Here is a 72089-nt window from a genome sequence, read left to right as displayed (position 1 = left end):
TTAGAGTAAGGCACTAAAAGGCTAATTGTGCTAACTTTATAATGCATGTGAGAAATCCCCCGAGGGAATGTTTGGGGGGAAATCGAAGACTGTTGGTGTTTATGCAGGCATGCTGAGAGGCACTGACTTCACTGAGCACCAGAACCTGGCTCTCTATTCCCCTGATTGTGCCAAAAGCCCAAAGAAGGAACAAATGAAACTCCTACTGATATTTTATGCCCCTAGGACCCTGCGGATTAAGAGAATAAGAAGAATCCCATGTTGTACCTTGATGAGAAAATTGGCATGGTGAGATGGAATCTTCTATGAGGTATCAGTACTAAAACTTGGATTAATGCCCATTAATATAAGGATGAGTCAGGAACTGGCTCCTGAAGTCTCTCAGTGATTAAGGGAAGTAGTAAGCTTATGAAAACATCCAATATTATCTGAGATTTGAGTAACCTTTTGGATACCCTTTTGCCTTTGACTATAGAGGTAACCTGATAGGCTTCTGCAGCCCTTCAGTGTTCACTCTCAACTTTACCACCTTAAATAACTTGTTATTATTGGCAAATTTTGGCACTTTGCTTCCCAGCCACTTTCTAGAGGACTTCTGGAGATGCTGAGGACAGATGCTCGCAGAACACAATGGATGACATCTTCTGTTGTGAAAAGTTGGCACAGCTCTCTTGGTATTATAATCCTTTTAGACCTGTAGAGACACCAAATCTAAGTACACAGCTGTGGCTCATCTCAGCAGTTACACCACTCTGTCATGAAATAATCACCAGTGGTATCTTAAAAATATGTGTCACTCCTTAGAAAGGTGGAGTGAGAGAAGGATAGAGATTTACAAATCATGAACTGTGCAATAGATTTGAATAAGAAATTATATTTAGAGTCTGTAGGCTGATTTTCAAAGGTTGCATGAGTCAGTAGTCTTCATGAGGCTGAATCAGAATTGTTGCATCTGAATATATAGGAAAGTGTGAGGAATTTTTCAAAAATTATTATAGGTTCTCCTTGCCAGTGTTTTTGAGCACCTGGTTTGGGTGCCTGTCAGAAGTCCAGAGCAACAAAATTCCCTTTAAATAAATGAAATTAATAAATGATCAGTTACTCATTTCATTAAGCAATCAGTAGGAAGATCACCTGAAACTGTCTTGTGAAACTTCAGGAAGCCAAAATCTTGAGATTACTTCCTTGATTATTTTAATTGTTGTTTTTGTTGCTGTTGTTAATTGTGGATGCAGCAGATCATCTGTCTTGAAGAGGACCAAAATTCACTTTTAAAATACTCCCCTGAGATATAAGACACTACAAATGGTTTTTGTATTGTTTTAATATTGTTCTTTTTTAAACTTCTATGCCTTCTACAGATGTGGTCCTAAATTAATTAAAGGGAGGTTAAATGAAGTGCAATTTCACATGCTTTAAAATAAATTGCTCTTCAACACTTGTGATTAAAAGAGAAACTCATTTAGATGCAGAGAGTGGCTAAAGCTCTGATTTAAAATAGGTGTAAACCAGCTTGAAGATCACAGACCATCTGGGTAAGTTCAGACGCAGTGAGAACATCTTGACTCAGTCTGCATCCAGGTGCACAGGGCCAAGAAAATTCAAGGAGGTAATGAGTGATTCAGGCTGACTGCTGGTCAGAGACTGTCAGATATCCAATTCTCTCTTTTCTCCATCTCTCAACTTCCAGCCCAGAACCTTAGCTGGCAACTCAACCTGTATGCTGCTCTCCTGCTAATAGTAAGCCAGTACTACGTTGTGATATGTGGTGAGAGAAACAGCATCCTGCAGATAATGAAGATTATTGGTTCTTCAACAATGTGTGTATGTGTGTGTACATAGAGAAAAATAGAGTGTAGGTGATACGAAAAGAGAGAAAAGACAATGAGAAACAGAGAGGAAAGAAAGCATTTGCCATTGATTAATATTTGCTATGAGGATGGCCCCTGAACAGAGAAAATATTTTCCCCATCAGACTGCTTTTGCTTTTTTTCCCCAAACCGTAGCCTGAAGAAAACAGGAAGAAAGAAACCTTCTGTTTTTCCAGATATCATACCAGGATGCCAGCCTTTTCCTAGGTCATCATATCAACCTTGCTGATTGTTCAGCCCACTGTGATCTGCGTAAGTTGTTTTAACAGTTGTGTACCAACGGCAAACATTTGCCTGTTGCCTTCCTGTGTCACTGAGCTCCTCTCTTTGCCCAGGAACTCCTGGCCAGCTGCCACAGACAGTAGACTCACCATCTTGCCTTGGTCATATTTGTTACCTCACTCTAGATAAACACAGCTGACCAGCAGCAGCCAGTGTCCCTTACTCAGCTACTTTTCCTGACAAACTCTATAGTCATGAGGCGCATTGTGTTATTGATTTGGAGGGTGACTGTCTTCACAGGGCTCTGGAGAAGGATGCAGTCAGAAAGTGTGAAGAGTTAAAACACAAGGCTCCAAAACAAGCCCTGTGAGCCTCTATAACTCCTAGGAAATAACCTTTTCCAGGTTGACTGAGGAAGCTTAATCAATTCACTGGTTCCAATGTAAAATGACACTTCTTGGCTTGCCCAAAGAAAGGAAAGAATGTGAGTTTAAAGAAGGGAAAATATTACAGCTAAAAGGGCATAGTTATCTTCAGGGAGGGTGATTAATTGCCTGAGAAATACATGGTCTGAGAGCTCATGTATAAATGTTTAGGAAGCACCCAAAACCAGTTCATAAAAAATTCCCTTGAACATAGCTTTTGCCACACTTGTCAGTTTTGCTTTTATCTTAAAGATGCAGGGATATCTTGCACTGAGGCCACAGTTGCAGAAAGGGTGAGTGTCAGTGATTGATATGGGTACCTGGGAGAGTTGCTGCAGGGAATACAGCATCCTGGAAGCCCCTTCCTGCTCTAATGATGCTTCTCATCTGCAGTGACTCTGGGTAACTCACATTTATGAAAAGAAAATCTTAAAAATCAGAGAGCCAGACAGTGAGCAGAATGATTTCCTGCTGTTGTCTGGTCTGTCTGCTGTCTAACCCTCTGCCACTGCACCAAATTACTTTTCTTGCATTTTCTGGTTTGAATTTTTCCTTCTCATGCTCTGAACAGGACTATTAAAGCTCTGCTAAACAAGTTCTAGAAGAGGAGACTTCATTTGATAGGTGCTGGTAGGTGATCTCCAGATACAACCAGAGATCTGTTGTGGGAAGAAGGAGAAAGGAGTATTTTCACCACTGACAGCTGTAGCATAAATCTCTATTAGTTTTATTGTATTTGGTTAAAATAGTTCTCAGCTGGGCTCTCTGTGGAAGTCAAGGCTACACATTGCCCCTGTTTTTCACCCTGAATAGGGATTTTGTTCCTTGGATCCTCTGATGTCATGAGCTCAATTTTACTCTTGATGCAATGCCCACTTGCTTTTTCCCTGACTGCCAGCAGCACAGAAACAGGCACACAGGGAGGAGGAAGCCCATGTGTCCAGTCACCTACCCACTAGGGCACAGAGCTGAAAACAGAAAAGGAAGATGAATGGAAAACAGTCCAAAACCCAGTCCGAAAGAGCTGAATAAAGCTACAGAACTGGATAAAATGGTCCCTCTTACCTTAGGACCTGCTGTCTCAGCTCTGGAGGCAATAACAAGCTGGCTTTGTTTTTATGATCCAACCTCTGGTTTGTGGGAGAAGGCTGGCAGCCAGAGGCCCTTGCCCCGTGCTGGCAGGGGAGCTGGGGAACGCTCACTCCAGGACAGTCAGCGGGGAGATGGATTTAGGCATATTGTGCGCACCTCCATAAGTCTTCTTTTCTACTATTTTGTTATTTGGGCAAGCATGAACCTTTCCAAGGAAGGCATGATACAGTAGAAACAATATGTAATGTTTTCCAAGTAACTGGCTGCTAACCTACTATTTAAAAAAAACAACTTGATAATCTATTGTTGGCATATACCCTGTTCTACTGAAAAGTTATTGAGTGTAGAGCAGAAGAGAAAGGGAGGCAAACTAACAGATTTTGATACATCATTTTCCAGGTGATTTATATTTCTTTACACAAAAGCAGCACAGAATTTGTTAACATTCACAACTGAATTAAGAATGAACATTTGTGGTAGAGTCTGGATAAGCCTGCAAGAAACTCGACAAAAATACTGAATTTCAAGTTTTCAGTAGTTCTCCCTTCTAATAATCGCAATTCAGAAAAAATCTTGCCAATTCTTCCCCATATGATCAGAATGTTGAAGAACAGGATGATAACAGTGAGTGGTAATATAAAGTATTAGCTTCTGAAAAGTTCATTAATTTGTCTCAGCTACTGCTATATGTCTCCACAGAAGATGAGTTAGAAGAGAGGTAAATATCAGCATTGATGAAATTACTCATCTTTGCAGCAGGATTATTCTAAAACTGCTGAACCGTATCAGTTACTACTAAGGTTTCCCCATCATTTCCAATTTGCAGGTCCTATTTTCAGTTGTGTATAATATTTCTGAATGCTTCATTTGGACAAATTTTTCCATGTCTAGTGTCTGCTTTAGGCTGCTTTGTTTGTGGAAAAATTCAGCCAAAATGATTCATTGGTTTCCAAGTAAGAGGTTAGTTAAAAATACATTGTTTTTCACACAGTAAAAATGTTCTGATCCCTTTTCCCTGAAGTCACAGAAGTATCCCTCTTGTTTGAAACCTGGGATTGGGTTTAACAAGAAGGCTGAAAGGAAAGGGATGCTCAGGTAGGACAGGTGGGCCTAGAGCATATTCTAATGTATAGGTACTAAATCAGCAAGCCTGACAGTCTCTCCTCACTGGGGTCCTGACAGCAGATGTCTGACAAATCTGCTGCTGGGTCATTCATCCTTTTCCCCTCTTCCATATCGGTCACTTCTGGGCGAGTGTTGTTCAGCTGTCTGCAAGAACCAGGGAGCTTTGGACTGTGTGCTTGGAATGCTCCCTGGCTGACCAAAAATTGCAGATGCTCCTCTCTCCTTGTCCAGGAGAAACTGAATTGTGGACATTTGGCTGCTGAATTGTCAACACCTGGGAAAAGCAGCTGGTATTTTCATGGGCAGCACCTAGAGGCTTTTGTCTGATTTTCTTGTCTTGCTATTTTTAAGGATGAAATTGCAGGAAAAAAAAAATTAAGAACATCTCCCAGGTTGCAGAGTCAGGCCTTTTCATCTATGGTTTTTACAAGATGTCTGCCTTATCAGTTGTAGAGAATAAATACAGGGAAATATGAACAGCGCTGAGAATGGTCTGGCAGGTTTTAAGAAATTCAGCAGCTGCTTATTCGGAATAGGAAAATATATATTGTTGTTGTCTCATCTCTTTGCACAGAGGGAGTACAGAGCTGTGGTGCTGGTGGGGAATCCTCATAATCCATCAAAGAAATGGGGCACTTCTGGGAGACTGCTGGTCTATGCGCTTGTGTGGGCATGCCCTGCACTGCATCAGCACATCCTGTCCTGGCTTCTCACTCAGCTCCATTTCTAATTATTTCCTTCTGCACATGTGTAGGTAGGGGGGTATAAGTGTCAGGAGCTGGAGCAGGACCATGGGTCATGTGTCCAGGTACCAGCACCCAGATTGGGAGAGGGTGTGTGTGTCAGCGTGTCACTATCCGACAGTATCACGCTGGTTTAGCTGGTGCACAGGACAAGGGGCTTGCTTGGGAGTTGAGGAGGGTGTCTCTGTGTGTGTGTGTGTGTGTGTGTGTGTGTATTTAAACACCAGCAAATGGAGCAGGGTAGTGGGACTTTGGGGCTTGTCAGTCCGGGGGACAGCAATCAGAGGGATTCACATTACATATATGGAAATATTTCCCATTGATGGGTCTTCATCACGAACTGCTGGAGGAGGGAACAGGGCTAGGCTGTTTTTGCTGTCTGTGCATGTGTAAGTGTCACTGTTGGTGTTGCCTTTTGGGGTCAATCTGTGTATTTGCATGTGTGCATGCCTCATGTTTGTGCATGGGTGCCTGTTGGGGATACACGCTCAGTCTTGCCACTGGCTAGATCTGGGGACATGCAGCAGCAGCAGCTTCACCCCTCTTGGGATGCCAGATACAGCAAACCCAAATAGTTATGGTATTTTTAAATGTAGAGTAAGCACCCTGTGTGCTAATGGGAAGGTGAAATGGACAAATAAAATAGGCAGATAAAGCTGATAAAAGTATTTTAGTAGTTCCCATTAGGTGACAACTGAAATGTTACAGTATTTTAACCCCTACCTCTCCCACAGCCCATCAGTTTTTTAAACAGTGATGGGTGTTTGGGGCGCTGCTGGCTGCCAGGGAAGCAAGACCAGGATGGCTGCAGAACTCGAGTAATTCTCCCTTGGTACCACAAGATGGCAGGACCTTAGTTTTAAATATTTCTGCCTTATTGATTCTTCTTTCTTCTTTTTAAAATTTTATTTATTTATTTTTTTAATTTCCTGTCATTTTTGGGTCGCCTGATACTCTAAGATACTGATATTTACATTATTAAACTTAGAAACTGATTATAAATTATGCTTTCTTAGTTATGAGGTTTTGTCTGCATAGTAGCTTTTCTTTAGCTCTGGAGGGGTTTAAACACTTTAAAAAATGGTAAAGTAAGTATAGCTTGTTGTAGGTTAGTGCACCTGTCTGATTCTGGATTTGTACCATTTTTTCCCTTTTTGGGAGTAGGCACATATCTTTATACTGGTAGAAATTACAGATGTAACAGTTTGCACATAAAATGCCCCAGCTTTTTTCCCTGGGCAACACCTTAGTTAAATGACTTGTTTGACGAAGGCAGATGCTTAGCTGTTGTTGGGGGGTTTTCTACTTTTGTAAAGGTATTTTCTGAAGTACACTGGTACTGCCTGAGTTCAGCTCTTCCCCTCTCACCTCTGCACCTGCACATGATGCTACCTCAGCAGGCAATAAGCCAGATGGGGGCTGAGGATGGGGTTCTAATGCCTGAGTGTACATTGGGCCTTCCCTCATTCCTTCACTGCCAGTGAGTTCTTCCCCTTGCCTGGGAGGGCTAACAGCAGCCTTTAGGGCTGGCATAAAAGACTGCTTAACACCAGCTCTTTGTTTTTTCCATGGTATGAAGTGTCCCTTTTATTGAAAAGCTTTGAGCTGATACCATGTGCAGATCTCTCAGAGGACAGCAGAGAGTGCTGTTCAATAAGCAGTTATTTTTTCTATCTGGTTCGCTCTTTTTCAAGTTTTAAAGCAAAATTGAATAGGAAACCATGAAAGGAGGGGAAAGAAGTATTTTATTCCTTCTGCTTATAGGAAAGAGCCCTCCCTCCTCCATAAATTAAGCAGTGTACTAAATATAAGCTGGATGTGATCAAAAAAAGACATGAAGAGCCTCACAAGTTTGGCAAGTCCATTTCTCCTGCCTCGGTACCTCAGCTGTCCATTGCTTCAAGGCTAGCAGGTGGGCAGGGAGGTAGGTCCACAGCATATTGTGGGGAAACTGGCAATTACCTGCTACCATTCCAGAAGTCAACACTTTAAAATTCCTCCTCTGTTGTTATCCCACTCTGCAGGCAGGAGCAGCAGAGAATACTTCAAGTATTCATCAGGGCCAAAGAAGCAAGATAACAATTTCCTTGTGCCAGACAGAGTAAAATATGTGGCCTTCTTTTTTTTTTTTTTTTAAGACAAAAGAAAAATTAAAACCTTAGTAGTAACACCGTGATTAGCAGAGATGTTGTATTACATGTTTTAAGGTAGCAGAGGAACAGAAAAATTCTAGATAGGTTTGGAATAGGAATAGTGGGAGAGAAGCCAGAGAAAGGAAATTATAGTGGTAAACCAGCTGGGAACTGAATCCAAAGAAATGAAGATAACCCCTAGTCCAGCAACTACTAACGGAAAGAGAACAGCCCTACTTTTCCTGTTGTTGCAATATTTGAAAACTGAGAGTTTTCACTGAAAATTAAACCGTGACGAGGATGCTGTATAGATGGATCTATTTTACTCACTTTGTTGGGGTTGAGGCTGACTAGAGAATCTAGTATGAATATTTTTCTAATATGAAATCTTCTCCTCACCTTGCAATTTCCAAAATTTTTAGCGTGTTGGAATGTCATACAAGCAACTTTTACAACAAAATAGAGACACACTCTTAAAAAACCTGGTCTCGTTTAAAAAAACCCTACCAAACAAACAACCCAGAAAAGAACCATTTCTAAGAATCAGTTTTGGCAGACAGATATTAGGCCTTTAACACAGACATTTACAGAAAGAAGAAGTCCTTGGAAAAGGTGAATTTTATCTTTCTATTTACAAGGGAAAGCTCTTGTCTGGTTATCAGACTATCTACTGCTGATTCAGGAATGTCCTTCAAAGTGGAGAGTTTCTGCCATATCTAAGATTACCTGTCCCAGATAAAAAATTGCTAGGACTTCAGATAGGAGATGAACAACAAGATGGACAGATTTCATAACCTGAAAGTCTTGGCTAACTGTCTTTTCCAGCCTTCTATAATTTCAGTTTGCCTAATTGTCCCCAAAAAATTCCCTTTAATAATTTCTTCACTTCTGCACCAATATACTCTCTGTATATTTCTGGCAGTTCTCTGTCTCCCTGTGGTATCCATTTTCACAGATTTATCCATCATCACCCTTTCTTGAGTGGTTTGGAGGCATATTTCTTGTGATGGCATGGATAGACTACTGAACTTGGGACTCCTAAGCTTGGTTCCAGACATTAGCTATGAACTCAATTGTTCTTTCCATCCATCATGCTTTTCAAAAATACCTGCAGGTTTCATATTTAGGGATCTTTTCTCTCCTCGCTTTAGCTCAGTTCTTCCACACCCTAGCTAAAAAGCACTAACCTTTGGGGGTATGTTCAGTTGGACACATCTATCTTTAATTTTTTTCCCCATGGTCTGATTCCTGAGATGCCTTTCTCAACTTTCTGACCTACTTTTCTCTGTCTTGCTGGCCTTGGAAGACTAACTCCTCTACTGCTGAAGGAGGTTCCTATAGCTCTATAATGGATTTGTTTCACCTTACACCAGCAGCAAATCCAACCTGTCAAATCTAAAAATGCATCCAGGTTCAGTATTTCACTTATAGTCTCCCAGAGAGGCACAATCCAGGAATAGCTTCTCTCAGATTTATTACATGATGCCACAAATAATGGCCAACACTTGAGCAGCTTCTGAGCTTTGCTCAGAATGGTGCAGACTTGTTACTTGTTACTTGTTACTTATTACTCGTTACTTATCTAAAATACATAGATATATATACATTTACTGTATTCCCCAGAAATGCTTTGCAAGGTTTTGCACAGGTTATGAAGAGGTTTTCAAACCTTATCCCCTTAAACATCTTGAGATATCTTCTAAAGACAAGCTAGTCATGCAGTCTTAAGACAACCTGTGAGAAAGAAAAATATACTGCACAACATCCTCTTTGAGACCTAAGGGCATAAACTCTCCATGAAACCAACAGGAGACCCACACAAATGCTATTTGTCTTAACAAAGTAGGCGTTTTTAACATATTTTCTCTCGTACTGATAATGTGTGCTTAAAGGCATTTGAGATTTTCACATTATTTTTATTCCTTCATCATTCAAAGTGTTTCATAGGGTCGTACCAAGCCGTAAGAAACTTTTATTCTCTAGTCCACAGGTTAGAGCAGGGGAAGGAGTTATCAGCTTGGATTTTGCCAAGTTTTCTCTCAAGAGATTAGAATTTTTTTAGTGAAAAAATACTGTTATGTTTCTTAAAAATCGCTGCAAAGAGGGAAGTTTAAATCATGATTAAATAATGGCAATGTGCTCAGGAAACACTTGCTCAAGCCTCTCAAACTAAAAGACACAGTAATTTTTCTTTTTTTTTTTGGTATTTCCCAACAGAGTTATAAACTACAACTGGTCTGGTCTGGTGTCTCTAGTGAGAGAACCACATTCAGATCCCAGATGGTTTCTTGCTTGCTAGGATGCAAGGAGCTTGGAAGCATTTACAAGGTGATGTATATGCAACCCATGGGAGGCATCCATAGGAAAGGAAAGAGCAGTCTCACAGAAAGCAATTTACTTTGCCAATAACTCTCTGAGTCCCCAGGAGTATTTACACAATCTGTTTGTGTTTCTCAAGAAGAGCTTTCTGTCCCTCAGAGCTCACCTCCACACCACAGTGTTAGCTGCCATTGGTAGTGAAATTGCAATATGTTGTCCTTGAGCAAATGTGAAGCCCCAGACTTCCTGTTACATGAGTCTGTTGCATGCAGAGTAAAAAGACATGTGCTTAAAGTAAATATTTTGGTAGTATGCTCAGAAGCAGACTGTAAGTCACATTTTTAGTCATAAATTTTCTAATGTTTACCTGGTATCTTACGGTTTTCCTGTGAAATAGAGTCACCACAAAACTAAAAATTCAGTCTCAGTAAATAGTCTACTTTGCTTGATTTGATGTACCAACATTAAATGCTCTCATACCTTTTGCCTAGGTGAGTACCCTAAGCACCAGGCCTTAGGTTTTGCTAGATGGGGCAACTGCACCTGCACCATCAGCAGTTTGCAGGGGTTGAAGTAGGGAAACTTCATGGCTGTTCCCTTTGTTCAGCCTGTGTCTGCCTCAGTGCACCTGCAGAACACTGCTGTGGGGATGGCAAATGCTCCTGGGGGCACCTATGACCTATGGAAACCTCTTTGGGGGTGGAGGAAGCAGGCTGGAGGAGCTCTCTGTGTCACAGCTGTCATTTTCTTCTCTCAGCTTTTCCCTCTGCTAAAAGGTTGAGGATAAGTTTTCTCTCTCTCTCTTTCACCCTTATGGAAGACATAGATGTACCAAAAATGAGAAATAAGAGGCAAAGGGCAGAAGGAATAAAAATTCTTAAACATCCCAATAGTAATAATTGGTCTAAAAATAGTCACTTTCTTCTTGATGGGAGGAAAGAGGAGAATGAGGCCAGTATTTCTGCTGGATTTTATTTATTAAATTTGTGCCCCTCTAGCATCTGAGATAATACAGCCAAAAAGCCTCTTTTAAACAAGCCAGACCTCCTCAGTGAAAGGAATTAAGCCCAATACAGTTGCACTCCCACCAGCTGGGGCTGTGCCTCTCACCCTTGTGCTGGTCCACACTTGCACCCAGCCTAGATGTCACTGTATTCAGCCATGGATGGGCTGACATGGGATTGTATGATGGGCCTCCAGGATGGGATATGAGATCAGAGAATGACATCCTCCTCTACAGGGACAAATATCAGAGCTACATAAACTCCAATGCTCCCTTCTCAGACTTCCTGTGTCCTGTTTTTACCACACACCGGCAAAATCCCAAAAGGTTGTTGATTTAGGTAAGAGGAATATTTGAGGAGAGCCACATGTTCATTAAATGGAAGCTCTGTAATGGATAAATAATAGACCCAAAAGGGATTAAATACTATAAATTGTGTATCTATAAACAGTCTGCAGGTGACAGGCAGCTGGACCATTTTGTGGGGGAAATGATTAAATCAGAGTGGGATTTTCAGCATTTATTCCAGAATGCAACCCACTAAGTATTTAATCCCACTAAAATATTTATGTATTTAGATTCTCACTAGAAACTTTTAACACATTTCTTCACAGAGAGAAAATAATGAATAATTGTTAAAAAAGGTATTATGCTTAGTAATTTTTGTGCTCATCATCTACAAGTCATAGATTTTCCAGTATATACACATCTTCTCCTGCACCATGGTTTGCTTGATAATAGTATTTACTGTATATGCTTTTAACTATAATTATTCTGAATGCCTTGGGTAGAAACACAAAGCAAGAACATATGTTTTACTAGAACTCAATAATGAGAGAAAACCACAGAGATCTGTGTCTGAGAGCTTTTTCATGTGCAGTGTGACTAGGTGTGTGCTTTCTACATGTTTTTTCTTCAGTGACATAGAGTTAGCTCATGGCATGTCTCACTTTTATCCTTTGAATTTTCAACAATTTCAGACTGGTTTTTTTATTTGTTTTCTGGTTTTAAGTTTCTTTAATAATGTGCTCACATCTGTCTTGGATCCTTTTATTTGGAAATATCCCAAAACTCTATAACCAGTTTCTCTTTTTATTTACCTGTGAAGCAGAATTTTCCTTTCCATTCCTCCAGAAGCCATAAAACACTTGTGGATTAAACAAAAATGAGTATTTAGTGTATATGACAGGTCTTCCTGATATGCTGTCAGCTATGTCTCACAGACATCCTTTCTGAGCTGGCCTTGCTTTACATCATCTTGTGGCATACTGCATGGCAAAAACAAACACCCATCTGTTCACATGTTCTTAGGATCGGTGCCCACAGAAAGGAAATCCCTGTAGATAAGAAACTGCATCAAATCAGAGAACAGACAGAATGGAAAATAACCCTAGATCTGCTTTATATTTGTTGCAAACCAAGTCAACCTAGGATGGATGCCAGTGGTAGCAAATGAGACATAACACTGCATGTGAAAGGGCTCCCCTGTCCGACACAAAAGCTCTTCTCTCATTTCATTCCCTGTTATTTTTCCCCTTGCTTCCTGAAGAAAAGCTGTTCAAACATGCCCATCTTAGAAATGGGTTTAAGCATAAGAAAGGCTGAGGTCCCTGCCGACTGCTGTTACAATAAGATGCATCCTAGGCTCCATGATATCTTAGATGGAGGATACCCTTCACTTTTCACATTCAGAACAGATCTGTACAAACAATCACTCAGAAGATGTTTTTGCCTATATTTCACCAAGACTGCTCTTTGTTTTTTGTGTTTCTCAACCAGTTGTATTTGGGAACACAAAACAGAAGAGCATAGTTCTTCTGCTGGCAGGAAGAAGACACCTACGTAGATATATTTCTTTATTGAAACATAAAAGAGTTTTGAATTGAATATTATATTGAATATTTCAGGAGTTTAATCCCAAAAAATCCATCTGCTGTTTGGCATACGCCTTCTCCTTACCTTATCCAGGACCAAAGGGAAGAATGACAGAATATATCACTGTCCAGGTATATTTAGAGCAAGCAGCTGCCCAACAATGGTAAAGAAATTTCCCACATGGGAGTTTTTCCTAGCCAAGTACGGATACAGCATCAGAAGGATAAAGCAGGCCCTGTGAACTTTTACCTTCATGGCTCATTTTAAACTCCCTTTATGCATAAGTTCTGTAATGAGATTGTTATAGCTCCTAGAAAATTAATCTATCCTTGATTAATTCTCTCATCTCTGCTTGAGGCATTAGCTGCTTCAGTGCCTCTCTCCTGTCAATTATCATATGCATTGTCATTTTGGCTACATGCAGAGGTGCCCTATCAGCTGTGTGATGTTTTCCTTTTCACTTCTCAAATTCAGCGAAGATGGTTCCCAAATCCTCTCCTCGTCTTCCTTCTTATGTGATTTTTTTTTCACAAAACAGCCTGCCCTCCTTTAGAGGAAGAACTTTACAGAGAGCTGGTATAAGTTAACAGTCAATGAACAAAAATGGGCAGAAAACCATTTTATCTCAGCTCAGGTTCTCGATCTGCTCTGGACTCACCACAGTGCACAGGAGTGCTCAATGACATAAAATGTACATAACAAAGCCTGTGTGTAACTAAGTCTACAGAGGTTAACTGTAGAGCAGGTGTTGCAGCGAACAGGGAAGCACTCTCAGCATCCAGACTAACTTATTTTTACAGCCACATTCCAGAAAAGTTTATGCATTACTGAAAAAGTTATAGCTTACTGTAACTGCAGCATGGCTACAAAAATGAATTTTTTTTTTAAATGTTCAAAGCCCTTTTCTACCGTGTGCCATAATTTCACTGGGGAGCAATAAACTGTGTCTCTTTCAGGAATCTTCCCTACCCAACACCATCTAAATCAAAAAGTTGTGATTTCCAAATATAAAAAAAAACATTGTACAGAAAAACTACTTCTTAATCAGCTATTTGGCCAGTTGTGCTGCTCAGTGTGTGCTAACAATAGCTCCTGGCAGGCTTGGTTCTCTGTGCATGCCAGAGCCTAAATGTGAGATAGATATATATTGCTCCTGCTGTCCAGATCAAATCTAGAAAGGGAGTGCCTACTTCTCACCAAAGATTTACTCACTGAGCAAGTATCTTAAGAGAGAAGAAACACCCTGAATTGCCTGGGATCAGGAAAAAGAAATGCCAACCAAGCCAAAGGATTTGTACAGGATTCACTATGGGGAGACTTGAAGTTCTGCCTGTCTTTTCATCCCTTTAACACCCATAGCTCCCAAGTCTCAGGAGCAGAGATGCTTTTGCAGTGTGTTGCTCCCAGGAATGTCCTCCCTGAATGAATCCTTCCCGTAGCTTTATGGCATGTGTCAGTCAGACATACCCAAATATATGTTTGCAAGACCTGTCCATACGGCAGTAATTTCATTACCTGCAGATGTCAAGAACCAAGGCAAAATAATACAGCACGGACCAGGCTGAATGTGGTTAACTAGGTTGCTTTTAGTTTATTAATTTTACCCATATACATAGATGACTTTGAAAGCACCACGTGAAAGAGTCAGAACAAAATATAAGAAAACGGTACAGGAAAAGATTTCACTATTCAATGTGTCAGTGTACCTACTGTATTTCATACATATTTTACATTGAAAACCAAAAACCCCACAGTTTCCAGAGGATGTATACATTTTGTTTTGATCCGGAAAATTTAGTTTATTAATACGTAAAAAAATAAATCTACAATAGCAACAGTGCAAACACATCAGAACTTGCATGGCATACAGAACACAGATGAATAAAAATTATTATACAGAGGGCCCAGTGTTTCCTATGGTACTGGCTGTGATGTGTACAACAAACAACAGGGTGAGGAATAAACTGCAACTTAAGCAGGAAGATGAGCTGCATATTACTGGCTCTGTCTTGTATGGTCTCTCTATTTCAGGAGGTAAAGCTGTCATGCCTTGGATCTGAAATTAAAATAACAAAAAATTATCAGAGTTTTGTCACATATGATCAGTAAACTCTTTTCGTTCTCAAGATAATTGGCAGCTTGCCTGAGAATCTATTGATAGTTTTGTACTTGGACTGTGACTCTCACTGTGGAAACATCAAGCTCAGTAAAAATATGAATATATTGCATGCCAAATGATCAACCAGTGTGCATATTCAACGTCCTCATCTCGAGAGCAGCAGTACACACTGGCATCCTCTCCAGTAAAGCAAGGTTACACTTTGGTTTGTTGGTTTGAATGACCTTATTTTGCTTTGTGGGATTGTTTGGATGGTTTGGTTGTTGTTTTCATCCTTCTGTCAAATAAAAATGAAAGCTGGCAGTGGCAGTGTCACTCTGCTATAGGGATACAGGATGATATTTGAATGCATTCATTTCTGCATGAAAGGCTCACACTTGCACGTCCAAAGCAGTTGTGTACACATTATTCCACGGAATCACAGAATGGTTGGAAGGGATCTCTGGAGGTCATCTGGTCCCATGTCCTTGCTGAAGCAAGGTCACATGCAGCAGTGTCATATTGCTATATATATTGAGTATTTTTCACTCTTCCCATAGAACTCAGTGCAATTTTATGGAATTGGATGTAACTACATGTTTGTTATTGTTTTGACATGAAATTAGAGACATTTGTGTACACTGCTCAGCTTGCTGTTCCTAAACTTACTCCTCACGCGTCAAAGAAAATAAGCTCTGCAGAAAGTAAGCTCCTGGGCACATTTTTGAAAGTTTGAATGCCCACCTGTACAGCATATGCTTGTTTTGGGGATTTTATCTATGTTGCTGTTATTCTGTACTGTGGAAAGAAACCCCAACTAAATATTGACTTAATCTTAGCAAACACAACACAAAAGTAAAACTGAAATAGGGACCAACTCTATAGAAGGATGATGGTATTTTCAACTCAGTTGTCTGCTTCAATTCTTTTCAGTCTTGTAACAACTCAGGGATTGTTTGACCATTCAGGTTAAATCTGTTCTTGATTTTGATGAGGATGATTGTTTAAGTGTAATATCACTAATACTGGAAGGGAAAGGAAAGAGTTCTAATCTTAGCTTTGATGAATATGTCCATGTCATTTGAAAAAGGAAACTGTGATTAAGGAAGAACTAAGAACTCCCAGTTCCAGTGAGCTCATTCTTTGACTACATTCTTTAAGTTGTAAGTATTGTTCCTTCATCCTGTAAGATAAAGAGGAACGGCATTTTCCAGAAAGTATACCATTAAATAAACCCGGCCTATCCTCTTGATAAAATTTCTGTGTGCTTTTCATCATCTTAACTTGTCCTCTGACAAATAATCAGTGAAAGAGTGACTATGCAACTGCTACTGGCCAGCAGCTGTAAAGGTCAAGAAGTTTAACCAAAACTGGTGAACAGTGACAGGTACTGTCTGTCTACAACCACTTTTCACAGGAGGTCTACCATGGGACAAATACTAGAAAAACCCAGAAGCTCTTTGATTACTTACAGCACACAGTATTTCTTTGACATCCAATGGGCAGAACAGTCTGACCTATGTTGGAAAAACCCAAGAACGCTGCTGTAGGAGGGGCAATTTCTTCACTGCCTGAAAGGACTTGTGTGACATGCTATGAGGCAGCATGGGCTATCTTCCAGGGTGAGGAGAATGAGGCAAAAGTCTTTTACTAGGAAGTACTTAATCAATAGTATCTCATAGCAGCTCTGCTATACTGGACTGAAATCACAATAGGAAATAAGCCAGTACAATGAGACTGTCACCCCTTCTGAGCAGAAAATCTCAAAAAAGTAAGAGCCTTGAATGTGGAGTCTGTAAAGGAGTTCAAAGAGCAATAAATATTTTTAAGTATTCCCTTCAGGGATGATACTACCTGCACTAGCCATTCTCTATAAACACACATCAACATTAAAGACGACAACTTTTCTCAACAGTCCTGGTAAAATACCAGTAGATATTTAGAAAAAATAATAATTTACTGGGGTGTTATTTTTTATCTTATAAGGTTTTTTCATCAAGACAACAAGGAAAGTAAAACTACAGAAGATAAAATCTAACAAAGGTGCACAAAGGAAACAGACTATCCAAATGTATTTTTATGGTCCAATACTATAGACAATTCTAGGACCAATAAAAAAAAGACTTACCGGAAGGTTGTTCATACAACTTTAGGTTGTCTAGATGACCAAGTTAAGAAGGTAGATTCTTTGTTATGCAGTCAATAAGCTTTCCCTTAGAAGGTGACTCAGAAATGCAACCTGATTTAGGGGTTTGAATCATCCATTGCAAGACACTAACATAAGTCCCTGACCATGGCAACAGTGAGGTAGAACAGCTTCCTGGCTTGGCCAATTAGTCCGGACACACATGTTTGCTCTCTGATCAGCTCCAGATCCACTGAAAGACCCCATCCTCCCATTACTGATCCCAAGTACTGATTAAAGCTCCAACTTTTCTATTCTTTTTAAATGCTGCTAAAACTCAAGTTGGGTGAAAACACTGCTAAAACATTCTCATCATTTGTTATTGTATGTAAATGCAATATAGCTGTGTAAATATCCTGAAGAAGTATAACCAGATATTTATTCATATGCAATGAAACACAGTAAATCAAATTAGTTTTATAGCATTCTTGCCTCCTTTTCAACACACGGACTTACCGACCATTCTGCATTATCTGTTTTTGAACATCTCACATTGACAGGTAGTTTAAGCACAAGTTGATTATAGGACAGACCCTCTGATCTGGACCATTTGAATTTATTCATTGCATCCATAAAAGACAGGTTTTTATATTGCTTAGGACTCTTGATAATGAAAGGCCAAGTCCTAAAGAAAAATAAACAATTAGATTTAAAAAAAGATAGATACATACATACTATCAAGTTGAAACTGACGAGGAAAAGCTTTTGGAGAATCTCCTTAGAAAAATAAATGCACTACTACTATGTATATTATGCCTAGTTCACATTCTCAGCTAAGTTCTCTTCTACTGAAAACTGATGCAGTTTCATTGATTTTGACAGACTTATGAAAGGCTGTCAGCATGTTAGTACTTGCTGCCAGATGCTTTTAGAAATGAAGGACTTCAAGAGTTACATTGTTGTTCTCTGATCTACAAACTGAATGCACAGGCAATATAAAACAGATCTTCTGCTGTAACTTCTCAAAATAACAAAGCCAAAAGAAAACCACACCCTCTTCTAGGCTTGGCAGGCCAGGCTGCCAAGAAACATTTGCCATCAGAAAGCTGCTTCCAGATGGTTTTGCTGAGCTCAGGTCAAAGCTGAGCCTAGCACAGGAATTGCTCTGATTTGCACTAGTTGGCAGCAGATAATACCTGGTGTTGTGGACATTGCCTTGGCATGTTCCTGCGGGCTGGCTGCAAGGGCTCATTTTGGAGGGGTGGTTTAGAGACCTGCTGCTCTTCTCTGAAAAACCTATTTGCCCAAGTGTGGGAATCATCCCCATGAACAAATGGGGGCTATCTCATTTCCCACCAGCCAAAGACATGGAAAGGGAAGGAATGAGATTCCATTTAGTAAAGAAAACTAAAGAATAGTAACAAAGGAAAACTAAAACAAAAAAACCAAAAAAACCAAAAAAAACCAAAAAACCAAACCCAAACCTTTTCCACTGTTTCTGCTTTCTCCTTGTTTGACTTTGCTGGGATGAATGGAAACAACATGGTGGAGGGATCAAGCTTTTATGGACACAAAGTCAATACAGCTTGCAGAAGAATAAAAGTATCTAAAACTTTATCAAGCAACCTAATTAATACTGCGTTTGGAGCATGAGTTATCTTCTCAAAATAGTTTTGACAGATCTGCGTTATCTTGCAGTAGGCTGTCTCCCACTTGCTTTGGGTAAATTGCCTGTGCCAGAGTTCTGCTCCCCTCAGCATCTAGGCATAGAGGACGTCATTTTAATCAACTACCTATTTTGGTACTTGGGCCACTACTGTGGCCCAATCACTTTCATCTCTGCTCCTCATGATTTAAGCCATTGTCTCTGTTACCAGACAGAGGAAAAATATTTTAAAGTGAGCCACAATGCCTTGATCCTGCTCCTAGTTTGCCTTCATGTGTAAGTCAAGAGAGACTTTGCTAGAGTCAGTGAAGCAATTCCAGTGTTAGACTGACACAAGAGAAATGTGTATCAGGTCACATATCCTTAGGCTGACAGAGCTTAAAGAATTGTGGATTAGGTCATAAATACTAGAGGCATTATTAATCTCCTCTTCTAATTACTATTCCATTTGCGGCAGACAGTCTGCATACTTACTCTATTCAGAACATCATTATTTCCCCAGGCCAAATGTGCATTTTTTCCTTAAGTACAGTTATCATGAATGAACACTCAAGAGAGCATACATTTGTTAGAATATTTTCTTTCTAAGCTCAGAAAGACTCTTTTAGACAGGACTAATTTAGAAATTCTGTTCTCCCTGTATTAAAAGAGGTTGTAAATGGAAATAGTGTGGAAAATTATGTAGACATTGATTGCACTGTGACTTCCTTCAAATTCTTCTTTGAATATAAATTTCAGAACTAAGACCTCTAAGCCTGTACGTCAAATTATTTTCCAACAATAGTTTATAGGGTTTGTTAATATAAACTCTTTAACCAAAGACAACTTTTAAATTTTGTGGTGACACAATATCAGTCTATCAATTTGATTTTAAAATCTTACTATTACTTTAGTTTTGTGTAACAAACAAAGAAGTGTAATTCTTTCACACAAAAAGTGCAGTCTGCTTTTTACTGTTTGATTATTTTTCTGCACTTCATTTATTTGGGAACTTTGCTCTTTTGACTGTTCTCTCTCTTTACAATCTGCTGTTGAGACACTTTAATTTTAAGCACTATAAGGAGCGTATTTTTGTTAAAAGAATTGCTGACAACAAATCTACCCAGGGAAATTCAATAACCATGCTCACAAACCCCTTTTCAAAATTATCTCTTTATATATGAAACATTGACATGTTTTAATAAATTGATAGATTTAGAACAGTGGTACATAGACTTTTTACAGATGATTGTGGTGAAAAAAAAAAAAACCCCATGTGAACAATATTTTTTCCTTAAAAGAAAAACTGCAAAAAAAGAGATGTGAAATAATTTGGCAAGAGAAATACATAGCAGCAGAGCATATTGACCAAAAAAAAAGTGGCATGAGTGGCCATTTTGCACTTCCAGAAAGAAAGAAAAGTTGTATAAAAATGATCCAAGAATCCCACAGACAGAAACAGAGGTGATACACATATTCATAAACGTTTTACATACCTGACTGGTCTATAGATTTCCTTAACGCCAATGAACTGGAGCTGTTCCATTATATCTGGAATACTTGCACAGCGGGTCAGGTTGATTCTTGGGTAATAGAGCAGATATGACAGGCACATTTCATTCCTGGTGCTCAGACCACCCTGAAAATCAGATTTTTCTTTAATCAGGTAGCACTGGAAGCCCACACATTAAATCACTGATTAGCATTTATATGCTAATGAAAGGTGTATCAGGAGGTCCAATTCAACAAGTTTATCTTTTACAGGAGGTTATCAAGTAGCAAGAGTTTATTACATGATTAATTACAATACGCTGGAAGCTCAAGCAATGGCTTCCAAGTTAAAAGACATCAGAAAGAACAACAGTGAATAAAATAAGGCTCATATTATATTGAAGTGTACTGTCTGAGAAGTTCGGGTTTGCTTTCAGTTGTCCCCAAGGTACTTAGATCTACCACATTTCAGAAAAGGGCTTCAAAGTGGAACAGAAGAAGAAAAATCCTTGTAGGATAATTAATCTGTTTAATAAGAAATTAAGTGAGCTTTACCTAGTAAAATGGAGGCTGGGATGGAATATGAATCTATCTGGACTCTGCTTGTAAGTACATATGCAGATAAAGAGTGAAAAGGAAAATAATTATTTATGTTAACAGGTAATGTTGACTCAAGAAAAAATGAGCATGCATTATAAAATCACTAATTAGAATATAATTTCTAGCTAGCAGAAGAAATAGACTCTTAGACAGTCTTCCATTGAGAACTGTGGGGCAAACAACTAACTTAAAATTACTCTTGGTAAACATGGACAAGATTATAAACTGCATGTTCCTAAATCCTGTGTGGGGAAAGTTCCACAAGTCTCACAGAACCACAGGAATAGGCATGGAGAAAACAAAACACATGAGCCAAAAGTTAGTGTGGTCACCACACAGGAAAACAGGACAAAAACTCAAAAGCCCTCATTCTTGGTCTTTTGCTTTTCATTGTATAACTACTGCATGTGCCTAGATTCAGGAAGAGGTATCCCTGTGCTCTCTGGATGCCAGGAACTGCAAAACAGAAACCCCTCAGGTCTCACTTCCCAGAGGTCTGGATTCAGCCCCTCCCCAGGAAGTGGGATCAGACCCTGGCACTGGCAGCTATATCCCTCCCACAGACATAGTGGGTTTGGCATCACTCTATGTGTTCCTAGCCAACTGGCACAGTCCAGCTCATGCCCGAGTAACCAAATTTACTTCACCTCCAAAACCCAGTGGCTGCATTGTAATGGCCAGTGCCTGGCCTCTGTTAACCTATCCCAGCTGCTTCTGGGACACTGTGCACTGCCGTGTGCCAAACCAGAGCAGGGCACCCTTGATAGGGAGGGGTGGTTTCTCAACACCTCTTCCCAACCCAAAGGACTTCATTCTGCCTGGATTCTATGTTAGGCACAAAACTAAATAGTGGAGAAACATCCTGGTCACAGCTTATCTAAAAATCAAAACATAAGAACTGGCAATTACAACTTTGGGGAAAAATGCGTAACAAGATCATAAAAATAATTCATTAGAGTACACAGAATTTGCATGTTAATACCTGTTGTGAAGAAAACACTCCTTATACTAGAAAAGCTTGACTTTTGAGGAGTTTTTATGAGCTGACTTACTTATTTTTATAAACTAGTCATATGAAAGCTTTATGCAAGAGATCAAACTAAGATCACAGTAGTTCAGATGACTTTAAAACCTAAGAATCTGTGAAAGGAAAGACAATAAATAATTATATGCACACAGGCATTAGCAAGTAAATTCACTCATTTTTAATAGTGTTCTATGAAAAAGATTTTAGTCCCCAATATTATCTGTGTATTTGTTTTGATCCACTAAAATATTGCTTACCCATGTCATGCGAATTCGGTCCACAGTACTGTAGTGGCATTCTGTGATTAAATTATCCCCCTGAAACACAAAATTTAGAAAGTTCACGGTTCTGAAGTTTATCAACACCAGCTTCAGGTAACCACAGATGACAGCAAGCACTTAAGAAATAAATATCAGAGCAGTGGATATGACTTTTTGAAAGAGTGAAGGATTAGGTAATTGCCATATGTTCAGGCCTTGGCAGTTAGCATTCATATTACACCAGATCCTCAGGGATCCCCCATGGATTTAAAACAGAGTCTTGTTAAGAGTGTTGTCTGGCTTTCATTTAAAATAGCAATGAAGGTACCCAGTTATCATCCCATTTTCTGGAAAATTATGTAGTAGACAATGTATACAAATGATTCTTGCTCCAAAACTCCTCCAGTGCTACTTTACCCAGGCTAATTTACCCTGCCAACTTCAACAGAAATATTTGGCAAATGAGGAAAAGAAGGCTTTCCACATCACAAAAACAACTATTTCTCTGCCAAGCCTGGGAGTAGAGGAGTGGCAGGCAAAGACTTCACTACATTGACAGATATGTATGGGAAAGGCTGAATACTTCCCTTCTCAAGTACATACAATTAACTTTTTGGTGTCTTGAGAAACTGATCTACCTATTTGGTAATACTTTCACTCCCTGTACCTAATCAAGTACAAATCCGAAAATCACCAGATAATCAAGTGGAATTTTTTTTGTATCATCATCTTCCCTTATCAACCACTGTACTTCCCTAAAAAAAAACAGATCACCCTTCAAAGGCTGAGAATTTCTCCTTTCCTACAGGCTGTTTCTCCAGCCCAATGCTAGCACAATCTGTACTCCAGACTGCTGGAAGAAGGTGCGTCAGCCTCATGTCAGCCAAGTGGAGACAGAGGTTTCTGAAGTAGCATGAACTGGCACACTGTCACTGCTTCCAGTGGGAATATGCTGTTCCCACCACTGAGGTCTCCAGCTCTGTCTTACAGACTGGATAACATTCACTAAAATTGTTCCTTCCGTGAGACTAGATCTGTTGCTTCCAAATGGAGGAGAGAGTGCTACTGTGTGAAGAAAGAAAGTAACCTGACTCCACAAGCTGAAAGAAGGATATAACCTTGGGAGAGCTTATAGAAACAGAGAATAACAAGAACTTATATGAGAAATTATACTATTAGTTAATTGATTAAACTGTTCTCTGAATTACACCAGATGATGACTGTAAAGCTGCACTGGTAATTTTGCATAAGATGAAAACAATGAAAGGCATAAAAAACTGTTCTCTTCTGAGAAAGAATTCCATCTTCTAATTGAGCTGGCTCTTTTTTCAAGTTTCTGTTACTATCAAATACTGTTTATAGTTTTTCTGTTGTCTATTTCCTTGTGTTCTTGAATTTCAAGAGGCCTTTTTGCTATAACCTGCATGGATTTTCCTAAAAATATTACAGGCTTTCTCTGCAAACCTGTCATCTTCTGCCAGCCCTCTTCCTAAACCCTTCAACCTTCTTTCCTGAAGGAGGTAACACCGGTTTGTCTTTGAAGTCCCTAGACTACAAGCAATTTGACTTCAAAGAGTAAATTCTGCACTTGAACATCCAGATTTTGCTATAGAAATTAAACTATAAAGTTAGCATTTTAGCTTCTTGTCTTTAAAGTACAAATATCAAAGTCTCACAGTGTGGGAGAAGAGATATAAGAGAGAAAGGGGCTTGAAGAAAGCCCCTGAAGTTTAAACCATGGGGCTCCTGACCCTACTTGAAGTTCAGTCATTTCAATGGTCTTTTCAGATCCCTCTCCCTTAGTGGTTCCAATTATGAACAAATCCCATTTTTCAACATTTTGCATCTGGCAATTAAATAACATGCTTCTTTACATGCACCAGGACAAGCTGCTCTGCTGGCCAGATCTGGAGCACCCAGACTTTGCAGCACTAAAATTTCTGTCATCATGCCAGAACTTAAAAAAGATGCTGGATGGAACTAACAAAAGAAGAGTGAATAATTTTTAAATGAGTGACTCACACAAAATAATACAGACTCATTTCATGCAATACCTATGCATAGCTACTGTTTTATAATATAATTGTAGTTGGAATATTCCTACAAGTTATGTTACATTATTTTCAGGAATACTGTAGGATGTTGCATGATACAGAATTTTATGATTTCTTCTTTCAAAGGGTTTTGGTTACTAGTGAAACATCAGGTGGAATGTGATCATGGAGTTTTACTTCCAACAACAAAAACTGTGAAACAAACAGAAGACTTGGCAGATTTTTAAACATGTTTGTAAGGCTGGGTACTTGCTGTGTGCAAATACTGAAGATCTGCTACTTGGTTCCCACAGCCCTGTAAAACCACGAGGTGGCATTTCCATTACTCTTCTTGCTGGATGCACCAAGATGGTACAGCCAGGCACATATGGGATTTTCTAATCTGCTTTGTTCAAACCTTTGTGGTAGTAAAGTTCAAATCAAGTTATTGTGGATATCAAACATACCCAAAGAATAGCTTGATTTGATGGACCAAGCCAGTTCATGTGGACACTCCTGAGACACATTAGTGACTCTGAGATAAGTGGAAAAATTAATAGAACATCCAAGAATTCTATGATGCTATACCAAGAAATTATGTAGCAATTTAATCCTAAAGATGAGAAAACGCTGGGCACATGATCTCTTAAACACTTTCAGGAAAAGAATTAAGAGTGTCGTACTGGCAAGATGGTTCTTTCTTCTTTCAGGTACTGAAACTCCTGGAAGTTGAAGTCAAACTCGTCATCATAAGCAAGCAGCTTCTGCTCCTCGCCGTTGTGGAAGTGGCGCATCCTGATGGCTCTGCCAGCAAGGTGAGCATGGAGAAGTACCGCAAACACTTGAATCCCAGCAGGTCTCTCAGCACCTAGAGCCTGGCCAAGAGAAACCAACACCATCAGTGTTCCCAAATGCAAAGTAATGTAATGTAATGCCATGTGCAAACAGAGTGCAAGTACATTAATTAATGTAGTTTGCATTCACTCAGTTTACTGAAAAATGCAGTCTGGGGCAAAACCAAAACTGTAACTGAAATTCAGGGTTTATGTACAAAAAAGGCTAGGTTTTTTCTGTGGTTATTTTTTATAACAAAAACATGTTTTTACTCCTAATGCACACATTTTTTAAAATGAAAATCAACTGGACTGCAAATAATTCTCAATAGTTTTAAGACTTTCAAGGGAATCGTACTAAAACCTGCACATTAATTTACTGCTAATGGCTGGTAACTAATGAATGGGGGTGTTTGTTGTGAAAAGGAATTTCTATGCAGTTATGAATGATGCCATCATCAATATTGTGCTGAAAGATGCACTTAAAATTGAGAGGCTGTAGTTGTAACATCCTCTACTTTCCATCTTTAAGTGAACTGGTAGTGAAATACTGAAAGTTTATATTTAAAACTTTTTCCAGGTCAAAAATATTTGCAAATTAACTTTTCCAAATTGACACAAATCTGACATCATTCCCATTCTAGCTGAGATCTACTGTTCTAAACTTTGAGTATGCTCAAATTTTATTCTTGTTCAGTGCTCTAGGTAGAAATAATCCGTTATTACAATACCTTTTAAGAGCAGCCCTAGGGTCAGAAACCTCATGATAATAGGTTACTCAAGTGTTTTAAGGATGAAAAATGCCAGGACAATACACAATATTTAACACCACCAAGAACAAATCTAAATTCTGTATCTAATGTAGCCTTCATTGTAAACCATGTTATTAATTCAACCTTTATAAATGACAAAGTATATGAAGATCTCCCATGATGCAGTCACCACAGATTTTAGACAATGCTTCCATTACCTGCAGAGATATTTAAGTTATTTTAATGAAACCAAGTACTTAATAAATGCATAATTTTGTACCATGGACCATTCAACAAAACTTATTCAGGTCTTCAGTTTCTGTGGTTGTTCTACTATCACCTTTCAGGCTTTCACTTCATCATTAGGAGCCTTTCACACATCCAGGTCTGAATTAGTCTCAACTTTTTTTTCTGGGCTAGCTATTCCAAGTTATTAATAGCTTTGCCATGGAAAGTAATGTATGCTTACATATTGAACACAAAATTAAAACATTGCAAGTCCTGTGTCATTTGTTATTACTCAAATAATTAAAACAGCCTGAGTAGTGAGCATGCCAAATACCCAGTTCAAAACCACAACACTTTGGAGGACAACATGGACCACCAGACTCCTTTGCTCACATCTTTTAACTGTAACTCTCAATCTTCCCAAGAAGTTCAAGTGACTCTCCCAATTATTTCTATGAATGAAAACCAATGGATTCAGTCAAGGGACATACCTCTTCCAGACATTCCAGTGTGCAGTGACCCTCTGACACAAATTCAGGCATGCCTGGTGGGATATTGTGGAAGAGGCTGACCCAAAGACCAGCTTCAATAACCCCAGCATCATATTTCCTTAAAACTGGAGTGTAAATCAGCCTCAAACCAGAGTTATCTATCATGCCTGCAACAAAAGAACACAGTCAGCCATGGCTGAAAATCAGTGTTTAAAAGAAGAAAAAAACCCAAACCTAATTGCTTCGTGTTTTTCATGCTATGTCCTAAGTTTTCTGAAGGAAAATCAAGGAATCAACCTCAATAACCTTGAAATGAGTCAAGCCATATGCAGGAAGTGGTTTTTTCTCTTTAAAGTTTTCAAGCCACGTGCTGTCTTCTAGTTGAAAATTTTATCTATTTCTTCATCTTGAGTCCTACCATTAATTATATTTTTCCTTTGTTTTGGATTGCCTGCTACATTACAGTGTATCTGAGATGACGCATCCCTTTTAAAATCTCTCCAATTAAGAAGGCATCAATTAAACATGAAAATTGCCCTGCTAAATCCCAGAACTGTAGACAATACCCCCACTTTGAGGGAAGTAGACAAGAGAATTGCAGAGTACTTTAATGTTGCTCTGACTCAAGCACTTCTCTTGATTTCAAAAATTAGTTTAAATAACCAAAGCCTGCTGTTTGGAGGCTGTGTTTTTAAGAGTCAAAATAATACAAATCTATTTTGTTCACCCACATATGTTTAGCCATATGTGTTTGTTTACGTATCTATTAATAATTTCTGTTGCCTTTATCATCTAAATGCTTAGAATTACTTGTCTTGTATTAGTCATTTTTATTAGTCAAGATATACAGAAAAAAAGGATTAATTTGTGTTTGTACAAGAACTACATTTTGTTAGTTTTCTGTTTATTTCTTTGTATTTTGGCATAGTAACTGAAATAATTTCAATTTTGAAAATTAAAAATGCAAAAACCATATCAAATATCTCAGAGAAGATAATATGCTTCCTAGTGACCTATATTAGTCTTCTGAAAAACAAAACAGACATAGCAGTGCCTGAAGCCAAATTTTATATCAATATGATATCAGCAGTCTATTTTAAGATAAGCAAATTGCAGAGGGACACTACCCAGTCACTAAAATACCTAAGATGGAGTAGTGCATATGATTTTTAAGGAACAAAGGATAAGAACTGTGCCTAGTCAGTTAAGAATGGTAATCAGCTATGAGACGTTCTGCAACATACAAATCACATTTAAGGTGATATATCCTGTTCCACAACATCCCAACTTTAGCATTTGGGAATCCATACTCATTCCCTTCCTGGAGGTATTTGTACAACCTCATCAACTTGAATTTTTCCTTTGTGGTATTCCTGCTTCAAGCTTGTTGCTAGCATCTAAATGTCAGACACTCTTATGGTATGTCAGTTTCTGGTAAACAATCCCAAAAGAGGCCAACTTTCAAATGAGAAATGAATGTTAAGGACTACAAAACCAGAAAAAGTGAAAACCATCCATGTTAAACTAAAAAATGTTTGAACTCTTCCTAGCTGGGAGCCGAGGCTCACTACCAACCTGAGTCACTTAGGAAAACATTAGCCCAGGTCACGATGTGAGGGAAACAGTGCAGCCTTTCACCACAAGACCCAAACTGGGAAAATGCAGGTGCCAAAACACACAGATGAAGGTGACCCAGTGGCAGGTTTGCTGTTGTGTCAGAACTCATTTTTCCCCACCTGAAGCAGATGGAGAACCCAGGTCTACTCTCTCACACTCCTGGCACAATCCTATACTGTGTGTTTTGCCAGGAAGGGGGAGAAGTATGACCTGGATTACAAACACCCTGCTCTGCCTATGCTGTCTGAATTTTCCCAGGTCTTTTGGGAAGACTATCATACAGCACAGTCAATTCAAACAAAATGATGAATTTAGGGACACAGCCAAATCAGACACAGTTTTTCAGCATGTGACTTCTTGGGCTTTCATGCAACATTTTATGAAAAAGCATACAATATCAAGGATGCAAATGAAGTTTATTGCATCCCATGCAAATCTGCATGCTGAAAGGACAGAGTCTGCCACTAAATAAAAAAGAAATTAAGATAGTTCATTTAAAAGATGAAAATGGGAAATGACAGTAGGGCAGAACACCATAACCCACACAGCAAATTTTATTTTAACACATGGGGATGTAAAGAAAGGCCAGTATACTATGCTGCATTGGATTTTACTCAGTTCATATATAGCAATCACTACAATATTCTCAGGTACAGTAGCTTAATAAACTTCTGTTTCAGAACAAAATATATCTTTCCCAAAGGCATCTTCAAAGTTCTCCTGATTTTCCTGGGATCCTTGGTTTCTTCCTTTTATTTCTTCTAAATATAAATTAAATTCAGAAAGAACAATTTTAAAACACAATTATAAATGAAAAGCCTATCTTTGAAGATAAACTGACTTTACCCAGTGAATGGTCTAGAAACCTGAGTCTATACTTCTACTTCAGAAACTGCCCACAGTTCAGGTAGACCTTTTTTTAAAAAAATACTAAAAAAAAAAATTGAAAGGGCAATGGGAAAAACACTGTGAACCAGGAACTATTGATCAGGGAAAAATAACCCTCAGCTTTTTATTTGCTCTGTTTGCCATGCAGTGCAGGGATGAGGACTTGTGTGTAGTGCATTTTCCAGCCCAGCATGTTTTAAAGCGTGTGAGGCTACAAACCTTCTGTGTATGATGGATTGTCATAATGCACCTCCATGAGGACAAACAGAGGGTCAGCTGCTGTGCCAATGGATAAGCCAACATGAGGAGGGTAGGTGAAGCCCTGGAAATCAATACACAGGGAAATCATTACAGAGTTAACGTATTTTTTGCCACAGTTAAGAGTTAGTTTCTCTTTATAAGTACATTGACTCCTTTTTCAATGATATGATCATATTAATGAAAAAATTTACAAATATAACTTCTTTTACAGCTTTCTGAACTTGGCATTGTGATAAAATATACTTATTATATACTCAATAAACTTAAAAACTATGTCAATATAAAATAGTAGATCCCATGCTTCCCAGAGGACAAGGCTCTGAGCAAAAGAGTATAATCTCACCTCTGACCTTACTTCTACTACTTCTGAGTAGGAAGCTGGATTAGAGACTTCCTGAGGTCCCTTCCAACCAGCATTATCCTGTGATCTTATGATTATTTATTCTGTATTTATTGTTTGAGCAGAAAAGGAAAATTCAATTTTAAACGTATAAACATAACATCATCAAGCATTTAGTCTGACAATAAAACCCTTATGAAGAAGTGAATCAACATTTTAAATGTTCCCAGTTTCTAAAAGCAGTAATTTCCAGGGAATACTGTGGTTGCATGTAGTTAACTTGCTTTTTGTGCACAAATAACTGTATTCTAAGTAAAATGGTTTGACCAATAAAGCTGATCTTCATGGCTACATTTCCATTAGCAAGCCAATAGTGCAAAAGAAGTAGCTCTGCACAGTGAAACAGCTTGTGCTGGACCCACCCAGATGCTGCTCCTTTGGACAAGTTCTGGTCAGGTCCCATGCACTGAACCCCATTTATTGCTAAAGGTGCTGGGTTCACCCCTGCACATTTAGTTTAACTCCATCCCAGAAAGGCTTGTGCAAGTTCTCAAACCACTCATGATGATAAACAAAGCTTTGCAAGTGGTGATAACTGGGAGATTTACTTCAAAAGCTCACTCATGATTTAAACCAAAACACCAGTATCTCGTAAGTGAACTCATTTACCAAATTCACTTTAATTGGAATGAATGTGCACCATTTTATAGTATATAGCTAATATTTTAATATGCAGTTTGACATTCTAACTTTCTGAAATGTGCAATTCGTGATTCCAGCTTCCTGATGCTTGATGGACGCTAATGAATTAATTGTAGTATATGGCCAAAAATATTATCACCTTCATTCTACACAAGGGTAAACTGAAGTTAGTGAACTGGGTACTTGGACAAACCTGGATGTAACCCAGATCTGTCAGATTCCTCTGCACAGATCTTTAACAACAGGATCACCCTTGCAAAAGCCTCCATGAGGCTTGTCAAATCATAACTTATTTATACAAGTTTTTAATTTCACTTAGATTAAGACAGTTGAAAGTACAAATACTAGGTCAGAGCATAGCTGATGGCAAAAATGCACAAAGCATACACCAGGGAAAGTATTCATAGTGGATTAAACTTCTTTTCATGGGTCCGTGTAACAACTCTTGCTTCCTCACGCTGCAGCGTTTACAGATGGTTTTGGACTGCAGCTGGCAAGCGAAGGTTCCAGAAACTATCATCACCCCAGTCCCTCTCTGTGCCCAAACCATCATTTGGGTGGTCACACAGTGAATCAAGGGTGTAAAGAGCTGGGATTCTTTTGGCAGTCATGCTGTGTTATGTCAGCTGAAAGCATTAACTGCTGCCTAAATTAACATGAAATAAACTGAAAACACATCCTGGGGTGAGCATGGCATCACAGCCTATATTTTCTGTAGATATGACCCACTGCCATCAGCAAAGTGGTCCTTATGTTGGCTCTGCACTGACACAGGATCTCTCCTACACTGAAATGATGTTTCTTTGGACTGGGCAGGAACCTGAATGGGGCAACACTGAAACCAGGTCCTGGTGAGGCACAAAATTAGTGAAATTTATGTATAACTTCATTTGGAGAGTCATGCCTCTGTGTCTTGTATGAAGTCACCTAGAGACACTGCTTTTCTTTCTGTCATCCTCCAGGTAGCAGATACTGGTCATTGCTGAAGGTATTTCCACAGATGGGACAAGCTGATACAGGGACAGATTTCCATGCTCCAAAGCTATCTTTCTCCCCTAAGGCATCAACTCCACTCCCCCTATATTATTTTCATTACTTTTGGCTTGGCACTCAGGATGATCATTTTATTGCATTCTTGAAAGGCCAATAGGAGGTTCAGGATTTACTGGTGAGGCATTCAGGGATTGTAATCCCATACCCGTAAAAACAGACAGATTAAGTAATCAGTAATATACTAGGAAGAAATTTCATGGTGATACATCACCCCATTGATGAACCATGCTAGACAGACGTTCATCCTACCTCTCCTCCAATGGCCCAAGCAAAAATGACAGTCTCACATGTGAGGAAAGAGTCTGGCATGTTGGGGTGGTAACACTCATGCCCATAGTCCAGCACACTGTCATTCAAATTGCTGCTGCACTGGTAGAGCAGGATATGGTGCACCAGGTTCTCGTGGCCTTTCTGGATCAATGGCTCAACCTATCAATGGTAAAATGAAAAGAAAAAAGAAAACATATCTCAACGTGACTATTTCAATGCAGGTATGAAGATAGGACTAAAAGTTCTATGGTATTTTTATTTTAAAAGAGGAGACTCAATGTTAGATTGTAGTTGAGATGTAACTTCAGCGCTCTGCAAACTGAAGGAATGAAGTTTCCAAAATTTTCATTTTGCCCAAGTGCATCAATGTGGGGCAGGAAAAAAATTCTGCATCTGGGCAAAACCTCTGTTACAATCTTGCTTGCTCTCTCTTCTCCCATCCTAGCCTTGCATGGTCACTTGTCTTTCTCACTGCCCAATCTTGTTTAGCCACATTCCAAGGAATGGATATATCTAAGGAAGGGGATATAAACCAGCTGAAAGTCTGTTCAGCTGAACCAGCTTGGTGCCTGAACTACTCAGAGTTTTTCATCCCTGCTTCTGCCTCTTTTGTGCTATTTCAAATTACAGCTGCCCATAGATTCTATAAATCTAGGGTGAGCCTAGAGGTATACCTCACATTCCTCAGCAGCTCAAAATGGACTTCCAAATTTTTTTGACATCTAGAAGAAATTAGAATTATTTTTTTTTTTAATCTGCTCAGTTGTAAAGACTTTATTAAGATGAAGTCATCCTTGAGAGATTGGGTGCTCCAGCCTTTTTATGGCAGTGATGAGCTGGAGGGCTCTCAGTGGTGCTCCAGTGCCCCCAGTATAATTAGACCACAGAACTTAAGAGTAGGCTAAAATTATTTAATTCCCATGTAAGTGTTTGCCCTCTGTTTGGATGGATGATGTTAAATCATCTCTGTCAGAGATTATGTCCCTGGGGCAAACATGAATACTTCTGAAAAGAATTATTTTGCATTTCAGAAAGATCATATTTCACAAAATATCATCATATAGAAGACATTATTAAAATTAAAAGAGTTTTTCCCTTGCTTTTTCTCTCAAAAATTTCATCCCATTCTATCATATCTACCTTCAAGTTCAATAGGATAAAGATTAATATTTTCACGAGAAAATTAAAGCTTTGGCAATGTAACTCTTAAGACACAGGGTGCCATGCAGTATTGCCTTTCAGCATTAGGAAAGAGGTTACTTTAAATAGGAAAAGAATGTATATACATCCTAAATTTGCATCCATTTTCTTTTGCAAGCACATTCATGTGCTACCAGAGGATCAGAACAGGGTAAGCAGGAGCAGTTTATTACATTATTAAAGTACTGTCAACACAATATCTCTCTCTGCATTTCGTTCACACCGCTAAATCAATTACAAAAGAAGGGCAGGAGAAAGCAGCCAGACCTGTGCACATCAAGGCCACCTCTGTTGACATGAATCTGCCAAGTACATTTAAGTTGGGCTCTCGGGGGGTCCAGATGCTGCTGAGTAGCTGCATGTGCACCAAGAAGTGCTCAACCCACTTCACAGCACTTAGAAATCAGTGGAAGGATGCCAATTTGATCAGATGCACCAAAGTTTTGTTCTGGAGGCAAGACTGAAGAGTCCATAGGGGATGTTCCCTATAGTTCTCAGTAACCCGTTTCAGTTAGCATTACCATTATTGTGAATTACTGCACTACAGAAGTAAAAGGTATTTTTGAAGAAGACGAGTCAGTTTTCCCATGAAATAAGAATTTATTCCCAAATATATCACACTGAATGACAAAGATTCAGAAATTCGTTTCACCTTGATGTTGCTTCTTCCCTCTGCTCCATCATATATCTGCATATTTACCCAAGTGCTGCAGAACCCAAACACACTCATAACATGGCAGCTTATACATTAAATACCAGGATAGACCTCAAGAATTTTGAAGCTCCACATACTGTATGGTTAGTCAAGGAAATGCTTATGGGAATATTATCCCTATATCTACCAAGAAAGAAGAGAACTTTTATCCCAACACGTGATAGTTCTGCCTGCTGCTACAAGATCCCAGCACCTGCTGTGCTTACAGTCACTACTTCAAAACCAGCTTCCCCTCAAAACAATGGGACATCGCCAAAATTAGAAACTCACATCCTGTCACTGGTTTTTAGCATCAGTTACCTAAACAGTTACAGCACTTGAAAGAGCAGTTTTGTTCAGCTTTCTTAAGTGAAGAAAAGAAAAACAAAACCTAGAACAAATCCATAAACATCTTTCCAATGCATCTTGTAGGAAAACTTACATTTTTCAGATGCAGAAAAAAATAATGAAGAGCAGCTGTGAAGTTATGCTTTTCACACATTTTTACTACAACTTGGCTAAAGAAAAATTTCTCTTCCCCCTTTTAAACAGCATATAAATAAAAAAAGAAAGAAAATATTAGAGTGGTCAAAATTCTATTTAAAAAATCTTAGGAAAATCTCATTAATCCTGAATTGTTCATAAAGGTATGGAAATATTTTAACGGCCAGCTCCCTAAAGCTCACAGCATTATTTCTAAATGAAGCAAGAGAAGGAAGAGTGACACTGAACCATGCCGAAAATCAAATCCCTCCTGGTGGGAGAGGGAATTTTAAAAGCCCTTGCAAGGAGTTCGTGAGAACAAACAGAGACTCTTCCTGGATTTTCACTGCTGCCAGATAGTTGTTTATTAAGACTTATGAGAGGAGCAGAGCCACTAGCATGACCCAGGCATAACATAGAGCACAGAAAGCAGGAGAGAAGTGTGTGTTTATCAAGATTTACACAGCCTTTTAAAGATAATTTAACCAATGGTTACTAGAAACATATATTATTTTTACTTTCCTACCAATTATTCAGTAACACGGGCAGGAACTGCAGAATTCTTTGTCCAGTCATCCCAAATTACTTTTATTGCAGAATATGGAGTAGTAGAAGAAGAAGAAGAAGGTTTGGAGAACAACAATCCTCCATTTTGATGTTTTTTGCTCTTATCTATTTACGACAAAGAGAAGCCTAAAACCTCTAAATTTTTCACCCTGTGACAATCTTACATAGTAGTCTATCACCTAATTCACACCACTGTATTTTCTAGTTCTTGTCTGATTGTAGGCAGTTTTTTCCAAGGTTGGAGGTTAAAACAGTGTTGTTCAGGGGGGTAAGAACCCTTCAAAACAGGCAGAGAAATATCCTCAGCACTCTGGGTTCCTACAGAAGAGGATCAGAGCCCTTAGACACTACTCTGATCTGAAGAATAATTAACTGTTCTTACTTAGCAGAATAACTTTGGCAGAAAAGAAAATTTTAAAATATGGTCCCATACTCTACTCTGTTGTAATGATTGACTGGAGCAGGGGTTTAAATCTGCCATTCTACATCCCAGGTGAGTGCTGCCCTATTTACTCAGCTATTAGTTATTTTAGCTTATAGAATAGATTGGTTATTTAGGCTGCCTCACACTTCATCTCTCACTTTCCACAAAGAACAACTGTACAGATTACCTTGCTTCAAGCCAAAAAGAAATTCCCAAACTTCATTTTTTCCTCAAATAAACAAAAATCTTTTTTTCTGGCCATCCTTACAAGTGATGATGAACAACAACCGAGTTTCTCAAATGAGGGGCCAGATTCAGAAAATCATTATTGCGTTTAGAAGTGCACAAGAGTAGGTGTAAAATTAGCTGTTAAAGCAAGTATCTGTAATTGTCTAGATCAGGGTGGCCTGATTACTAGAGTACTTGCAGCCTCAATGAATGATGACATAATTTTCAGAGCTCTACTCTTCCTGGTCTCCAGTCACAATGACAGTGGACCAGCCCTGAGGAGTCACCACGACCATTTTATTAATTTGTGCTACTTTTAGGATACTTATGGAAAGAAAATAATTTGAAGTGGCACACTAGAGCAAAGGAGTGAAATACACAAAAAAAAAGTGATAAAAACGGGCATGGTACGTAATAGTCATTAAACTCTACAGATTTAATTGAACAGCTAATTTTTGTTTAGATTCTCTCATACACAGCCTTTTTTGCTCTGGTCTCTTATTACAAGGGGACTCTAAAATGACATTTTGAACCAAGCAATAAGATAAGCAAAAATTGAGTAATTTAGATGGGTTGCAGTGAACATGGGAATCTACATTTTATTTTCAATAATTATGAAGAAACCTGTGACTTCGAAATGCATTTCCTTTCTTTGTCCTCACCAATTCCTACCAACCTCTTGTTAGCCGAAGAAGTCAAGAAAGAAGCTGAAAGGAGACTAAAAAGGAATATGCATATAACTACCTATTTTCCCCATTTCTCATTCTTTGAGGCTCATCTGTGGAATTTTCACTGTTGCTGACATGCAAGGAAGACCCAGATGTCACGGTTCATCTCTTTGCCATGTTGTGAATAAGCCTGCAGAGATACTGCACCACCAGGCACCTCGGTGACTTCTTCCCCTGCAGGCAAAGTGCATTTTCTGCTTGACATTTCCTAACTGCCAGAGGCGTGGAGAACAAAAGCCCTACATCCACCCTACATCAAAATGCCCAAGGTGTTTGGGATTGCAAAACATAAGTGCATGCAACAAGGCACAACCTCTCTGTTTTTCATGAGATCTGCAGGAAGAACATCAAGGTTTATTATTCATGATCATTTGCTTTATGCATCCTCCTCTCCACCCTTCTTGATAGCTTGGCCAAAAAGTCTTTCAAACTGAGCAAACTGACATACATGAACCTATCTGGCTCCTACTAACAGAGGTAAAAAGTAATAGATGTACTATAAACCCCCAGCACTTCAAACCAGGGCTCTCAAGGAAGGAGATATTTAAAATACACTGCATTCAAATGTAAATGAAGGCACTGCCTTCTGCAACCAAAAGTATGGGTTACAGTCATGGTGCTTGGTTGGTACTCATCAGGCAGGCTGAGAGGTTTTGCAGAGCTCCTTTCATGGTACAGAATCTCTTAGGACTTGTGAAAATGCTGGCTTTCAAAAAACACAAAATATAACATTTTCTAGTCATTATAATGTTAAACCAGATAAGATGTATGCTGTTCAACTCTCATTTTAACAGAAGCCCTATTTTAGTCAACAGGCTGACATCACATGAACAAGGAAAATGTTTATATCTGCCAGGGCTGGCTTACTCATCGTCAATTTTTATTCCTCTCTTCTTTGTTTCTTTACCTATTGCACAAACCGAACATTGTCACATGCTTTGGGTTTTCTTTCCTTAAAAAAACAAGCCAAAATTTTAACATAACAGTGTCTTGCATCTCAAGCTGATGATAAGCAGGGTTAAGATACTGATGTGTGATGTATTAAACAGGAGGAAAATGCAAACAGCTCGAGTGGTCCAAGAAGTTAGATTTCCTAGTAGTTAAAAACACCTCCAGAAACCTGGAAGTCTTTCTTTCTCATTCCTGTTTTTCTACCTTTTTATTTGCTCTGATTTCTTTGATGTTAATAATCATGTTTTGTTCTTTATGCCTGCTTGTGCAAATTATGAAAGTTAGTCAAATATATCCATAGTCCATCATAGTGTCCCTGTTTAGAAAATGTGGTCCACCAAATGTCAGACAACAAAAACCTGACTTTATTTTTATGCATGGAAATGCCAACAGTTTCTGATCTGTTTGCAGCGATGTTTCTACACTAAAATGTAAATCATGATTTTGTTTTCTGGCTCAAACAGGTAGTTCCAACTTAATCTTGCATTTCAAACACACGGTGGCATGGTGGTATATTGCCATGTAAATGCTTCTGAATAAGGCCACAGCCTTACACAACACTTCATGTTGGTAGACAGTGGTGACACAGGGAAGAAAACATAATTCCAAAGTCTCAAAATGGAGAGTAAAAAATTTGATTTTTATACTAGCACTGCTGCATGTAGGAGAGTTTCTAGTCTGCGGTTGGTTAATTCATTTATATGAGCTTGCCATGTCTCTGATTAACTCAGAGCAAAAAGTGATGGCTGTGAAGCTGAGTACTGGCTGAGTTCACTTGAGAATTTTTGCAGCAGAAGACCAAGTTATAGGGTCTCTGCTTTCTGTACTCCTCATCAGGAAGAACCTTTACATTTTTACAGATTACTTTGGCCTTTGAACTTCTTTTGAAAATGTGTACCATGCACACATATTAAAAATTTATCTAACTTAGAAAACTTTTTCGAAGGTTGACGTGATTTCTTCTCATTAGGATTCATCAAGATGTTTTTTGAGTTTTTGTAAAGTGTAATTGTGAAATGATCAAATATTTATCTAAAACATCTCCTTTAGGATTTTAGATTTTTCTTCAGAAAAGCAAATACTTAGAATATTTGGCTTTATAAAGTTGGGTCTTTTTCAGAAAAAAAATCCATCTATTTCAGAAAAAACTCTCAGTAATATGGTTTTATTTTCTTAAAAATATTCTGAAAGAAAACCACCAGTCATTTGCTGCCTAACACTGCTTCTTGCACACAACCCAGAGCTGTGCTGAGCATAAACTCAAGAGCTGGAAACATGCCTCTAAGCTGGGGTAGATGTTGAAGTCCACGACACCAGCGCAGACCAGGATTTTAACACTAACAGCCTAACAGCTATCTCATGTTAGTAGAGTAGCCTGCCCACACCAGTGTCACATCTGGGATGCTAATCTGCTGCAGACTTTCAGCCCAGAGTTAAGGCATTCTGGGGTCAGGCAGGGACCACCCTCCCCATGCCTCCACCCTTACCCTGTCTGTCAGAAAGCATTAAATTAATGCCACAGAATAGTTAGAGCTGAAAGAGACACTTCCAGTGCTCAACTGGCTGCAGTCTAGCACGGACTAGCTGCTGTATTCTTTCCTCCGATCATTTGCACGTACACAGCTAAGTGCCTGTTTTCCTCACTGCGCAATCCTACATTCAGTCATCACCTCTAACAAATCCCTTTAAATCATTCTCTATTCCAAATGCCTCTGAGTTTATACTGTGCTACTTACAAAGGTGTATATTTTGGTGAGTTAATTGCAGGAAGCAGAGCAAAGTCACTGCTTCTGGCTCCCTCATGGTCATCAGGGATGATTACATCTGAGATACAACAGGGAGCATTACTGCCTAACTTGAATAGTCCTTCAAACGTAAAAATGTTAACCCAAATTATTCTCATACACATTTTTCACATCTTCCAGCTGGAGAAAAATATAACCTGAGCATTTAGCAACAGTGCTTGATTTTTGTATTTAAATAAAAAAAGAGATGTTGACAAGAAAAAGGGCCAGGCTACAGAAACCATCCCCAGCCCTAATCTCATAATGGGATTAGGTAAGGTTTCCTTAGAGGATGGAAATTTTCCAGACTGAACCTTCCATCCAGTTTAAGGCATTGAAGTTCACATGATTTGTACCTAATATGTGTGGAGGGTTTGTTTTGGGTTTTTTTTCCCAAAGTCATATTCAAATACTGGACATAATTTTAATTTGAAAAAACAGTGTTGTCTGATTGATTGATTGATTGATTGAAACCTTATTGTTGGCATTTGGTCTTAACTGGTTTTGGGTATACTTTCAAATGCGGAACAAAAATTCTAACATCACTGAGGAGGAAAGGTCCTTACCGTGTGAACGGAAAATCTTATTCAAAGAACAGATACTTCCTGCTCTTGGTGTAAAGAAAGGATTGGTTTACTCTGTGACTGCATTGTTCAATGAAGGCTCTTATTTAGGTTTTATTAGTATACAGCATTAAGAAGGAATTACCAGACCTCTGTTTTAAGCTGCAGAATTTTTATTGGAAAAGAATATGTACTTTCAGGTAAAAGTTAACTGTTGCTGTGCTTTTAGCTTGGAGAAGGCTATATATCTAAATTTACATAAATCCTTCTGTCCCCATATAGTCCTACTAATAAGTAAACTGTATATCCAGAATTTCTGCAGGTCACTCTGCTGAACAACTTAAATATTCTAATTAAGGAAGAGGAATCAAAAAACATAATAATCAATATGCCCAAACATTTAAAAATGAGAATTAGAGATGGGTTAAGGACTTCTTGTCCTCTCTGCCATCAAGTCCATTTTTAAGTTCTTATTCCTAATTAATTACCTGGAACTCTGCCACTCATAAGGAGTTTCAGACTTTAAAGACTTACAGTAATTTAGACTAAATCCAAAAGAAGTATACCTCAAAGAAACACCCATAAAACAAGAAGTATACCTCAAAGAAATACCAATAAAACATTGTTTCTGCCTGACGTATGCCTGAAGATTTAAGATAATGCATTTAGCAACAGCTAAAAAGTATAACCCTGAGGAGCAATCTCATAAAAAGCTCAGGTCAAGCAAAAACATGTTTCACTTGGTTAGGCTTCCTGGCAATACACTTATTGTACTCCTAAGCAGCAGAGCCACTGGCAAAGTGGTTGCGGTCTTCAGGATGGCCACAGTCTCTCAGCACGGTTGACACACTTCAAGCAGAATTAATTGGCAATTAATCATGAGCATCATTACTTCCTTGTGGAAACAATATCATAATATAGTAATATGTAACCAAGTATGTTTCAGGTCTAAGGCCAAAATGGGTAGCCAATAAAGAGTTTATATTTATTCAAGAGGGACATATAATTTGAATTGTATAAATAATACAGTCGGTGAAGGTACTCCCATTTGTCCATGGAATCACCATTCTTGCACAGCAATGTATATTTCTTTGAGGCAGCAATGGAAGAGGTTTTAATTCTATTGTAGAACTGCAAAACAATCCCCTTGATCATGCAGATAAATAACATTACACTTTTTCTCCTGCTTCGGAGTGAAGACACCACTTTGCCTGAAGACAGAACACGTGAGAATTGACAGAGCGTCCCTTTCTTGTTTTACACATGCCGAAGTACAGTACCAGGAAACATGTTTTCTGAAAATGACATGCCGACTTCTGTGAAGGGCTACCAAAGTGGAACACACGTGGGAAAGACCTCAGGCATTTGGATGCCGAGCTCCTAGAGGAGCCACCAACCTGCACAACTTGGCACCTACAGTTTGAAGGAAAAGCAGGGGGTAAAATAAGCACAAGGCTCATGATTTTGACATGACAGCCTCCAGAGCAACTCTCTGGAATTATTGCTCATAATCCTCTAAAAAATTTATATTTACAAGGTTAACATACAAACATAAGAGAGCTTACAAAATAAGTGCAGTTAAGTAACGATCACATTAATACTATTTCCACCTTTTCTCACACAGAGTCAGATTCTGGTACCCTTCTGTAGGACTTCAACACCCATCAATACATACAGGAAGTCACACAACAAGAGCTATTTTCAGATTACAGGGTTCTTTTAAAGTCTGCATTAAAATTATACTATAGCAATTCTATAGAAACCAAAACCATGATTGGCACTCATAAAACAGAAAGACAGTTTCAGTCCCAGCAGCTAAAGACATAGTAATGGAGAGGTCACTGTAATGAGGGGTTGCAGAAAGCAGACCAAAGAGCATTAACTTGTAGTTTATAAAAATTTGGTTAAATATTTAGCTTTTCTTAGGTAGGGGTTTTGGGTTTGGGGCTGTATTTCATTCCAAGATGTAAATTATTTCCACGCCAGCTAAAACATCAGTCTTGGTGAAAAGAGAAATTATTCACTATCTACCTGTGGTTCATTTGTCATCTGTGTGGATTTTAATGTCATGTATGTGTAGTTGGTTGGTCCTGGCTAGATGCCAGGCATCCACTAAAAGCCAGTCTATCACTTCTCTGCACAAGCGGGCAGGGGAGAGAAAATATAACAAAGATTCATGAGTTAAGGACTGGGAGAGATCACTCACTGAATACCACTGCAGGCAAAACAGACTCAGTTTGGGGATCTGAACTGAATTTATTACTAACAAAATCAGAGCAGTATACCACCTTTTCCCTGCCCCTCCCTCTTTCCCAAGCTCTATGTCCTACCCCAGCAATGGAGGAAGATGGGAAATGGGGGTTATTGTCTGCTCATCACACCTTGTTTCTCCCACTGCTCAGGGAGAGGAATCTTTCCCCTGCTCCATTGTGGGGTCCCTCCCATGAGAGACAGTTTTCCATGAGCTTCTCCAATGTGGGTCCATCCCATGGACAACAGCTCTCCACAAACTGCTCCAAAGTGGGTCACTCTTCCACAGGGTGCAGTCCTTCAGGCACAGCCTGCTCCAATGTGGGTCCCCCACAGGGTCATAAGTCCTGCCAGGAAACCTGCTTCAGAATGGGCTCCTCTTTGCATGGGTCTGCAGGTCCCTGCCAGGACCCTGCTCCAGCACAGACATCCCATGGGTTCACAGACTCTTCTCAGGCATCCACCTGCTCCAGCATGGGCTCCTCCACAGGCTGTGGGTGGATCTCTACCTCCTTGTGATCCTCCATGGGATGCAGGGGCACAGCTGCTTCACATTGGCTGCAGGGGAACCTCCGGTGCCTGGAGCAGGTCCTCCCCCTCCTTCTCCACTGACCTTGGGGTCTGAATAGTTGTTCCTCTTGCATGTTCTCACTCTGCTCCTCACTGGCCACAGTTACATCTGCACAACAACTCTTTTATTTCTCGTTTTTAAATCTGTTATCACAGAGGCATTGCCACCATTTCTGATTGGCCCAGCCTTGGCCAGTGGCACATCGATCCTGTAGCCACCTGGGATTGGCTCTGCCAGACGCGGGGAAGCTTCTGGCAGCTTCTCACAGAAGCCACCCCTGTAGCCCCCTGCCACCAAAACATAGCCATGCAAACCCAATGCAGTCTGCTATGTGTGGACATGGCAGAGAGGCCTTGTCTGACCATTGTCTGTCTATTTTTCCACTGTTATTAGTGTGGAGTTGACAAATCTGTGCTCTGTTCATAGCTGTGACTACTGTGCATTGCAAGTGGAAGCAAAGATGAAGAGAGACAGAATATAATTTTCTGAAAACTACCCCCAGCAGCTGTGGTTGCAGAGTAAAAGACTGGTACTGAAGGGAAATACTTCAATTAGATCAGAGTAGAAATTTCTGCTCCATTTACAGACCATTGGAGCAATTAAGTTTGCCCTATAAAAAATTTGCTTAAGATGCTGCTACAATGTGATTTGTCTGAATTAGAAGGTTGATCTTCAGAAACAATGCCAAGATGCTAGTAGGCCCAAGCTAGGTTTGTTCTGTGACCCATCTACACAAGACCCATCAAGACAGAGTTTGCTACTGACGAGCCTGCTGTTCTGGTATTTGCACAAAGGATGCTTTACAATTGCTCATCTAAGGCCCAGTGCTGCTCTGAAGTGTTTTGCTGCCTGCTACGATAAGAAGTGTTGGATGTTTGGCTGTGGCCAATTTTCTTATCTTTTCAGTGCATCACCTAGTCATGGGCTTACTTTAAAATCATATACAAAACTAAGGATGAGGAAGAAAAAAATAAAGACATGGCACCAGACAAAATGGGGCTAATGAATAACAATTATCACCCCACAAATCCTCTCAGAACTGGGAAGTAAAACTCAGAGATCTTCAAAAAACTGTGCTTTCCCCTTTTCCATGCTTACTTTTAGTTACATTTTAAGTTAAGGCTCTTGTCATCTTACTTTTATTTAACCAGAAAATCACACAGCACACGTTTTCCTACCACATGCTGGCATGGTCAATACATTGCCATAATGGATAGATGTTGCTTCTATTTAGAAAGCAAAAATCGAAGAAAATGGATCAAATTAGCTACACATCCAACTTTGCTGATGACAGAAATGAAGTAGGTTATTTTTGCATACAAAGTATGAAATAAATAATGCAGCAATAACTGCATAAATTAAGAATTCTTATAGTTAAGATACACAAGTGAAATGAAAGAAAACTACTGCAAAATAAAAGTGTGTAAGAAATATAAAGTTGGGTAGGACAGTAAAATCTGTGGTCATGTATAATTTAATCTTTGATCACAGAATGAAATAATATCTTAAGCAATTTTTCATATGCAATAATCTAGCAGAATATGAGAGAATAATATTTTTCTGTTATTTCTTCAGACAGCACTTGGGAAACTTTTAATTTTCAGCCTGTTCAGTTCCATGAATCTTTAGCACTGCAAAGCCTAATGGGCCAATTCAGGCTTGCACTGAAGAGCCAGCCCTGCAGATCAAAGGGCAGATAGCTTACAAGCTCTGCAGCATAAGATGATTGTTTGGCTGCCAGTCTAATTTACTGAGGCTGAAATTGCTTTGTAGGGGAATGCACGGGAAAATATAGAACATTTGTTTATGTCAGGCTGCATGATGCAATTTGCTAGAGTTATCAAATTAAGCAAAATGTAAAAGTTCAGGCCAGGGAGTAACAAGAAGTTACTGTCTGGTATCACTCAAGTTAAAAATCGGTGCCCTCATTTAGGTACTGCAGGCTACAAGCTGCCCTTCTGGCTTCCAATCAATCAGTCTCTTAAACTGGAGTCTCTTTGTATTTTCACACTGGGGTCTTTGGTATTACTAAAGCATTCCACTGTCAAAAAGCAGAGTTACCCTTGGCAACAAGTTTTTTGGAGTTTTTACTTCCTTATCAGTTTGCCCTGAAACAGAACATGAAGATTAACTGGCAGCTGCTGGTGTGTTCTCATACAGGCCTTTCTTTAATTGAAAAGAGGCTCCCTCTTCTAAGGAGATAAGCAATGGAAAACTTTAGTGCTGATACAAAAATATGCCTAATGTAACATGCCTTCTCAGCTAATGCTAAATAATTAAGTTTTTTTATGGTTATATGGTTGGCCTGTTTCACTAGTCACATCGTAAGCTTAGTGCCAAAAAAATTACACAGAGCTGTGCTTGAGAAAAGATCATTTTTCCTAAAGGCAAACTGAAAAAAAAATATTATTTTGCAATTTTTGCTTTTATCACAATCTCTTCTCTCCCCTGACCTTTTTGGTTGGGGTATATCTCCCCTGATTCATTCATCTGAGAGTTATTTATCTAATACAGGCTGGTGGTCTGGGTTCTCTCATCCATCAGTGGAGAGAGAAATTGAACCATACATGGGATGCTTGAGCTCATACATTTCTGACAACTCCTTTGGGATGATACAAACAGCTAGTTTTGCCACTGTGAAGTCAATTAAGCAGCTGGCTCAGACCCATAGATAAGTCAAGTTAGATGAGAGGAAGCCCATCTCTATGGCTGAAAATTTACTGTCTTTAATATGTTGCCTGAGTATCTATGAGTTGTACTGAAGAGATACTGAATTTTGACCACACAGCATCCCCAGCATGGGATTTCTTCCCCATTTCAGCAGAGCTAAACCTTCTCACTTCATTCTCATAAGCAGGTTCAAATAATGCACATGGAAGGATTGCTTTATACAAGAACCAAACTTCTAAGAGCTTACAAAATGCAGCTGCTATCCTCCTTTCCAATGCCAAATGCCCTCTAAAACTGGATGTCCTATTTAAAAAGTTCTCTTACAGAATTAGAAGTATTTTATGTTCTTGGGCACAGCCACATCACAGCATTTCTGCTGGTATTTTTCTGTCTATACTAGTTTTGAAACAACCTCTAAAGTCTAGAACTAAGGAAAAATGAGTAGTTCTTAGAGAAAAGACACGCAGATACAGCTAAGTGATCCTACTACACAGTTTTGGGGTTTATTTTACATAAAATGTTTTTTCTACTCTTGGAGTAAAATTCAATATTTGACATGTTTTTGACTAGGGAATTATTACTAATGAAGCCTGGGGAAATACTTTTCTTGAGGAAAACACAGTGTATTTAAAAGAAATTAAGAAAACATAGAGGGAAAATTTACAGCGTTGGAACTAGCACAGGCATGCTATACACTGAAGCCGAAAAGCTTCACACAAATAGATTATGGCATGTCTGGCATGTAGGATATACATACCAGGCTTTCAGCAGTATATACTGTAAATTTGCAGTTTACACACAGCATTAAGCAATTTGTTGGGTTGAGAGGGAGATCACAGGTCCAGGAAATTCACAGAAAATCTAGAGACAGTAGAAGAAACACTGTATCTTAAGGTTTTTTAATTGAAGCAAGAAAAACAGTCAAGCACATAGGAGACCTGAGGTAAATGTGAAGACAGAGTAATGAATCCTTAGCAGATGCAGTTATTTGAATAAGCAATACAGTTATATTCAAGTGACAGAAGACATGGAGTATAGAAACCTAAACTAAAGATAGTAATAAAAAAGAGCTGCATCTGTAGAACCACAAGTAGAAAAAGTAGTTAAGAACAAGCTTTGAATATAAAGCAAGAGCTGTATTTTTCTGAAACACTGGGAAGTATTTCTCATAAATGTATAACACATTTTCACTTTCTTGCTGCTGGTAAACATCTGCATGATGCCCGCTCATAGTGAGGAAAAATTAAATTCAGCAAATAGGCAGAAAAAAACTAACTATCAGCAAGTAGACTTACAATTTCTCAAAATAGAGAGACATATGTCAGCACAGACATATCCACACACAGTGACAATCATGAAAGTCAGACTTTTCAACAGCACAAAAATGAGAGGATTTCAAAAAGCTGGTCTGCTGCCCCTGAATGATTTTTTTTTTAATTGAATGAGCAAAAAGGAAGAGACAAGCCAGATAATTTGCAAAGGCAAGGATGCTGCAGAGACCTGTTTTCAGGGTGTGCTCCCCGGGATGATCACCTCTGTCTCTGTCAGCCCTGCTCCCAGCCCTGGTGCAGTGGTGTCTCTGCCTATGTGGGCTCTCCACACCCAGGGACCTGCCCTCAGCATGGCTTTAGCAGGGAGACAGCAACATTTTCATGCAGAGATAGGAGCGTGGACATGCCTGTGTGTCTGTTCTACCAGTGGATCGCACTCTCCCTCCTTCTGAGAGGTCCTGCTGGAGTGGAAGTCCTTCCTGAGGTGCAGTTGGTGAAACCAGAGAACTTTCTTTAGGAATGTGATTAAAAGGCATATTCGGGATCAGTCAGAATAATGACATTTACATACAGAAAACTGCAAAAATCCTAGCAAGACATAGTCTTAAACTCATTGCCAGAAATTCTGGGCTAGAAAGTGGAATGCTTTTTTCTAAGAAACCTACTTCTGAGAAAGCTCCTGGCTAACTTCTGTATGTGAGAAAAGTGAAAATCCCCCGGGTAGTGAGCCTGAGGCACATACCGGAGCCTGAAGCTCAGAGCAGCAGAACAGGCCAATGCACACTTAGCTGCAGGAGGAGTTTGCAGACGGGCAGCTCTGTGCTCTCCCACGTGAAGAGCAGCCAAGGTCCACCACTCTGGGACCACTGTGGGGCTATCCTGCAAATAGCTGATTTGAATGCCTGCTATTACCTCCAAGCAATCCCTTTCATTTGTTCTGAATATATTATTTTCGAAATTTACCTATTACACTCATAATTGGTTCTGCTAGCAGAAAATGCACTGGGGGGAAAATCTGTACAAGTTTAACAAATTTTCACGGAGCCATGATTCAACCAGGTAGGCAGCTTAAAGCTGAGGAGTGATATAAACCATTAGAGCCACAAAACCATCTCAGTGCCTGGTTTTGGTTGTGATCTGGGTCACTATTGTCACTATTATGCCTAGCTATTGAGAAATTGTCTTATTCTGTTGTATGTCTTAGCAGGCATGTTATTATGAGTTGTTGCTCCAGAAGTTCCTGGAGGCATTAGAAACAGAAGGCATTGCAGGAACGTGTAGGAAGACACAATCTCTTCCCTGAGGAAAATGTTGCAAGAAATATGAAACAAAAGAATATTTAACAGAGAAGTCCTAAACCTGGTTAGGTGTCCCCTTATTGCAGTGAAGATCTTTTCTCCATTGGTAAATGCAGCAAAAGGAGAAATTACTTATCCATGCCCTTATTCTACCCATGAGATGAACACAAGCTTACAGTCTTATCTCTTGCACAGTTTACATGCTGTGTAGAGCAGCTTGATCAATGAAAATATGCTGTTTCCCATAACCTGTGATTCCTGGAAAGTAACATGAATATTGTGTAAAGAGATAGAAAAGACCTAAGGTCTTACATAATCTATCTTCAACTAATACTGAGATCTCTTGTGCTAGTTATTATTTCTTCATCTTGTGCTAACAGAAGAAACTAAAACTATGGCAGGTGAATCCTAAGACCCAAGTGTTATCAGTTATCCAGCTGTTGCACCATTAAATTGTATTTACAAAATATATTTGTAAATACCTTAAATATATTCTGGCTTAAAACTTAGTATTTTTAAAATAATGCATCTTCAATAGAAATTAAAAAACCCTTTTAAATTCAGAACTTGAATTCAGAATCTGGTATTTGTTAACCAGAGACAATTAAAAGTCTTGGCCTCTACCTTAAATGCCAGGTCTAACTTTTTCAGTTTCCCTCATTAAAACATCATGCTTTCCTGATGAAACTGATATTTTAAAAAGTACTTTATTATGAAGTGCTCAGAGCAATTTTCAAGAAGGAATGAAAGACAGAGAACAGTGGAACAGTAAGAAAAAAAAATCCAATTGTGGCTGTAGCACCTACTTGAGACCCCAGATCGGCAGCAGATTTACACATCTGCACAGCTAAGCACACACTGATGATAGCCCACAGTGTCCAGCAAGTGCCAAACTGCGCAGTTCAGTCCTCCACAAAATCACACAGGAGCAAGAAATGGCCAAAGCCAGCTCACATGTACACTACTGAAGTAGACTAAATTATGCCACAGACAAATTTGCACCATGTCTACACCTTTTTTTTTCCTGTCTGTAAAAATGAGATGTGTAGGTTTGTGTGAAAACTGTGCTGCAGAAGGAATCCAGAATCAACATCTATGTAAGTATTTAACTAACACAGACAGTTTGATCAGGCCAAAGAGTTCATCCGCCCTCCCCTTTGTGAAATTCAATCTTTGTTTGCACAGCTAATATCTTCCCCAGTAGCCATAAGCCCCATCCTTTGTGCATCAGTAGGCTTTAGGAAATGTTTAATCAGTTTGCAAGAGCACATAGATACAATTCCGCAACAACCCTCTATGTGGCATCTAAAAAAGTCATTTATAGGAAAATATAAATTTTGCCCCTGAAAAGAAAGGCTAAGGAAGTGTTCCTACTTAAATCTACTCTCTTTCTGTATTCATTTTTTTCTCTCTAAATATTTTTTAAGCAATATGAAATTTTCTTGCTCTTCTGAAGATGGAAAATCACTGAGAATTGTACTCTAATTTTTAACTTTATAAAAAAATATTCTGATTTGAAAATGCAACTTCTAAAATTTTAGTATTCTTTATATATTATTGTAAAAATTAAGAATATAAAACTATTCTGAAAAATCAGTTACTGTATTTCTGAGCTAAAATCTTGTTTTAGCTTCAACCAACCACAATTTTTTTGAAGACTGAGCAACTGTATGTGCAGTCATGCAAAGCATTTAGAAAATAAATTCAGAAATTATAAATAATGAATAATTCTAGGGAATTTTTAGCAGAACAGCAAGTATCTACAACTTCCACCAAATTTAACATGGAAAGCTTGATTCTGATACTACCATTTTGAAGCTCTCTCACTTGAAAGCAGAAAACTGGGGATCTTGACATACATACTGTAATACAAGCAAATTCTCCGTTTCATACAGATCTGTGAAAATAGCTGTCATAAATTTCAAATGTGATTAAAGATCAAGTACCCGAAGGCAGAAATTTGGGCCTTGCAATTGTTCATTCTGATTAAGTGCAGAAACCCACAATATTTTAGAGTAATTATAGGTATTTATCATACAGACACTGGAGAGCACGTTAAATTTCTCTGAATTAATTTCAAGTTTCAGTCTTACTGAATGCACTGAAGAAATATGACTGACAATTGTAACAAAAGAGAAGAAACAGAATTCTACACTTAATGCTTTTTTGGGTTCAGAGAAAGATACAAATGAGGGCCAGAACTCTCTCTATCATATCTAATATGCTATCTTCAGCATATTAGAAAAATAAGAATTTGTTGTTTTATGAGGTCTTCAGTATATTGCTTTCAGGAAGAAATGAGAGAACCATCTTTCCCTCAGCACTCTTAAGCTTTCAATTCCAAACTGAAAGAAAAGTTAGAAAATGTGTTATAGGAAAACATGTTTGTGCATGTGGGTTTTCAAGTCGCCTAGGATCCTGCTTGTATGAATGTTTACTCACGTATTTTCATTATTTTTTAAATAAGCTGTAATGTTCATCTCTTTTTTAAATACTCTTTGGCTTTTACACTGCTGAAAATACTGATGTGTGTTCGTAGCTGATGAAACCTGGCTTCACAGTGGCCATCACAAGAAAGGTGATTGGAATCAAATAAGGACCTGGCCCTTCATTTGAACAAACATCACCATTTAATTATTTTTTTATTTAAAATAAACATCTGTTAAAAGAAATTCATTAAATTCCTATATAAAAGTAGAAGCTTGATGTGCTTTTAGACAATTTTACTTAGTCCTTGCCAGAAATACTTACAGACAGAAATAATTTTCAACCTCCTTTTCTTAAGGGAGACAGGATGAAGGAGAAGAGAAAAAAACTGAAAGAAAGGGGGTATGTCACTGTGCATACAGGTTGTCAGGGCACACCTGAGCCAGGTCCTGGGCACACATAAACACACACTTGATACATGTTTGTGAAGACAGACAAGAGGTCTTGTTTTCCCTCCAGTAAGCAGTGGAAAAAACTTCAAAATGCAATAACTGATTTGAAATGTAATTATTATCTAAGTTCTTCTAAATTTGCTAAGTCTGAATCACTCACCTTTGTCACATGATGCTTTTCATGCTGTACGGGAATCTTAAACATTTGGCACCAATATGTTGTGTCCTTGTCTGGTACAGGCACCTGTCTTAATAAAAAGGGCAAGAACACAGTATTATCATAGAATTACAGAATGGTTTGGGTTGGAAGGGACCTTAGAGATTGTCCAGTTCCAATCCCTTGCCTTGGGCAGGGACATATTCCACTAGACCAGGTTGCTCAAAGCCCCATCCAACCAGACCTTGAAAACTTCCAGGGATGAGGCACCCACAGCTTCTCTGGGCAGCATGTTCCGATGCCTCAACCTCACAGTGAAGAATTTCATCCTCATATTTAATCTATACACAAAAGTCACACTACCTGTTGTGTAAGCCCAAGGCTTTGGTTACCACCTTATTCCCGTCTCCACAGAAACCCAAAACACGGAGTAACTTACGTCTTTGTTTGTCAGGTCAAAGTATGGCAAAGAGGCAGATAAGACTTCCTCTCTCTCAGGGTTCAGCAAACGCAGGCTCTTTGTACCACGATTAGATCCATGGTAATTTTGACCTGCTTCTCCCAAGTCTTTGTGGTGGTAGGCCCATATTACCCGCACTGTGCTCTCCTGAAAAAACAAAGCAAAATGTCCACAAGGGATATGAGCAACACCTTCCTCACACAGCTCACAGGATTCCTACAATAGCTATGGTATAAGTGTATTTAAACAATGACAGTGTATTCCAGAGGAGCAGTCATCTACTTACATAATTTGGCCTTTGAAATAAATAATGTTTTATACTCAAAGGGTTAATTGGAAATACACAGAAATTAAATCGTTCTCTGGTAGATTCCTTCCCTAATGTTGTGAATTGAAATCATATCTTCAAAGGGCAGAACAGACTCATAAAAAGTAACCAACTAAATTCATTAGAAACATTTTTCTACAGATGTAATTTATTTGATCAGCAACCAGAATGCTTCCCCCCCAAAAATTTCCCAGGCTTAGGCCTGTGAAGATGTGAATAGCTTCAGTGAAACGCTGTCCTTAGATACTATGGAAAATTATCATTCAATTACAGAACAGATTTACATCTTAAAAATCAATCTACAGCCACTGCACAGATCACTTCTCTGTAAACCATTCTCAGATTGCAATAATGACCCATGAGACAAAGTGCTATAATAAATCCTGAAGTGTCCCAAAATGCTAAATTATACTGAGAATTTGGAGCAGGTGTGCAAAGCAGAGGTTCATTGACTGCCTGGAAAACCGGTGGTTTACACAGCTGTGGTTGGCTTCCTGCATTTTCAGCCCCTCATGTTGCTCTTATTGCATATATTGTAAAAACACAGATAATGAATATAGTGTTTTACTCCTATAGTAACGCTTCCAAAAGAAGTAGTAAACAAGCCAAAGCATAGAAAGCCTTGCAAATCTCTCCAACCTATCTGTCACTTCCAATACAGAAGTCATCAGCTTCATTTAATTTAAAATTATGCTTAGGAAATAGCACAGCACTCCCTAGGGCAACAGAAGAATTTACCATTAAAATTATTTTACCATGGAAGGTTTTACCATAAAATCTTTTAACTTTTAATTTTGAATAAAGAAATAAAACAAACAGATTCTTTAAATGTATCTTCTTCAATTTTTTTAGAAAATCTGTTTCTAACATCAACTACTAAGATCAAGTTAGTGCAGAATCTTAAAAGTATTTCTCAATTTGGCCTCTCTTGAATGATTGTGACAGTGGCATATAGGACTTGATGGCCCAGAAGTATCTGTTTCAATTCTGTGTACACTTGTTAGAAATTACAGAACATAATGTATTAAAGTAGAAGGACAAAGAAAGCTGAAATTTAAACATAATAGTTTAATAAAGCTATCACAATTATTTTACCCAGTTAATTTCAGCAAAAGGATATTTTGGAAAGTGATTTTCTCTAATTGTCTCCTTGTACTAAAAAGCGGTTTTAATTACCAGCTTAATTACCACATATACATTTATCCTGTATCGATTACTTCATCTGTCTACGTATAATCAGAGACTATTACCGTTATGCTCTTGTCATTTGTGTCACAAGTGTGCAGCTCTCTGCTAAAACCCAATATTGTATGTGTACTGTTTTCCATGGCATATTCCAGATGGTAATCCTGTTGAGGGTCCTTTTTTAGTACTCTGTTTTCATCTGTAAAATAATCCTGTTACAAAAGAAAGGTGACCCATTATTAAAATCTAATATTAAAAATGAAACTCTATGTCCACTACTGAAGCCCTTTAACACACGTAAAATTTTGTAGTATCAGTTTTGAACCAAATGATAAATTTGAGGCGGCACTGAACTATTTTTTATCTCCAAGAAAGCAACTGTCCATGATAAAGAGCTTAAAGAATGCCTTAAGTAACTTTAGCAACACACTGCCTGTATGTAACTGCAGAAAAAAAGCTGGACCCAGCAACCAAGAAACCTTATTTATCATAACTGGGATGCCATGAACTCCAGAAGAAATTATAGAGAGAACGAAATTCACTTAATATTTGCATCAATAATACTGTTGCTCCCTTACTCCCACAACTTTTCCTACGTTTTTTTCTTTCCCACAAGAAACAAATCTCTTGAATGAGCATTGACTGGAACCAGAAAGCCTACAGCTTAACTAGCACGAAAAGCACTCATTTCATACAAAAGCTGCTGGGATTAGGTTAAGGTTTTGGAAGAGGCAAGGGAGCTGTTTGTAAGAGAGATGCTCCCTATCCAGGGTTCTGCAGAGGCCCGCACAAAGGAGTATCTCGGCAGCAATGTCGGGTCATTAACCTCCTCACCCCGGATTCCTGCAGCCCCCTGCAGCTGGGACGTGTCCCGCCCTCTCCTCCCACCCGGCCACCTGGGAAGGGCCTCAGATGCACCTCCTCTGGTCACCCTCCTCTGAGTTTTAGGCTGTTTCTGCCTGGTTTGGGATGGGCAGGGGTCCTTTAACTAACCAATGGATTTCTCATACTGAGTAGGCTATGGGGAGACACCATTCATTGTGTGGTGTCCTTTGCAAAATAATGCAGCACTGGCTGGTCCCAGCAGGCACTTATTTTTTGGAGTTGTTTGGACCTCTGTTCACTTTTGGAGAGATTTCCAGCTTTCCGCTTTTGTTAAGGCTGAGGTAACCAATCTGAAAAACTGTAAAATGTTATGCCCAAGTATTTTGATACCAGTAAGAAATAACTGAAACTTCATTAATTCACTAAAGGGTCATTTAAAAGCTGTAATCTTAAACTTAATTCCACCCTAGAAACCTGTGTGTGGACAAGACACCAGAGAGTTCTTCTTTTCCTATCACCACATCTTATAAATACAAATGATTAAGTATTTACATGAGAGAATAGGCACAATGGAAAAATAATCACTAAAAAGAGCAAAAAGGGGGCCTGGGACCTGAAAGAAAGTGAACTGATGAGTTGTATTTGTTTAGAGAAATAACTTTGGATTTGCTGTTTTCCAGGCAGAAATAATAGACTTGTTTTGGGATGGTTCTTTGAAGATGGGTACTTTATGGGATCAAAACGCTTCACTTTAGCCCTGCATTAGAACTTGGAAAGAGGCAGTGTATTGTCCATACATAATACCCTTCCTGCTCTGAAAACACTCTTCTGTGGAATCCCTGCTTCCATCTCTAAGTTAGTAAGGGTTCGTCTGGATGAGAAATGTAACCTTCTGAACATCAGTTTTTATTGAAGTGTGGTATCTTTGCTAACATCCTACCTTACATTGAAGGAAGACATTCTTAGTAAAAGCGCCCACACATTGAAATATTGTGGAATACCAATTCAAGAGCAGCTTTTACTCATGTGAACAGACTGAAAATCTCTGCCTGCAACCAGTGTGAAGGGAAGCTGAGAAATGTGAAGAAAAGCTAGTTGTGCAACTTCAAATGCTTTGTGGTGAACTTCACCATTTCATCACAAGTGTAGAGGACACAGCTCTAACCAGAAAAAATCCTCCTGTGATATACTCCTGATTTCCATGAGCCTGAGGCAAGAATGCAAAAACAATGCAAAGAAGTTCTGTAATGAAGGTATAAGCTCAGATATGCCTTGATAACGTGGCTGTCAGTGTAATTATCTCACTTGCCCAGATGACAGTCAGTCAGGTCACAGCTCTGGCTCACCACGAGGGGCTCATTTTGTGGCTGCTGGCAAATGCCTTGGGGATGGTGACCCCAAAGCCCAGGCCCCCAGAGAGGACCAGGCTGCTCCCCGTGGGATGAGAGCTGTGTTGGGCACTCACATTGCTGCCTGCTCAGGCACTGGCTGCCCACCCCTGCTGTCAAAAATGAACAGAACCTCGCTGATGTCAACGATTGCACCTGAAATTATTTTGTGGCTAGATGTGGCTATTACTATTTTCAGTTCCTTTGCTGAAAATTTTCCAGATGTTCATAATAAAAATAAAATCAAATCATGTAACAACAAAAAAAAATGCCTGAACAACTCAAAATTTGATTGCTCAACCTCTCACACAAAAATGGTTTGTTTCCCAGTTTTAAAACAAAATAATGCCACATTGTCCAGGAACCATATAAATCTGTTCATCGAGAATATTTTCAGTTAAACTATGCAGACTTTGCTCAATTTACTCATCAGAGCTTAAAAGCCTTTAAGACGTGTTTGTGTACAAAACAGAATGAACAAAAGGTTTCAAAAATGATGACGCAGCCACAATCTGTGATGTCACATCTTTTTCAACTGCAATTTGGAAAAATCTGCAACCTGGAAAAGTAAAAAAATGTTAGTTTTAGATAGATCTATGTAGATATATGCCTGTACCTTTATATATATCCTATGCTTCCTTTCAGAGTAGAAAACTAAAATTAAAGTCCTGCTGCCGAAAGTCCTGGTGCAAATGCAATCAAAACCACCACATTTGGACTGCCTACACTCCACTTAAGCTCTTTCGCCTAGTCAGAGGAGAAAGATGGATACTTCTGAAGGCCTTTGAAAAGTGGCAGTACAGAGGATGGATCTACCAGGGGCCAGAGAGGGTAAGCTGGGCATTTGAGCTTCAGCTAAACTAAGGAAATGTAAATTTAATTTGAAACTCTCTCAGGCCCACACTACTGTAACGCAGAACTCAACCAAATTCACAAGTTTCACTTACTTAATTCTGTAAAGAAAGGAGTGGGATGCTTTAATCCACAGCATTACAGTGCTTTGATATCTACCACAGATAGTTCTAAAATGGGCTTCGTACTAGAACAGTTTATTCTTCCCAACAGGCAGGAAAAGGCTCTAACATGGTATAATCTTTTTTTTTACACAGATCTGGTTTTGCTACCCCACACAGTTAGCTAGAAAACCTGTGTCTTTTGTAGGGTAGATTATACTGATACAGGTCCCCTGAATTTCATGGAGTTCCAACAGAGATCTACAATAATTGTCAAGTCCTTTAAACTGGATTTCTGAAATGCTCGCATGTGTGTGGATAAATCCACAACAGCAATTTATGCAGTGATTCAGTTCTTGCATCCAGATTTTTCAGTTTCTTATACAGACAAAAATATATATATTATATGTTTAATGAAGAGAAAGTTTTCAAACTACACATCAGCTTTACAGAAGTACAAGAATTAGTGAAAGAGAAGGGTGAAGTGACTATTTTTCTAGTATGAATATCTCTGGTTATTTAAAGACTAAGTGTTTAAAAAACATTTCAGAAATGTTATTGGTCATTCTACATGATAACAAAGATGTCTATTTCAGGATTTGCTTATGTAAATTGTTTACATGTGAAACATTTAAATTTTCTGCACTCCCTTTGATAATGTTGCATAAAATGGCATATTGTATTCTGAACTAAGTTGTGCAATCCATCAAATAATTAAGTATCTCCTTCCTCATATTACCTAAAAGTTGAAACAACATATGGAAAATGAAAAATCTTCCTGACATTGCAAGATAGTTTATGCTCCTTTCCAGATGTGAAGCAGATCGTGTTATCCTATTTTTCAGACACCATTAGCTTCTCTCCTTCTTAAAAAAAATATTTTGTGGTTTATATGGTTTCTGATTTCTGCTCCACAAACAGGAGAGTAATTTCTTAGGGATGTGAAAAGACGCTGGTTTCTCCTTCGAGAATGCAAGCACAGCTGCAGAGGGAAGCCTGACCCCAAAAGCCCTACCAGCTGTCATCACAGACTGAAACAGGTGTTTATGGGACTCCCTCCCCAGATCTTTACAATGTACAAGATTGTTTTGTTTATGATATCCATTTCCAGTCCTAAATTATATATATCACCTTTCAACCTCAAGGAGCATAACATAATTCTCAGACTGTGGCCCCATGCAGCAATCGCCTTGTGCGCTTGGCTTGTGAGAAACTCAGCCACCCCAAATTATATGTGCTGCCCTTCTCTAACTGGGCCATCACTGCTGTTTCAGCAGCAGACTAATACTTAAAAGTGAAAAAGGGACAAGCCAGGAAACGAAAATGACAGAAAAACAAGCTGTGTTTCAACTTGTCCTCACTGATACTCTGTAGCCAACCCATGGAGTTTCAAGCATCCCTGAATTACCAAGCTGATGCCAATGACCAGGACCAAAAACAAGCTTTGCAGAAAGGATCATGAAGCTGTAACAAAGATGAAAGTTGGCGCAGGAGAGGATCTATCTTAGTATAAATAGGGTGGATAAACTGCTATGGTAAGGAAAAGAACTGAACGAAACATTTGTTTGAAATAAGCACCGAGTTAAGACTTTCTAGATTTCCAAAAAAATAACTGTGGTTAACATTTCTCTTTTTTTATTGTTGCATTCAATTTAAATGGAATCCTTTTGCTCAAGGTTCCAGTACACACTAGATGTTACCACCTAAAAGAAGCTGGTTTTACACTGTATTTGGCAAGAACCAAACAGAGCACGAGTTTACAAATAAGCAAACCAAACTGTTTTGCAACCTCAAATAAATTTCAGCTTGAGTTTCAGGCGAAGATCTTACTATGCTCTTATGCTGGGGAAAAGCAGAGCCCACCCACAGCAACCTAACACAAAGCAGGAGCCTGAAAGCATCGATGCACAGTATCGATGAAGAATGCTCTCAAGAACACCTTGAGAGCATTCCAGTTGACTGAACCAACCTTGAGATTAGCTGCAAATGGAAAAATAACTGTACAAAGGGTACAGCAACAGCAATCAAGTAGTTGCAATAAGTTCCTAAAGTAACTGGGATCAGTAAGTGCACATCTTCTGTCCCATGAGCTGTCTGTTTGTAATTAATTTACTGGTTTGAGGGAGGGAAGGGGGAGGGTATGGTGTGTTGGGTTTTTTTCAGGGTTTTTTATTGTTTGCTTCTGATTGCTGGGGTGGGTGGCATTTTGGGTTTTTTTGGGGGGGGTTTGATTTGTTTTGTTTTGCTTTTTTGCCCAAACAGCAGATTAGCATGAAGTGTTTCAGTCCTTGTTAGGAAGCCTGGATCTCACTCACGCAGGCAGTTCTGAGAAGCTCTACAATTAAACTGGCTGACATATGTGAGTGAGTGTGGATTATTTACTTCAGGTGCACTACCAGCTCTGACAAGGACAGAAAATTTCTATCTCTGATAAATAGCTGTGGATGTGTCTATACTTGAATGCAGACATACACATGTACACAAAGATGCACATTTCCATTTGTGTATTTACAGAAACAGATCATGCCTGTGTATGTGTGTGTACATGTTCACGCATTTTCTTTAGAAAAAGAAGGCTTGTATTCTTTATACATGAAACAAAATTATTTAATTAGGAATATGCCTTTTCTCATTCAGACTGGGTCACTTGAATACACTTCAGTGTATTTCTTACATCTAGTTAAACACTGCCTGGGGGGGCTTCCCAGTACCCTACAGCTGGCAATGACATCACTTTGTTTCTGTGACATTCCTGAGGCATAAAACATATCACTTTGTCTGCACACAAATGAAAACACTGAAGTGTGGAGACCTGTCTAACTTAGCACAAGAAGGTGTAAGAGGCACTGGTGGCTAGAGGTTGAAATAGGACATCACATACTGGCACGGATAATTTGACATTGCAGTGGAGTCCCAAGGGCCTATACGAGTCTTTACATCGAGAATAAATGTTAATTTAAGAGTTTATATTCCAGTTATATCAGAAGATAGGATTTTTAGATTAAAGGCTGTCCTAACACAAAGAGACTAGATAAAACACGTAGCAAAGTGTTTTAAGGGAAAGAAAATCAGTAAGGAGGAGATATTGCATGATACAATCTTACAACTGCACTTTATCACAAGAAACATTCCTTACACAGGAGCCACATTTATCCAGTACAAGTTTTCTGGGTTTAATTACTTTAATTACTTCAATTATGAGGAAGATTAAAAACACTTAGGGGATTTTCAAGCACAACTATTAGTGATACTTGTTCCCAAAATTCCTGGATCTGCTTTAGAAAATCTCCCTTCTTCCCTCTCCTGCTTCTGTGATACTTGTTTATGTTGGGAATTAAATCATTCCCCCTTTTTAAGCCTTTGCTTGACTCAAGGTGGCTACAATTCCATATTTCTGGGGAGATGTGAGAAAAATTCATTTTCTTGGCGCTTCCAAAATCCAAAGGAGAAGAAAAAATATGACAAAGAAAAAGAGCAAAAAAGAAATACAATTCCAACCAAACTCTTGAAAACAGTCCCCCCAAGGCCTGCAAATTACAAGAGCTTCAGAATTCTTCTCATCTTTTGTTCACAAACTGTTGCTTCCTTGTCCTAACTATTGTACCTCTGAAAGGGAACTACAAAGCACCCAGCCAGTGGAGATGTACACTGGAGTGTCTCTTTATGCCCCACACTGAAGCCAAGAGGGAGACATTAGTCATCTGGAGATTTTGCCCCAATGCCCAAAGGCATGAAATACCTCCAACAAAACACTGACTGAGATATGTCAGTGTGGCACTTGCTTTGCATCTCTCTCGGTGCCTTTCAAGTTGTTTTCTAAACACTTCTTTTGTTGCTGTTGGCATGAGTGCACTTAAAAGCAGCGTATCGTGAAGTACTGAAAATGCTCACTGTTTTCTGTCCTTTAAAATCTCTTCCAAGTACTTCCCTGTGAGCAATTAAGCTAACTCTATGGGATACATTTGATAACAGATATTCTTTAGTTTGGGTGACAGTTAACAAGCAAGGCTCTAATGAATAATAAAGTACTTTTTAGTGACACACAGTCCCTATTCACCCTGAGTAGGGTCTATTTTTGTGCAAGTTCAACAGAAGATTCTAACAATGCAACCCTCTTGTATAACTTGCACAAAATAGGCATTCATCAAGGAGGATTACTCTCCCCAAAATGGGGCTCTCAGCAGCTACGTGCTGTGGGTGGGGATGCACAATTCCAGACAGGGGTGGAGACCAAGGAAAAGGCATGGGTCTAGCAAGAAAATGCATGCTGTGTCAATTCATAAGCACAAAAGAGATGAATTAGGGAAAAAAGAAAAAAAAAAGAAAAAAAAAAAGAAAGGAGAAAAAAAAACAAAACAAAAAACTAGATGCAAGATCTAGGGCTGCGCCAAGATCTTGTATGAAGAGTAAGACATGCTGCAAATGAGCATGGCAATATTTCAAGGTAACATTTTGCTAAGTATGAACTCTCCTAAGTCCAGCTCTTCCCTAGAGAGACGAAAGCAGCTTCCAGCTTTCCAGTACCAACCCCCATTGGTATCTTCTTGTTCTCAAACATGCTCACACAAATGCCACATAATCTGCTGCTCTGACACCACAGGCTCTCAGTAATGTGTGAGAATAGTTTGTTCACTGATCTCCTTTTTCTCCTTCTGCTCAATGGAGGTGCCTCCCTCATGACAAAACATGAAAGTTATGCATGTATGTATCCACATATCCATGCTACGTCCTCTACATCCTCCCAAAATATGTTTAGGTTCCCATTTCAAATATCAAATTTCTGAAATGTTAGGACAGTAAATGTATAATTCTCTGATCATTCCAAGGCTCTTCAAAAAACTACTCTGGTACACCATGAAGGTTTGTTCTTCTCTCATGCCATTGTAACACTTTTAATCTTGATATATTTAGACAAAACTAAGCTGCAGACTTCCAAATTGTTTTAGCCTTTCCTTACGTCAGACACCCTTTCAGATTAAATACAACTCAAACATGGAAAAGCAAACCAAAATGAGCAGCTCATTCCACCCAAATCTGGGATACACCTGAGAACTGAGAAAGCAAAATCCAGCCCTAGCTATCCAGGACTTTGAGTCACCAGGTTTTTTCAAGAAAAACACTGCCTGCTGATGGTGGGAATAGCATTTATTTGCTCTGAGTGGACGAGGAATAAATGCCAGAGGGAACATTTTCTTCTCTGAATACTGCCTGGCAGTTTTCCTCTACCTCAATATATGGATCTTCCACAGACTGAGAAGTATGTGCTTTTACCCTCACTGGCAGCTGTAGTCTAACTACATTTATACATTTATTCCCAGAAGAGAACTCTTACCTCTGAGAACATTTTCTATTTTTAAAAAAGGAGAGAGAATTTGGGGGAGGGGGGAAAGGCAAAATTGACCCAAGGGACTAGAAATTTCAATGCCCACTTGAAAGGCTATAAAGGTGTTTCAGAACATCTGAACGTCAGGCCACTAACAAGCATCTCAAAACTTTCAAAGAACCCAAAAAATGACCCCTCTAAGAGTTTAGACCACGATGCACACTTTCCAACGGATGGTCATGGAATAAAAACATATTTCTAAAACCAAAAAGAAAAGTAAGTTCATTCATTATAGGGTGTACATATTTCATGGAGTGCAGCTAGGCATAAAACCACATACTTTCAAGGTTGCTATCTATGAAAAAAATCTTTTTCAGTAGTAAATAATCTAAATTATGATGATATACTCTTAACACAGAATGTATTTTTAAAATATTAACTGTATTTGTTTGTCCAGTAAAGGGAAGAATTGGATATTATTGAAACAGCATCTCAGAACAAGTTGTTCATTTTATAGCAATCTTTGCTGCCTGACCAGAAAAAGCCTTTGGACAAATTTTGTTTATCATCTTTGTTTCTGGCCTTTCCTTGTTGGTGCAAGTACAGAAATATTTTAACTGAGCAACTTTTAAAAAACCTCAGTTCAGTTTAGAAAGAAACCATGCTACCTAGAACTGAAGAAGGAATGGGGATGGAGCAAGACTAGAGTGGCAAGCAAGCATAGCAGAAGTATTTTTTATGTATCTTACCTATCAAAGGTGCAACAAAATAACTCATAGCTCTTAGCATTACAGTTTATGTGCTAAATTAGTGCTTCAGGAAAAATACCACAAGGTTTGTATCAGCAGGAATTTGCAACAGTCTTTTTCTATTTGTAACAGAATGTTGGTGGATAAAACCTGCGGAAGAATGCAGTTTGCATGGGGCCATTTTTAAGGATGCTGAAAACCTGTGAAGGGTGCTGAAAAGAGCCACAAAAGTTCTCTGAATGCTAGGGAAAATGTCCTGTGATGCTAAAGAGCTCAATCTATTTATTTAATGAAAAAGAAAATTGAGGAGTGACTTGATTGCCTCGATTGCAGCATATAAATAACCTTATGGAGGCGGTAGGCAGGGGGAGTAGAGTTTTTAATATAGTAGAGAAAATACTTAGCTGAAACCTAAACCAAGACAAACTAATCCTGGCAATCAGGAACAGCAGAGACTTGTCATTACCACAAACTGTCAAGGAAAGTGATGGATCCTCCACCACTGGGTATGTTTAAACTAGGTTTGGATGTCTTTCTAAAAGCCTTGCTTTAGCCTAACAGGATCTATGAACTAACCAGGCAAAAAGTTTAGGTTTCTTTTAATGGTTAATAGATGTCTTCTGAATTGCAAAGCCTTACAGAAAGCCTTTCATTCTGTGAGTGAAGAGCTCACTTCTCAATGAGCAGACTAGGGGGGTTTTTTTACTATTATTATTCTTTTATTTAGGCTTCAAGAGGAATTATCTTCATTTTGAAATATGGAGAAACCAATATTCTGAAAATCACTGGTCTGAACTTAGAGAAGACAAATATTTGCCTAAACTTCATACAGGAAACTAATAGGGAAATAGAAAAAGTAGAAGGAAAAAAATATACTAAAAGGTCTATTCTTCTGGAAAAGTTTTGATTTTATAAAACCTTGATAACTAGTAGGGAGATCATATTATGCATTTAGTTTCCTTACCATGAATTTTTAATGAAAATCCATATGCTTAAGAAAAACCTCTTAAAATTTAAGCAGCAGCTTCAAAGATCAACTAGCTCTAACATAATGAAGGAAAGACAGACAACTTCTCCTAGACCATACTCTAACAACCACTCTTAAATTGCATTTCTAAGTTATCATTCAAGCAACTGGGGGCGACACCATATCATTCCAGGCCTGATTCCCCTTTCAGTCATCTGTGGGACAAGCTGACCCTGCTCCCCCGAACCCAGAGCAACTCCTCCTGGCTGGATCTCAAGTTAATGAGAGGGGACCAAAGGTGTGGGTCCCCTCCCCTCTCATGGCTCCTACCCCACCAGTCACCAGTGCCTCTTGGAGGGGATGACTCACTGGGAGCCCCAGCAAGGTCTCTGTTCCACACTCCTGTTCCCAGATGTAGCCCTGACTATATCTAGACTACTACAGAAAATTAAGCCATTAGAGTTGGGCCCCTCTGAGGTTGCTTTACCAGACCAAGGACATGTACCAGGAGTCCCAGTGGTTACTCTGGAAGTCCTTTCCAACACCTGGGTCAGAACACCTCCAGGTGAGGAGAGGAGGAACACCAAGAACAGGAGCAGCACCGGTTGTGCCCCATCAGAAGGGGACGTCAGCAGGCTTGGAAGCTGGTGGGATGCTGCCCTCATGCCAGTGGGATTAGAAAGAGGAAGTTGGCACCAGGGCGGCCAAGCTCCGCCAGATGTTGGCAGGGTGAGGGGAAAGGTACCGCATCTCCCTGGGACAGACTCTCCCCTCCCACCCCTCTCCTCCGAGGGTCTAGGCTCAGCGGGCAGGCAGGAGAGAGTGCCCGAAGGAGAGAGAAAAGGGCTGCTGCACTTTCTGGATAAAGAGGAAAGAAACCTGACACCTTTGACGAAATCCTTGTAAAAGTTTAGAGGGAAGGTTGGCAGGGAGCGGATCGAAAAGGAGTATCTCCTCCAGGGGAAAGGAACGCAGAACGATAGGGAAAACCCAAAGGGTGGAAGGAAGAAGTGAAGAGGTACAGGGATGCAGGGCAAGAAGGCTGCAAAAGAAACGCGGGGCAGGGAGAGAGGGGCGTCCCGAGAGAGAGACAGCAGGGGGAAGGTGGGCGGACGAAAGAGGCGCCGGCAGGCGGTCGAGGAGAAGGAGCAGGGCCTTACCTGCAGGTAGGGCTGGCCCCTCTCCACGCCCCCCACCACGATGTCGGCTGAGGCCATGCCGCCGCTGGCCGAGAGCCCGAAGCCCACGTAGCCGCGGGTGCGCACCTCCAGGCGGAGGGCGAGGGCGCTGCCGCGGCGGCCCCAGCGCAGGCGGTAGGCGCCCGCGCCGTCCAGCACCGCGCTGTGCGGGTAGCTCCGCAGCGCCGGCCCGGCCCCGGCAGCGGCCCCGGCCCCGGCACAGGCACACAGCAGCCCGCCCAGCACCAGCGCCCAGGGGCGCAGCCGCCGCATCCTCTCGCCGCGCACCAGCGGCCGCCTCTGCGTCTCGGCGTGTGCCCGGGCGCGGTGTGCGTGTGCTGGGGGTGTGCTTGTGTGCCTGTGTGTGTCTGTGTGTGTCGGGAAGGGGGGCCGGGTGCCCCGGTCACCCCGCCCCCGCTGCGGGCGGCACCGCGCCGGCCGGCCCCGTCGGGGCAGCGCGCCCTCGGCAGCGCTTTGTTCGCTCCCGCCCCGGCCCGGCGCTGGCGGCCGCCCCCTGCTCCCCCGCGCCGCCCGTCGGGGCCGGGCCGGACCCCGCCGCGCCGGGAGCACCTGCCGTGCGCTCGCCGCGGGGGCTTCTCGCCGAGATGCTCAGAGTTGGCGTTGGCGAGCCAGAATCCTCCTCCTGACCGGGGAAGCGGAGGGAAGGCGGTGGACGGGGGACCTCCCCGGCCCTCCGGCAGCTCTAACTCCGGTGGAAAAATTCCACGGGAGGAAGCCCGGAGGCAAACGAGCGCTTCCCCACTCTCAGCCGCCTCCTCACTTAGTGCGAGCGCACGATGCGGCGGCGGACGGATGGAGCTAAGCAGGAGATCCCCCGTCGGGAGAGTCCTTTTTGCGTTATAAGTGGAAAACGAGGACCCCCCGAGTAGTTTGCACTGAGGCGGCTACAAAAGCACGTCTCAAAACCCCACTCGCGTCCCTTGACACCCCCGCAGCCTTCCCCGGCGGCACGGCCCCTCGGCCAGCCCCGGCCGTGCGGTCCCCGGCACTCCCGCAGCAGAAGCTGCCTTCCCTTCCCCTGCGCACAGCACCACCGCCATTGCGGGGGCGAGAACAACGATCCGAAAGATGCTTTTGGGGGAATGTTCCCCAGCCCTCTGCAAATCTGGATGGGAGCAAAAAATAGCATGCCACCCGAAACGGGAAATTAAGGTTAAGATTAAGATTAAGGTCCACAAGAAGTCATATTAGCCCTTGAAAGCTCTGAGCTGTATGAAGCCGGTTTTTAAAGGAAGTTACACTGTTTGAAATGTGTTTTCTTCACATTTAAATGAAAGAGAAAGAGCCTGGTACTCAACCATAATGACATACTAATTCAGTGAAAACCAATCAAACTAGTACATAAAGGAAATTAATAATGCTCCTTTTTTTTGGATTTACATGACAATATTTCACTAGTATCACTGGGGTTGCCAGAATACAACCACCCACTGTGATGTGAGGGATATATCAAAGTACAAAACGACTTCTAGAAAAGAAAATGCTTAAGAAAGGATAAGCACCAAAAATTACTTTTACCTAAGGCATCATAAGAAATGAGAGAAAAAAAATAATTAGATACTGGTGAAATGAAAGCAATCTTTAGAAGGAATAGATTAGTGTGACCTTTCTTCCAATTATAGCAGTAACTTCAAAGGTACAGACTCAGATGACTGACAAAACAGACAATTGTGAGATGCTGAGTGTTTAGATTCTCTTCTACAAAATTGCTAACACCTGCAAATGGATATGGATTAATTTAAGGAGAAATTGCAAGTGCGTGGTAGGCCCTGTCAAGGCCAAAGGTGTGACCTTGGCACCTAATGGGGGACACTCAGCCTTTGTAAAATTGTGTGCTAAAGGAGGGATCCTTAGGACACTTCCAAAAGTGCACATTTTTCTTTTTGGAGGGCAAGGATGATGAAGGAATGAAGAATGTTTCATAGATTTAGGTTTTTTCTTAATTTTCTTGTAAGACTGCATTATGTTCTTACATAACAGAAACCCCTAGGTAAAGTTTCAATCATGTGGAGATTACAAGTTCCCTCTTTGAAAGAACAATTGAATTACACATCTAGTACAAAATTGCTGCCTTTAAAGCACAAGAGTGGTCACTGAAGTCCAACTAGTGCTTCCTATAGCATGCATTGTATAAGCATTTGTACAAAAGAGTGCAAAATGCTCACTTTGAAGTACTCCAGCACATCTCAGTTTGGTAAGGATGGTACTGATGTCATTGTAGGAGCCTGTACATAACATGGGATGTTGTAGTACAGGGAAGGATAATGGACTGTCCTACACAGCCTGCTGTGCTGCACAGCCACAGCAGACAGAAATAGGGTTTCCCAACTAGCCTGGGTGCAGGTGCCATGAGGGAAACAAAGCTGGAGATAGGTGTGCACTGTAGAGGCTGTCAGAGGTACAGCTGCACACCTCCCCATATGACAGCCCCCTGCATGTCCAGCTCCCTGCTCCTCTCACAGCAAACAGGCACAGAAAGAAAACCCCAATTCATGCAAACTTGTGGTTGGCTGTGATCTTTCCAGTCATTCAGCCAAAAGCCAAAGCAGCAGGATTATCTAGTGCCTTGGACAAACTGCAGTATCTCAGGCAAGAGAAGCCAGAGTTTTGTTATAGTGGGTCTGGTAGAAGTGGTAGCACTCATGGGAAGCAGCCGTGCTATTTCTGGTGAGCTGCAGCGGCCTTGGAGGGTGGACAGTTCCACCCAGCCCAGCATGGGAGTCCCGTGCTGGCAGAGCCAGTGGCCAGGGCATCCCTATTTCATGGCTCTGGAACTAACCCCAGATTGCTCCTGAGCTTCACTTTGCCTATGCAGAGAAAAATGACATTTTGGAGCCTGAGAGTTGGAATGGAAACAATACTGGAATTCTTGAAATCTCCTGTGGGACTAAATGATCTTGTCTCTGCAGAGCTCAAGGGTCGGTCTGCTGCTTCTCTGCAGCTCTGAAGCCTGTACATCCCAAGCCCAATGACTTTCTACCAAAACCTGGGGGTGATGTCATCCTGTCTTCCAGCAATATACCACACCCAGCAGCACTGCATACCCCATCATGATGGCAACATTTAGACTAGTAGAAGTGCAGGAATTGCAGTCCTATTGCTTTCCAATTTCCAGCAAATATTTTTCCATTAAAATAAATAATCCAAGCAGTTTTACAGAGCTGAACACTTGATCTACAAATACTGTGACAAAACCAACCTTTTTCAACTTGCTGCTATTTATAATCCCAAGAACAATACTCATGTAATAAAACTTTCCTAGTAGAACTAGAAGAGGCCCTTTGTGGGCAGGGCTGTACAATTCCCAAAACTCACATTAAGAGAGTTTGGCAACTTCACCAGAAATTTTTTTGCATGATTAGGAGACCAAACAAATGAAGAAAACACAGTCTAAATCAGTCTAAATCTGATCTTGGCCTATAAGTAATGCTGCTGGCAGGAGCACAGGGAGACATCAGGTTACCACTTTCTCTGAACTGAGCTCAATTTCACTACTTCTCTTCTGGAGGAAGGCAGTCACCTAACCAAGCCCAGAGAGATTCAGCAAGTGTTTTTCTTTTTTAAAAACTCTTACTGACACTACTGAATATCAGCTTGTCCATTGCTCCCTCACACTATTGCATTACTGGTGCATATACTGAAATACTGATTAAAAAGTCATAGAATCATAGAATGGCCTGTGTTAAAGATTGGCTAGCTCCATCTCCCCTGCCATGGGTAGGGACACCTGCCACTAGACCAGCTTGCTCAAAGCCCCATCCAAACTGGCCTTGAACACTTCCACAGATGGGGCATCCACAACTTCTCTGGGCAACCAGTGCCTCACCACCCTCACAGCAAAGAATTTTTTCCTAATATTTAATCTAAACCTACTCTCTTTCAGATTGAAGCCATTCCCCCTTGTCCTGCCAGTATGTGCCCTTGTAAAAGGTCTCTCTTCATCTTCCTTGTAGGCTCCCTAGAGGTACTGGAAATTAGGTCATCCCTAAGGTACAAAATTAGGTCATCCCTAAGATGTCTCTTCTCTAGGCTGAACAATCCCAATTTTCTCAGCTTTTTCTTACAGGAGAGATTCTCCCACCCTTGAATCAACTTGTTGGCCTGCTCTGGACTTGCTCCAACAGATTGATGTCCTTCCTGAGCTGGGGACCCCAGATGCAGCACTCCAGGTGGGGTCTCACCAGAGCAGATAGAGGGGAAGAATCCTCTCCCTCATCTCTGCTGGCCCTCCTGGCTGCTTTGGATGCAGCCCAGGATACAACTGGAATTCTGGGCTGCCAGTGCACATTGCTGGGTCATGTCCAGCTTCTCATCCACCAGCACCCCCAAGTTCTTCTTGGCAGGACCACTCTTGATCTGTTCATCCTCTGACCTGTGTTGATACCAGGGGTTGCCTTGAGCCAGATACAACATCCTGCACTTGGAATTGTTAAACCCCATGAGATTCCCTTGAGCTGACTTCTTGAACTTGCCCAGATCCCTCGGGATGGCATCCTGTTTTTCAAGTGTGTACTTCTCTACTGTTCCTTAACGAGTCAATTAATTATAAAGGTTTAGCCTGATCATGGGTAATGACCTAACACCTGATTTAGTCCTGCTGGTGTATTCTGGCATTGAGGTGTTCTTGCTAGGGAGCAGCCTAGCTTGTGTGCCCTGTCCATTTTCAGGCAGCAGGATTTCTCAGAGGCATAAAAAGGTTTGGTTTCAGCCTATTTCTAATGTACATTGTGGTCTGGGGCATGCTTTGAGTTAGTTGCCTGCTGGCTCTTCTCTTATGCAATTTAGCTTCCATGCAGAAAATTCATGAATGCTGAACAGTGATTATACACTAATTAATGCAAAGTCTTTTATAAACTTTTTGTAAAGTAGATAGCCACTGGCTACATCAACTTGCTAGTAGAGGGCAACAAGAATTCTGCTCCCACCTGTGAAATGTAAATAAAACACCTTTTATTACCCTTTTAATGTAATGATTTTTGTCATTGGAGTGACCTGCATGAATCTGGATTTTGACATCAATGCAATGCAAAAGGGTTAGAGAAGCAGCTTGCAGATCCAGTTGGAACCTTTTTAAAGTGGAATAATGCCTATGCAGAATAAAACCAGCTCCACTGACAATCCAGTTTGTGTTCAATGTGGATAGGGAACTGAGAGCAGGAAAGGTTTTGGGTTGAACTGGATGTTGTCTTTGGAATGCTGAGCCAGAAGGATGGGCTCCTCGGGAGCATTACTGCCAGCACAGGTAGAAGGAGTTGGAAAACTTTTCTGTCTTGATCCAAGTCTGTTTCTTCAAGAAGAGCAAGGTGGACACATTCCACCCACACCTCCATCAGCATCAAACATGCCCTCAGGCACACATGGTAACCTGGCTGCTCTTAAAGATGTGTTTAAGGCATTTATCTTAAAGAAAAAAACTTTCAAATTTTGTGTTGTCTTAACCTCCTTAACTAAGGTGGGAGGACAAAGAATCATGCTTATTTTATTAATGTTGGTTAAAGATGCACTGGGGAGAATAGCAATATAGGCATGTAAATGTACCAGAAATTGTGTATTGATCTTTAATGTTTTATTCCTCTCTTGTTCTTCCCCTGATCTATTTTCCAAATACTTGAAAATTATTCTTACATTTTAAAGTGGAAAATGCCTACAATTTAATTGATCACTGTAAGCAGAGTAACTGCATGAAGGCTTTTAGAAATTTTTAATTCTCATTCAATACATTTTATGTGTTTGTTTTGAATTTTTCTTTTCTTTTGCAGGTAGTAGTAGAGAAGAAGACACAGCTGGTTTTGCTTTCAGATAGGCATACTTAAGGACATGTAAATTCTTCTCATGAAGTAATATACATTAATCACCAGAGCTGGAAGCAAAATTTGGGACTGGTGAGTACAGAAGTGGACCTTTTTCTACCTTTCTTTCTTGATGCAGCCTGACTTTGGCTCAAGTTAGGATAGTTTTGGAGCTCTGCTGTGGTGCCTACAATCTACGTTTTAAAAGTTCTGTTGATCTCAAACTAGTATAAATAAAGACTAGTATGCTTTCAGCTATTCTTGTGATGAGTTTGGAGTCATGTCTGTTGATGTTTTAAATTACTTGCCTGAGGAGACAAAAATAAAATCATTGTTAGAAAAAGAATATTTATCCAGCCCTGTGCTCAGGGCAAAAGCAGAATGATTTAGCTTTCTTTTCCTCATCAGCAGGCTGGTTTCTGCAGACGTTGCCAAATTTCCAAATACCTTGACTCAAGTTCATAAAAACTTCTTACTTCTCTTGGGAGAGAAAACTGGAGGGCAAGAGTTTTATTAGACCAGTTAGAAAAGCCAGCAGGCTTTACAGCAAAGAGTTTCTCATTTCCCTCGGTTGTGGGTGTTGTCTTTTCCCCTCTTTTACGAGCACCTCTGCTAAAGGAGGCACTTAGCTGCAGTCAGTGGTGCAGTGTAATCCTGGGCACTGATTCACAGGAAGTCCTACAAGGGGATACCTCAGCAATGGAATTTCTACACAGTCATGGCTCCTCAGGTGTGGGGAAGAATTCATTTCCTTTCATTTGAATTTAACCTAATTTCAGTTTTTTTACTTTTCACTGAGTGTATCTGCTCTGGTGCTGATGATCTGTGAAGAGGAATAGCTTTTATCACATATACTTTTAAGGATAAGTACCACTTTAAAATGGTTGCTTATGCTTCATATATATCTTTGCTAAGGTAATTAAACTTCTCGCTGTCTGTCCAGCTATCTGTCACAAGGACACAGACAGTTTAAATGCTTTTTGGCATTAGATATTAGATATATAGATATAGATATGTAATACTTACATATTAGGAAAAAATTCTTTACTGTGAGAATGCTGAAGCACTGGAACAAGTTGTTCAGAGAAGTGGTGGATGCCCCATCCCTGGAAGTGTTTAAGGCCAGGTTGGATGGGGCTTTGAGCAACCTGGTCTAGTGGCAGGTGTCCCTGCCCATGACAGGGGGATTGGAACTAGATGATCTTTAAGGTCCCTGCCAACCCAAACCGTTCTATGAATCTAAGATCTTTGCTGTTTGCTCCTCAGCTCCTATCAACATCTGGGAGCACCCTCAATAAGGCAAAACCAGGAAGCCAAGTGCATCTCTCACTTCCCAGAACTTGTTAAAAGTCTTTGTCTGATTAATGCACTTCCCAGGTGACAATTAACTTTCTGAGACCACCTAAGCCAAACCCTGACTCACGGGCAGGATCACATTTTTGCTGTATCAGACCTGAGAGATGTCTGTTTAGCCTTCCAATTACGATGTCTATCAGTGCAATTTTTTTTCTCTCCTCCTTTCTCCTTCTCCCTTTGGATAGAATTAACTCTGATCCATCATCATTCTTCCTGTTAGAAAGCTGTGTTAGGTGGCTGATCTTGGAAGCAGCAGTTTAGGCCCATAACTGCTGTTCTGCACCTTATGTATTTATTTGACAGTGTGGAAGCCAACGGCTGCTTTTGGAGGGGAGGAAGGCACTTCCAGGTCCCTACCCCTCACTGCCTTGTTGTCTGTCTCAATCTCATTCAGAAAGCAGCTGGTGGATATAGGTTTTCAGCCTGTGTGACTTTTGTAAGAAACTGAAGAACATCCCTCCTGTGCAGCCTTCACAAAGCTTAATAGGCATCCAGTTTTCTAAATCTAAATGAACAATCTCCACTTTTTTCCCTAATTGGACAGATGGATTCAGAGAGCATAATTGACCTCTGGGTTTAGTTTCCCCCTCTTATTTATAATGTTAAAATTGGCAGAACAAACACAAAACAGAAGGAGAGCTGGAGGAGGAACTTGGTGCCTTTGGGGGGATGCGTTGCTCTGCAGAAAAGGAGAGCATCCCCATGCCCTACCTTCTGTGCAAACAGCCTGCATAGCCAGTCAAGGCTATGAATACACACAAGAAACAAAAATGTAGCAGTAAGAGGATGCCAAATCTCCTCATCTTCTGGACAACAGTAGTAACATCTGTCTTCCCCAGAAATTAAGATTATCTCGCAGTTACTCCATCTAATGAAAATGTCTCCAGAATTTTTCAACACAGCAAAATACTGAACCCAAACCTGTTATCACTGAAGTCAGTGGTAAATTCCTGACACAAGTAGGAGAAGTAACCTTTCTTTTGAGAAGGAAAACATTTTTTGGTGGAAATAAACACCCATCTCTAAAACTTTCAAGCATTCTGCTGAGCTTTTTTACTTCAAACTGATGCAACATATTTTGCTCCTGTATATATAACACTCCCATCTGCACCCTCAGGCACTTACACACAAAGAAGATGGCTTGTATTGAAGCAAAGAAAAGTCTGTTGAAATGCAGAGTTTATAAATAAAGTGTGTGCATATAAAATGTACACAGGTTAAACGATGAGATTCTTGCCTGCTGACTTGACGGTAAGTTTACTGTAAGGTTTCCAAGAGATGATACTCAACATGGTCATCATTACAATGTCTGACCTTTCTCCTGAATT

The 72089-nt window shown here is 39.9% G+C and overlaps 1 protein-coding gene across 2 annotated transcripts; it reads right to left on the bottom strand.

The window, feature by feature from the left end:
* Positions 1 to 14373: 14373 nt before the first annotated feature.
* Positions 14374 to 64367, bottom strand: MOXD1 (monooxygenase DBH like 1). 2 transcript variants are annotated; one of them, XM_039569630.1, is made up of 12 exons: positions 63578 to 63988; positions 52278 to 52424; positions 50679 to 50846; positions 50243 to 50326; positions 31501 to 31680; positions 29115 to 29217; positions 26391 to 26557; positions 24770 to 24961; positions 22051 to 22110; positions 20172 to 20314; positions 17547 to 17715; positions 14374 to 14863 (listed from the first exon to the last, which is right to left on the bottom strand). In XM_039569630.1, exons 1-12 carry the CDS (start codon positions 63866 to 63868, stop codon positions 14699 to 14701), a joined length of 1869 nt encoding a protein of 622 aa, XP_039425564.1. In that variant the 5' UTR covers positions 63869 to 63988; the 3' UTR covers positions 14374 to 14698. The 2 variants fall into 2 exon arrangements, with proteins under 2 accessions (XP_039425564.1, XP_039425565.1); XM_039569631.1 differs by lacking the exon at positions 63578 to 63988 and adding an exon at positions 64166 to 64367 and having other exon boundaries at positions 14568 to 14863.
* Between the last annotated feature and the right edge of the window lie 7722 nt (positions 64368 to 72089).

The sequence above is a fragment of the Corvus cornix genome, chromosome 3 (assembly GCF_000738735.6).
Source record: "Corvus cornix cornix isolate S_Up_H32 chromosome 3, ASM73873v5, whole genome shotgun sequence".
NCBI lineage: Eukaryota > Metazoa > Chordata > Aves > Passeriformes > Corvidae > Corvus > Corvus cornix.
Note: the sequence above shows the minus strand (reverse complement) of the source record. Positions and strands in the feature narration are given on the sequence as shown.

Bases quoted from the DNA above. Each gene is read 5' to 3' on its own strand.
- MOXD1 (XM_039569630.1), bottom strand. From the start codon at position 63,868: ATGCGGCGGCTGCGCCCCTGGGCGCTGGTGCTGGGCGGGCTGCTGTGT. The intron at 29,218-31,500 runs GTAGGATGAACG...ATTGATTTCCAG, and splicing joins CTTGGGCCATTGGAGGAGAG to GGCTTCACCTACCCTCCTCA. The intron at 17,716-20,171 runs GTATGTAAAACG...ATTTTTCTTTAG, and splicing joins GAAATCTATAGACCAGTCAG to GACTTGGCCTTTCATTATCA.